This window comes from Conger conger, chromosome 8 (assembly GCF_963514075.1).
Source record: "Conger conger chromosome 8, fConCon1.1, whole genome shotgun sequence".
NCBI classification, from domain to species: Eukaryota; Metazoa; Chordata; class Actinopteri; order Anguilliformes; family Congridae; genus Conger; species Conger conger.
Window position 1 is genome coordinate 60,538,030 of NC_083767.1, and position 61,149 is coordinate 60,599,178.

At 44.1% G+C, this 61,149-nt stretch overlaps 4 protein-coding genes across 4 annotated transcripts; all 4 read right to left on the reverse strand.

Annotated features, from left to right (window-relative positions):
- Window positions 1–8,994: 8,994 nt before the first annotated feature.
- Window positions 8,995–12,902, reverse strand: LOC133134533 (zinc-binding protein A33-like). The gene is made up of 6 exons (XM_061250734.1): window positions 12,495–12,902; window positions 11,616–11,711; window positions 11,246–11,476; window positions 11,054–11,076; window positions 10,850–10,968; window positions 8,995–9,551 (listed from the first exon to the last, which is right to left on the reverse strand). Exons 1-6 carry the CDS (start codon window positions 12,900–12,902, stop codon window positions 8,995–8,997), a joined length of 1,434 nt encoding a protein of 477 aa, XP_061106718.1.
- Window positions 12,903–21,184: 8,282 nt separating this feature from the next.
- Window positions 21,185–24,324, reverse strand: LOC133135708 (zinc-binding protein A33-like; the record flags this gene model as incomplete). The annotated part of the gene is made up of 2 exons (XM_061252911.1): window positions 21,185–21,741; window positions 24,210–24,324. Coding segments are annotated over 2 exons (672 nt in total), but the record flags the coding sequence as incomplete, so codon positions are not given.
- A 12,519-nt stretch (window positions 24,325–36,843) lies between these two features.
- Window positions 36,844–41,162, reverse strand: LOC133135707 (zinc-binding protein A33-like). The gene is made up of 6 exons (XM_061252910.1): window positions 40,755–41,162; window positions 39,887–39,982; window positions 39,517–39,747; window positions 39,306–39,328; window positions 39,102–39,220; window positions 36,844–37,400 (listed from the first exon to the last, which is right to left on the reverse strand). The coding sequence occupies exons 1-6, from the start codon at window positions 41,160–41,162 to the stop codon at window positions 36,844–36,846; spliced, it is 1,434 nt and encodes a 477-aa protein (XP_061108894.1).
- Window positions 41,163–51,881: 10,719 nt separating this feature from the next.
- On the reverse strand, window positions 51,882–52,702 carry LOC133134534 (zinc-binding protein A33-like). The gene is made up of 2 exons (XM_061250735.1): window positions 52,639–52,702; window positions 51,882–52,495 (listed from the first exon to the last, which is right to left on the reverse strand). The coding sequence occupies exons 1-2, from the start codon at window positions 52,700–52,702 to the stop codon at window positions 51,939–51,941; spliced, it is 621 nt and encodes a 206-aa protein (XP_061106719.1). The 3' UTR covers window positions 51,882–51,938.
- Between the last annotated feature and the right edge of the window lie 8,447 nt (window positions 52,703–61,149).

Genomic DNA, 61,149 nt, shown 5'->3' on the forward strand with positions numbered 1-61,149 from the left:
TGCCACAACACGTTCAAGTACTTTTGACACAAATGGGAGGTTGGAAATTAGACGGAAATTGTTTAAATTGTTATAATCTACACCAGATTTGTGGGAGATGTATACCATAGGATTATTATACTCTTCAGACGGACACTCTCTGTACGATGTGAAATGTCTGGTGCTCTGGTGTCAAGCGCTGCAGAAATACTGTACGAGATGCAGAAAGCCGGAGGCACCGTGGTTGGGCTGATACCCTGGGAGGACTTTGGAATAACCGTGTTTCTGTCATTTGAGCCAGGCACGCTATTCAGACTGGCATTCTGGTATGGACACGCTCCTGAATGAATACGCTAAAGGTGCCCATTTCCTGTTCAACACGTCACAACAGCCCCCCCCCCTATACCTTTATGGTAGAACTCACACTAATATAGAAGCACTAACAATATACCCCCACTGTATAGTGAAATACAATATTGTGATATCCAGCATCCAGCATTTTTATATTTATTATTCACTGCATCTGCAAAGTACAATCTGAAAAGAGCCCAGACTGTAATTAAAGCTTGTACACGCTCTCACGAATCCAGTTCAACAGGAATGACATCAATCAGGTATAAAATCATTTGATTTACCCACAAGAGCACATCTGTTTTATGTATAAACACTTCATAAAATACAGTTCTAATGCTTTAAAACAGAACCCAAAAGATACAGCCCGCTTGCACATGACCAAAAATGCATGTACAGTTGAGTAACTCAACAAAATAATTGGTGATCAAAAGAAAATGTATTAATTGAAATTATTGAAATGGATTTCACCTATACTACCCTCTAAGTGTGAAAGCATGTGGTCCTCTGAAAAGTAACATTTGCAGTTTCCAAAGTTCAGATGAATAAGAAATTACATTAACAAGAAACAATAGTCTCCTTTACAGCATAAAACACACCAGGTAAAAGCAAATAACCACATAGTCATTATTCTGTCTCTCGGTTTGTTGCGTAGTTTGTGGAGGAACACTGCCATCTTGTGGCGCAAACATGCATCAGCGTTATGCTTAAGTAAGTTCGGGAAGTGTTTTTCTTATCAAGCTCTCAGTATAGTGAAGACGGTGAAAATTCTGTGTCTTTGGTGATACGTACTGTGTTTTGACACGAGACAGTCTGTAAGTGTTAAGTTATCTAACATTAAGGATAATAGCTTGCTTGAATGTTAGCAATGTTTTAGGTTAAGGCGACAGCCACATATTTAGCAATGCTAAGCGATGACTAGCTTCGGTTGGCGCATTGAAAATGCTGGAATTACTAGTAAACTTGGAGTATATGATTTAGAAATATGCCATTGTTGAAGCACAAAATGATGCTTGTTTATTGAAAACATATCTTTATTTTTTGTATTTTCAGTTTTACAAATTGTGGTTCAGTAAACACTATGAAACCCATCTCCAGTGTCTCGAGAAGTTGCCACTTTGTTTAGCTCGCTGTCTAGGCTGTATAGAGCCACATAGCTGAGGGCAGAAGAGTAAAAAGACTTGCCATACGTCAAGTGCTTCGCCGAGGACCTCTTCTCCAAAATGCCCGGCAAGGATAAATCACCTCCCTTCTCTCAGCTGGAAGTCAGGTCAGATTGTGGATCAGCCAGATCAAATCAGTCAAGCGCCAGCCTAGCTGCAGCACAAGCACAGGCTGCAGCTGAAGCCGCCCGCACCAAGGCTGAGTTTGCCAAAGGCCAAATTGACATGGAGGTCGAGAAGGCACGGATAGAAGCGCGGCTTAATGCGCTGAAGCAAGAGGGAGAAGCCGAAGCTGCCCACGCTGCGGCAATAGTCCTCGAGGAGGCAGCTGAAAGCCAAAATAAACACACCGAAGTAACCGGCCTCGGTATCCCTGTTACCACACCTGCGACACTTAAACGCGTCGAGCAATATATCAAAACCCACTTCAACAATGACTCTGAATTTAAAAGGGACCGTTAAGTGTCTCCATCAAAGTACCATGATATACATGAGCTGGATTATCGTATGCCACATGCAACTGGGAACACACCTGACTGCCACCACTAGATGTTCACCTGAGAATGCCGCAGCGTCTGGAAGTACACCCGGGTGTGCCGCGGCTACCGGATTTACACCAGGGTGTGCAGCAGCTGCAGGATACATCCCGGGGTGTTTCGCAGAGACTCCAGGTAGATGGCAGCCTAGTTATGCCTCACCTGCTTTCAACAGAGCAGACTTTGAAACAGACAACAAACGTATCCGAGATAGATCGAGCCCCAGGCCAACTGAAATGTTAGAACTTGCTGCTTACCTTGCACGCCGTGACCTTCTGACCACGGCGTTCAAGGTGTTCGACAACAAGCCAGAGACCTACATCGCTTGGAAGTCTATGTTTCACAATGGCATTGAAGGACTGAACTTAAAGGCAAGCGAGGAGCTTGATTTACTCACAAAATGACTCGAAGGGGAATCTCTTCAGCATGCTCTGAGGATCAGAGCAGTCCATGTGAATGATCCAGAGACAGGTCTTAGGCGTTTGTGGCAAAGATTGGACAAAAATTACAGCTCATCAGAAGTCATTGAAGCATCTCTGTTCAAGCGTCTGGAGGCTTTTCCCTGGGTCTCTCGTAAAGACAACCATCTGTTGCAAGAGCTAGCAGATCTTCTTCTTGAACTACAAGCAGCAAAGAATGAAGGTTATCTGCCAGGCCTCAGTTTCTTGGACACATCAAGAGGAATAAACCCCATTGTGGAAAAGCTCCCAGATAATCTCCAAGAGGCATGGATCAAGCAAGGAACAAGATATAAGAGACAACACAATGCCTTTTACCCGCCTTTTTCTTACTTTGTAGAGTTTGTAAATAGTCATGCAGAAATTAAGACAGATCCCAGCTTCACATTACAAAGCAATAACACTCTGTTCCTCAAAGCAGAAAAGACACCTCCGCAAACCAAAGTCAGAGTTCCTTTCACAGCAAACAAAACACAGGTAGAGATACCCAACGAGGCTGATTTGCCGCCACCTGGTCCAGACAAGCAGTGTCCCATTCATCTGAAGCCACATTCACTTGCTAAATGTAGAGGTTTTAGAATGAAAAGAATGAAAAGTTTGCTTAAAGAACACTCAATCTGCTGTATGTCAACAGATCATAGGGCCAGAGACTGTAAAGCAGTGATTCAGTGTTCAGAGTGCAACAGCAATAGTCATGTTTCAGCATTGCATGCTGGCCCACCGCCATGGGTGGTGAAAGAGTTTGACCCACAACCACCATGGACAGCATAAGAGCCCAACACACCTACAGAGGGTCACGGCGGGGAGCAGGAACACCCACATTCCACTGTCACCACATCCAGTTATGTGGTATGTGGTAAAGGACACCAAGGGAAGTCATGTTCTAATATTTGCCTGGTCAACGTGTACCCTACTGCACACCCTGAAAAGAAGAGGAAAATGTATGCCATGTTAGATGACCAAAGTAATGTGTCATTAGCACGATCTAGCTTCTTTGACATGTTTGGCATCAAGGTGAAACCTTGCCCTACACAATGAAGACATGTGCTGGTGTAACAAACACCAGCGGAAGGAGAGCTAGCGGCTTCATCATTGAGGGAATGGATGGAAATGTGTCAATATCATTACCAGTGCTCACTGAATGCAACCAGATTCCTGACAATAGGAGGGAGATCCCGACTCCAGAGGCTGCAGCCCACCACCCTCATCTTCAACCCATTGCATCTCAGATACCCCCACTAGATCCTTCCTCAGAGATTCTCCTCCTCCTTGGTAGGGACCTCATTCGAGCTCACAAGGTGCGTAATCAGCTCAACGGCCCACACGATGCACCTTATGCTCAATGCCTTGATTTGGGGTGGGTGATCATAGGGGATGTTTGCCTCACAGGAGCTCATAAACCTACTGTGAACTCTTTCAAGACAAGCATACTTGAGAGTGGACGACCCAGTTTTTTCACCCCCTGTGAGAACAGAATTGTTATCAAGGAGAGGCTCACAGACACCTGCCCCCTCCTTGAAAATACACTGACTAAAGGTGATGTAGGCACACTTATCTTCAAGCAAACAGTTGACGATGAAAAGTTAGCTCTCTCTGTTGAAGATGAATCATTTATGAACAACATGCATGAAGGATTCTACAAAGATGAGGCAAACAACTGGGTAGCCCCACTTCCTTTTCGTTCTCCACGACAACGCCTACCCAGCAATAAAGACCAAGCCCTGCATCGCCTCATATCACTTCGGCGAACATTGAAAAAGAAGACTGAAATGAAGGACCACTACGTGGACTTTATGGAGAAGATGTTCAGCAAAGGGCATGCAGAAAAAGCCCCTCCTGTTAAAACCAGACAAGAGTGTTGGTATCTTCCCAGCTTTGGCATTTACCATCCTCAAAAGCCAGGGAAAATCAGGATAGTCTTTGACTCAAGTGCTCAATGCAACAATGTATCCCTCAATAATATGCTACTCAAAGGCCCAGATCTGAACAACACCCTTATAGGTGTGCTTGTCCGTTTCAGACTTGAGCCTTATGCAGTGATGGCAGGTGTACAGTAAATGTTCCACAATTTTGTTGTCAAAAAAGATCACCGTGATTACCTGCGTTTTTTGTGGTTTCAGAACCATTACCTAGATGGAGAAATTGCAGAGTTCCGAATGAGGGTCCATGTATTTGGAAATTGCCCATCACCATAAATCGCTATCTATAGGCTGAAAAGGACAGCCATCGAAGGCGAAAAGGAGTATGGAAGGGACGCAAGGCTATTCATAGAACGCCACTTTTATGTGGATGATGGATTGAAATCATTCTCTACTGAGACTGAAGCCACTGATGTGCTGCTCAGAACTCAGAAAATGCTAGCACAAGCAAACATACGCCTGCACAAGATCATCCAATAGCCCAACCATCACAGACACCTTCCCAGATGAAGACCTTGCTTCCTGCCCACAGGACCTCAAACTTAGGCAAAGTTCCCCACCTATGCAGCGTAGTTTAGGATTGGGATGGGATCTCTCTGCAGACCTGTTTATGTTCCAGGTGGCAATCAGTGAAAGGCCATTCACAAAACTTGGTGTGCTGTCAGTAATTAACAGCCTATATGGCCCCCTTGGCTTTGCAGTGCCTGTCAGCATTGAGGGTCGTGCTATTCTGAGAGATATCTCTTCTGATACTTGTGATTGGGATGCTCAGCTGCCAAAAGGAAAACAGGACTCGTGGGAAAAGTGGAAGAACTCTTACAACAGTTGAACATCCCAAGAATGTACACCACAATTCCCTCATCAGTAGCACAGAGAAAAGAGATCATCATTTTCTGTGATGCATCTACTAAGGCTGTGGGTGCTGTAGCCTACTTGAAACTAACAGATGCAGAGGGCCACAGTGAAGTAGGCTTCCTCTTTGGAAAAGCAAGGCTTGCTCCAAAACCAGACATCACCATTCCGAGACTGGAGCTCTGCGCAGCAGTTCTGGCTGTGGAAGTAGCGGAATTGGTTCAAGAAGAGCTGGATATGGAGGTGGATGATGTGTATTTCTTTACAGACTCAAAAGTGGTACTGGGCTACATTTTTAATGAGAAGAGACGGATTTATGTTTACGTTCATAACCGCCAGGTGCACGTAGAGAGGGAACCATAAGGCAACCAGAGCTGGCAGACCGGAGTGGTCTCGCTGGGGAGTAGGGAGTGATCAATGATTGTATGTAAGGTGGGGCAGTCCCCTTAACAGCCTGAAATGCCAACACTAGGGCCTTGAAACGGATGCGTGCGGCAATAGGAAGCCAGTGGAGGCCAATGAGAAGCGGGGTGACATGAGCCGACCTGGGCTGACTGGTGATCAGGCGGGCTGCAGCATTCTGGACCAGCTGGAGGGGCTTGATGGTACACACTGGGAGACCGGCTAGGAGGGAGTTGCAGTAATCCAGGCGGGAAATGACGAGCGCCTGGACTAGGAGCTGGGTGGCTTTCTCAGTCAGGAGATGACGGATACGGCGTATATTATACAGAAAGAACCTGCAGGTTCTGGCAGTGGAGGATACTTGTGGAGCCAGGGTGAGGCAGTTATCAAGAGTCACCCCAAGATTCTTTGCCGTATGGGAGGAGGAAAGTACAAAGTCCTCAACAGTCAGTGAGAGGTCGATTGACGGAGAGGACTTAGCAGGGATGTAGAGAAGCTCAGTTTTGGCAAGGTTGAGCTTCAGGTGGTTTGAAGCCATCCACGCAGAGATATCAGCCAAGCAGGCAGAGATCTGTGTGGTGACTTGGGTGTCGGGAGGGAAGGAAATAAAGAGTTGGGTGTCATCAGCGTAAGAATGATAAGAAAAGCCATGGGAAGAGATAACAGAACCAAGAGACATGGTGTATAGCGAGAAGAGGAGAGGCCCAAGAACTGAGCCCTGCGGGACTCCAGTTTGTAGGGGGTGAGGGTCAGAGACTGAGCCCCTCCAAGTCACCTGGTAGGAGTGACCAGAGAGGTAGGAGGAAAACCAAGTGAGTGCAGACCCTGTGACACCCATCCCAGACAGCGATGAGAGCAGAATCTCATGGTTGACTGTATCGAAGGCGGCCGAAAGGTCGAGGAAGATGAGGACAGAGGAGAGGGATTCGGCTTTAGCAGAGTAGAGTGCCTCAGTGACCGCAAGCAGGGCGGTCTCAGTGGAGTGGCCACTCTTGAAGCCAGACTGTTTGGGGTCATGGAGATTGTTCTGGAGAAGATAAGTGGACAGTTGGGAGCAGACCGCCCGTTCCAGAGTTTTAGCGAGAAAGGGAAGAAGAGAGACAGGCCGTTGTTCAGGGCAGAGGGGAGTGACTCTGGCCCTCTTCAGGGAAGAGGGCATGGTGCCGGAATAGAGGGAGGTGTTGATTATAGAGGAGAGAAAAGGGAGAATGTCATCGGATATAGATTGTAGGAGGGGAGAGGGGATGGGGTCAAGAGGACAGGTGGTCGGGCGGTGGGATGTAAGGAGTTTCAATGTGTCGGCGTCAGAGAGGGGAGAAAAGGAGGTTAGGGAGTTGGGGAGGGTAGGAGGGTCAGCAGGGGGGGAGGGTTGGGAGAAGGAATTGCGAATAGCATCAACCTTCTTTTCAAAGAAGGAGACAAAGTCATCAGGTGTGAGTGATGAGGGGGGTGGGGGAGGAGGACTGAGAGGCAAACAACAAGAACAGATCATGGCTGACTTACTAGAGGACAGACTATGCACAGACCCTCCATTTACATCTGTGGGCCTAGATGTGTTTGGCCCTTGGCCTGTCTCAGTAAGGAAAACAAGGGGAGGTCAAGCAGAGGCCAAGAGGTGGGCCGTGATTTTCACTTGTATGAGCATACACGCCATACATATTGAAATAATTGAATCAATGGACACATCATCATTTATCAACGCCCTGCGCCGCTTCTTTGCTATCAGAGGTGCCGCAAAACTTCTCAGATCTGATTGCGGAACCAACTTTGTGAGTGCTTGCAAAGAGCTACAGATTGACAAGAAAGGATGCCACAATAAGAACATTCAAACCTACCTTGAGAACAGTGGTTGCCAGTGGCAGTTTAATCCTCCTCTTGCTTCGCACATGGCCGGATCCTGGGAACGGATGATTGGAGTGTCCCGTCAAATTCTGGATGCAATGCTTCTGCAACACGGCAATGCCAAGCTAACTCATGAGGTGTTGGTAACATTCATGGCTGAAGTGACTGCAATAGTGAATGCACGGCCGCTCACAACAGTTTCCACAGACCCACAACACCCTGTGATTCTGACCCCTACAATGTTGCTCACACAAAAGCATGGCACACCGCCAGTGCCACCAGGTCAATTTGAAAGTCGTGACCTTTTCAGGACACAGTGGCGGCGTGTGCAGTACTTGGCCAATGTATTCTGGGGACGCTGGAGGAAAGAATACATTAGTGGGCTACACGATCGACGGAAATAGCAAACCTCAAGACCAAACCTGCATGAGGGAGACGTGGTTCTGCTGAAGGAACAAAAAAAGGAACAACTGGCCAGTTGGCATTTTCCCAGTGAGGACGGCAGAGTGAGGAAGGTCGAGGTAAAGGTCAGTCGGAAGGGTGAACAGAGACTTTACTTGCGCCCTATAAGCGAAGTCATCCTTTTAGTATCAAAGGACACTCACTGAGAGACTGTGAACTCATTTTTATTTTATTTTTGGTTATATACAAGGTTTGGGGTTGACATCCTTAAGATGTATTCTGTCTCTCGGTTTGTTGCGTAGTTTGTGGAGGAACACTGCCATCTCGTGGCGCAAACATGCATCAGCGTTATGCTTAAGTAAGTTCGGGAAGTGTTTTTGTTATCAAGCTCTCAGTATAGTGAAGACGGTGAAAATTCTGTGTCTTCGGTGATACGTACTGTTTTGACACGAGACAGTCTGTAAGTGTTAAGTCATCTAACATTAAGGATAAAGCTTTAGACATGTATTATTTGTAGTCTTACATGATAGCTTGAATGTTAGCATTGTTAGGTTAAGGAGACAGCCACATATTTAGCAATGCTAAGCGATGACTAGCTTCGGTTGGCGCATTGAAAATGCTGGAATTACTAGTAAACTTGGAGTATATGATTTAGAAATATGCCATTGTTGAAGCACAAAATGATGCTTGTTTCTTGAAAACATATCTTTATTTTTTGTATTTTCAGTTTTACAAATTGTGGTTCAGTAAACACTATGAAACCCATCTCCAGTGTCTCGAGAAGTTGCCACTTTGTTTAGCTCGCTGCCTAGGCTGTGTAGAGCCACATAGCTGAGGGCAGAAGAGTCATTATTCCCTTGTGACAGACACCCCCCTTTGTGCTAGATGTGTGTACCTGTCTAGACACTGAGACAGTGTACCTCTGCTTATCTTCCATTGGGTACTGGTACACCAACCCCCCCCCCCCTCCGATCATCTCCAGCATGTGTCCCAAAGCTCAAGTCAACAGCCAGGCATGCTTGCATGAGGCAGATCAGACACATCCTAAATCTCTGACAGCATTTCTAGTTTCATTTTTACACAAACACCTTCACTGGGATGACGTCACTGTTACTGAGACTTTCACTGGGCAGATTTCCAGGGGCTCATCGTTCCTACTGTCATCTCTCAAACAGGGAGAGAAGAATGGGAACAGCCTCTCAGTAAATGTGTGTTTAAAAGTGTAAATGAGTGACATGTCACTGGAGTTGAAGAAGGACACCTCCCCCCCGTCATAGTCCAGCTGCACCCTGATGCTCTGGGGTTTCCTCTCCAGTGTGAGGTCATCTACTCCTGCTGCACTGTACTCATCACCATTCCTCAGCGCTATGACCCAGTATCCTTTCCCTGGGCTGTATGTTAGCTCTTCCATCCTGTTGATGGACTCTTTCACCACTCCTACATCCCACTCACGTTTATTCCCAACCTTCACCTCCCAGCTGTGTTTCCCTGAGGTTAACCCCTCAGATCCCAGCACACACACACTGGCGTTAAATCTCTCTGGGTTGTCAGGACAGTTCTGCACTGTATCGGTGTCTCTCACAGTGGTCAGATCATCAGAGAGAGAGAGATTGGCATGTGCAGTGTTGGGGTCCATCGTCACAGGAGCTGAAATATGAAGAAGAGAGATATTTAAACGGTGGGAAGAAGAGGTACAGGAGAGAACACACACACCTGGTGGAGGAGTGGGCGTTGCGCCTCCTACCGCTGCTGTCAGGGGAGGTGCAACTGGCAGCACGAAATATACCGGCCGGGGCCCTGGCCAACTACACCACCAAAAGAGACTGAGGGAGCTTTCTTTTAAGACCGTCGCTCCTTTAAGGCAGTCGTGTTAGTGTTTGTCTTGTCTTGTTATTTGTTTGTTGTGTGAATGTATTTCAACAATCACAGTATTTCATATTTTTATATTGTATCTACAATGTGTTGTTTTTATAATTATTTGTAAGTGGCTGAATGCAAAGCTCTTTGAGCTACATTTTATATATGCTATACAAGCTTATTATTATTATTTTTATTATTATTATTTTTATTAAAACACCAGTGAAAACCGACATTCATCCTGCCTCACGTCTCGTGTTTTTGTATCATAGCTTGTTCTTTGTATTTGTGTTGTTAAATGTTTAGTTTCATGTTTTCCTGTCGTGTTCCGTGCCTCTGTCGTAGTTAATTTCCCTGTTTATCCTTTTCTATGTGTTATTTGTCAATGTTCCATTCCATGTTTTCCCTTTCTCCCGATTACCTGTCCACTCCCCCCCACACCCCACCCTGCCCTCTCCACACTGCTCTGGTTGTTTGGACTCTGACCCTTTGGACTCTACCACAAAACTGCCTTGCCTGTATTGCCCTGATGGCCCTGATTGCCCTGCACTGAACTATTTCTGTGGTACTTTGATTGAAGCTTGTTATTTATTACGTCTTGGAGTCTGTGAATGGTTCCGATCATAACATAACTCCCTGTGTCCATCTCTTGTGTCCGCCCAAGGCGTGTGGCAGGACCATTTCAAATACTCTATTCAGATTAGGTCCCATACACAGGAAATGACATATACAAGTTATACTGTAGTTATAATGATTCACATTTGAAATATAAAAGGTATTTGCATTATAAAAATTCATGAACCAATGAACACATCACTGCAAATTCAATGCAAACAATTCTCGCAGCTAATAAAGCATATTATTAAAAAGGTTTTACATTGTGTGTTAATTCTGTGTCTGCGTGTGTTCTGATATTAAACTGCGAGCAGTGCAGTGCAGCCCTCAGGATCTTCCTGCTCTGAGACTGGATGACTCTGTGCTGTTTATCTTCAGCACCATGTCAACATGCAGCCTGTTCCTCCTCTTTCATGTGTTCATTAAATGTTTGTAAAAAAAACCTGATTTCAGCATCTGGCCCAGATACTCACTGTACTGCACCATCCCCAGCATCTTCTCCCAGACTCTGAACGTCAGGTTGCCCAGGTGTTTGGCCACGTCTATCAGCACCCCTGAGAGCAGCTCTGGGTCCTGCAGTGTGCACTGGGTTCTGTAACGACAGGCAGGAGTCAGTCAGCATCGGGAACTGAAGAGACTTAAACACACAAGATGAAATGAGCTGAGAGTCCACATACCTTTCCTTGATGTTGTTGTAGCTCTGAAAAAAACACACAATAAGAGCATCATTGTGAGTGTATAAATGTATTCAGTCCATTCCATTATGAGAAACAATAGGTGAGAAACAGCAGGAGCCATGTTAATGAAAGTGAAGAGAATCATAACAGAGGTTAATCGGTATAAACTCGGTCAGTAAATGAAGCTCCTACCTTTAAAAAGGAGGTGTCTTCGGTCTCCATGGCCATCTCTATAGCTGTGATTTTGTCTGTAAGGGTCGAGATGTCTCCACTGATGTGTTCTTGCTTCTCCTCCATTATCCGACTCTTCTGCTCCTCTTCCTCTTTCAGTGCAGCTAGTCTGACCTCCTCTTCCTCACGCAGGAACTGGTGGAGCTTCTCAAACTCTGCCTTTATCTGCCTCTCTGTGTGCTGGGATTGACTCTGCGATTCAAACACCATTTTAAACCTGAATAGTGTAACTACGCTTTGTTATTTCTGTATGGCAGTTGGTGTGATTGTTATCCATGTCACACACAACATTCATCAAAAATACTACATATTTACTAATTGTGTTACTCACCCTGATGTGTTCTGCTGTCTTCTTATATCCTTGTTCAACCTCAGTAAACTTCTTCAATTTTTCTTTAACAAGATTAAGTGCAGGCTTGAGTTCCTCCTGGAGTGATATGAACCAGTTACGACTTATTCTCACAAATAGCACAGTATTACCCCTGCTACACTAGTGACGGTCAGAGTAATTTTGTAAGTGTAAGCACATGGGAAATGTAGTAGGGAAAATACTACACTCGAATAAAGACCAGTGAAATATTCTTATAGAGCGTCATAACACAATATGTTATTGTGCATTTTCAGCACAATTAAACCAATAAAATATTTCATATTATTATCCATAATAGGATAATAATACTGGGCTGTACATACATATAATTTACAGCCAACTGTAAGGAATGTTGAAGCATTCATAGAACGAGCTTGATTTATTGTGTTTGATATTAACACATCCATTTTGAGAGAGTATACACAGCTCTGTCTCCACTGGTTATTCACTCAGTGTAGATTTCTGCACTTCCTGGTTGTTGCACAGTTCTCTTCTCAAGCAGATAACAGTTTATATGACAGTAGTTTTATCAGATCTAGGCCTTTATTTTGTTAGAGTAAAAGTCTTGTGTTATATTTGTGCTGTCAGTATCTAATCTCACACATCATTGCTATATATTTATGAAATCACACTGCATTTCAATGTTACATTTATGGAGCTGTATTCACTATAAAAGGCCCAGAATCAATCAAAACTGTGAATCCGGACTTAACCATGCCCACATTTTCCTCCTAGTACATTGTACTGAAATCTAAAATACTGGATGTTTTGAGGCTTTAAAACAAGACTTTCAGATACAATGATGACTTTAATTTCAAATTATGATTTAAAAAAGAATACCTTCAGCTCCAGAGCGGCCTCTTCCACTGGACAGACCGCGTGGTTTCTGTGTTTTCTTGAAGTCTGACAGATGAAACAGAGAAGCTCTTTGTCATGTTCACAGAATAAAACAAGTTTCTCTCCGTGAAGACTACAGCGAGCCTCAGTCTTGTCTGCAGTTTCTCTCTCAGTCTTCTGCTTTAAGTAAGATTCCACAATGTTTTTTAAGGCCAGGCTAAGAGGAGGTTCCTCCTTAGAGGCCTTTCTCCTGCAGATGGGACACTCTCGAGAGCTCTTCTCTTCCCACAACTGCTGCAGACACACTCTACAGAAGCTGTGGCTGCATTTCAGAACAACAGGCTCTTTAAAAATGTCACAACATACAGAGCAGCAGAGATCATCCTCAGGAATCATAGCTTTAGCCTCCATGTTACAGTCTCTCCATCTCTCGGTCTGATACTTTCACCGCTGCTGAACCTTGGACAGAACGCAGAACATGTGCTTCAAAACAGTAAGAAGCTGGAACAGGAACTGCAGATCAGGCTTGTAGTTCTCAGTCGGCGGGAGATTCTTGGCTGGGTTTGTCCTCTCTCTCTTACGGAGATGGTCACGTGCCTGAACTGGATTGGATTTACAGGATGCAGTAATTTACCACTGGATCCATTCATGTGCCATGTATGAAAATAAATTTAAAAAATAAATAAAATTTTGGAACAGCAAGGCCAATTGCTTTGTTATTGCAATACACTGAATACATTTAGGGTTGAGATAAAAAGATGAACACAAGACAAGAGTTCATAATTTCATCTTTTATTTCCTCGTATTTACGCCTAGATGTGCTAAACTACTTAAAACATAGCACCTTTGGTATCAGACCACCCAATTTCTAGGTGAGCAAAAGTATTGGTACGGTGAGTATTAAAGTAAATAATACTTCATATTTTCTAGCATATCCCTTGCTTACAATAACTGCATCAAGCCTGTGACCCATTGACATCATCAAACTGTTGTATTAATCTTTTTGTGCTGCCTTTCCAGACTTCTACTGCAGCTGTGACAAGTGAAAAGCAGCAATACACTCATAATTAGCAAAGTTTAAAAAGACTGAATTCACGGTCTGGATTGTGATAAAGTTAAAAATGAGTGATGTGCAAAACGATCTTATTCTGCTAACTTGATATGGATTACTCATGGCTGCCTTTGTGCAGTAGGAGGAGAACTTGTGTTGAAGCCATCAGTGGAGAAACACTGTGTTGAGTCACAATTATTATTCAGGGGTACAACACGGCCTCTTTCAGTTGTTGTTTGTTTGAGGGTTTTTTCCCTTCAATCTCCTCTTCAGGACGTGAAATGCCTGCTCAATTAATTTAAGGTCTGGTGATTGACTTGGCCAGTCTAAAACCTTCCACTTCCTGCCGCGAAGGAAGTTGTGTTGTAAGTGTGTTTTGGGTCATTGTCTTGTAGCACTGTTCCTCCTAATTAGTTTGGATGCATTTCTCGATAACTTTTCAGACAGAATGTTTTTGTAGACTTTTGTAGACTGAATTCATACTGGTGCTATCATCATAAGTTACATCATCAATAAAGGTTAGTGAACCCACTCCATGCAAGCCTAAGCCATGACACTTCCTCTCACTGACTGATGTTTTGGGATTTTTCTTCATAGCTCTGACAATGTCTCTGTCATCAACTGCTTTTGTTTTCCGTGGTCGACCTGTTTCATATCTGTTGTGTCACGTTTCAGGTCTGTCTTGCCATGTTTTATGTTTATTCATTTTGTCTTAGTCACGTATTGTCTTATCATGTATTATGTTAGTCTAGGTTCGTCATGTTGTTTAGTTTGTTTCTTGTTACGATTAATTTTTTCGTCATGTCTAGTTATGTTTAGTTACGATTATTTTACCTTGTTATGTTGAGTGGTTATCGTCTTAGTTCGTTTAGTGTTATGTTTTGATTTATGTTTATTGTTACGTAGACTGGTCATTGGTTATACATACACTTTTACATGTCTTTCCGCAAACCTTGCGTTCCGCCTTTTCTCTCTCTCTCTTTCTGTCATTCACACCCTAATTGTTTCCATTTGTCTATTTACTAAAACTACTAATGCTAGATCAGGATTGGGTAGAACTAAAAAACGAATCATGTGTTCATGTTACCTTACGTTTCTCGTGCATGTAATTTACTAATTTACTAATGCTAGGGCAGGATAGGTTTATTACTAACGATTACTAATTACCTTGTTAAACTTGTCATCCATCGCACCTGTTTTTCATTTCCTTGCTGCTCTCTAACTAATTGTCTACACCTGCATTTATATCCCAGTCGCACTACTGTTCTTCGCGAAATTGTCTGCCTCTTGTCAGTCAAAGCAACTCTTGAGCATTTACTATCATTGATTACACGTTACGATCCAAGCCTGTTTACCGACCATCGATTATTGATTTCTGTTTTGTTGACCATCGTCTGTTTTTGACCACGTCCTCGCCTTCCGATTTTGTACCTTTGCCTCGCTGTTTGTTTTATGGTTTCGACTTCCGCATCGCCCTCGACTACGACCCTGCCTGCCGTCCGCCTGTACTTCTGCCCCGCTGACGGCTCTCCTGCTACCGGACCTCCCTGCACGTCTACCGACTATGAGTTTGCCTCTTCCCTCGGCACCGTGCTTTTTGTTTGTTTATTGTTTGTCTGGCTGGATCTACGTGTATGGACTTTGCTTGTTTTGACTACGCTCCTGGGATTCGTCCCGAATAAAGCCCTGCCGGGACTTTATCCGATTATTGTTTCTGAGTCGTGCATTTTGGGTCCAACCCCCACGCACCCGTCTCATGTTGCTCAGTACGCCAGCGGTTTATTTATATTTCTTCCCAGGCAAAACCCAAGGCTTAAACCAAGAGTACACATACAGAACTATTTAGTCAATGTAACACATCTGGGCAACAAGAAACACCTGTCAGTCACATGTTCCAATACTTTTTCTCACCTAAAAATTGGGTGGTCAATTTTTATCTAACAAATCTAGATAAAAATACCAGGAAATAAAAGCTGAGATTCGCATCACTCACATACATAATTTGACCTCAAACTCTATTGTCTTCAGGGTATAGCAAAAACAAAGGAATTGACCTTTTTGTACAATGCTCTCGTAACAATGTTTTAAGAAGAATATTACCGATTGTAGCCCAATCATGTGTTGATCTGACATTTGTATATGCACCGGCTACAGACACAGACTGCAAGCATAGTTCATAGAAATGTCTGGAAACTAAAATCTAGGCCATCGGTTGGAACGAAATGCTGTGCACTGATTGGCCCTGCAAGACCAGAGTTGTGCACCCCTGCCCCACACTAACTACACGGAGGAACAGCGACACAGACACACACAGACACACACAGACAGACACATACAGATAAAGACACACACAGACACACACAGAAAGACAGACACACACAGACACTCACAGACACACACAAACACAGAAACACTCATCTTCACCCTTCCTTTCACTCACTGATGTTTTGTGGCTTTTCTTCATAGCTCTGACACTGTCTCAGTCATCAACCGCTGTTGTTTTCCGTGGAGGAACAGAGACACAGACACACACACAGACACACACCGAAAGACGAACACACACAGACAGACACATACACACACAGACACAGACAGAAAGACAGACACACACAGACACACACAGGAAGACAGACACACACAGACACACACAGGAAGACAGACACACACAGGCACACACTGACAGACGCAGACATTACATTACATTATTGGCATTTGGCAGACACTCTTATCCAGAGCGACATACAGTTGATTAGACTAAGCAGGAGACAATCCTCCCCTGGAGCAATGCAGGGTTAAGGGCCTTGCTCAAGGGCCCAACGGCTATGCGGATGTTATTGTGGCTACACCGGGATTAGAACCATCGACCTTGGGTGTCCCAGTCATTTACCTTAACCACTACGCTACAGGCCGCCCTCACAGACTCTCAAAGACACACACAGACAAATACAGACACACACAGACACACACAGGCACACACAGAAACACAGACGCATGGACAGACAGATGCAGACAGACACATACAGATGCAGACACACACAGACACACACAGAAACACTATGTTTTGGTCGGAAGCCAGATTGGAAGGGTTCAAGGAGGTTATTTGAATCCAGGTGCGTTTGAAGTTGGGCTGCCACAACACGTTCAAGTACTTTTGACACAAATGGGAGGTTGGAAATTAGACGGAAATTGTTATAATCTACACCAGATTTGTGGAAGATGTATATCATAGGATTATTCCACTCTTCAGACGGACACTCTCTGTACGATGTGAAATGTCTGGTGCTCTGGTGTCAAGCGCTGCAGAAATACTGTACGAGATGCAGAAAGCCAGAGGCACCGTGGTTGGGCTGATACCCTGGGAGGACTTTAGAATAACCGTGTTTCTGTCCATTTGAGCCAGGCACGCTATTCAGAGTGGCATTCTGGTATGGACACGCTCCTTAATGAATACGCTAAAGGTGCCCATTTCCTGTTCAACACGTCACAACAGCACCCTCTGCTGGATGTGCGGGCGAAGTTACCTCAACTTTCAATCTGTGAAAACACTGAGACTGAGACATCTCTGCACCCCCACTGGAACAGATTCTGCAGATGGTCACATGTCTGAAGCACGGCTGACATTGACTGCACCTGGATTTACACATGGGAACATCCTCGTCATATCCAACAATGTAAGAAATGTAATCTATCAATATATGTGCAGGGTGATGGTTATGCTTCAGAATAAAAGTCCTCTGATGTATTCCCTTTGGAGCGTGGCTGCTTGGCCTGGGACAAAGTGGTGTAGTAGGGTGAATGTTCTCCAGCTTTCCCCTATACCTTTATGGTAGCACTCACACTAATGTCGAAGCACTAACAATATACCCCCACTGTAGAGTGAAATACAATATTGTGATATCCAGCATCCAGCATTTTTATGTATCTCAATCTCTACTGTATCCAGCCCTCCTGTCGTGAGCCACGGACCCCTTGCCGAGCTCAGACCTCACGTTCCCACGAGCAGTACCTCACCATGAGGTGTCTCGGGGACGAACTCAAGTACTCCGAACGTTCTGGAGCCCTGGTAAGTTCTACTGAACTTCCAGCCCAGTCTCGAAGTGAAGGGTGTGATGCAAATCTGGTATACGATGTCCTGTATTCAATGTATTCCTCTAAAAGAATCTTTATCACATTTGATTATAGTAAGATATACTTTATTATAATCAATCAAAAGAATAGAGTTATACAGATTACAGTATATATATCATCTTTCAGTTTGCTGATCACATGCAAGTTACATATACCCCTTTAGCTCTTTCTAATTTACCTTTTCACCATGATGTTTAAAAGTCAAGGTACACCCCTCAAATACCCATCATCCTCTTTGGCCTTTACCTTATCTTATGGCTCCCCCTTCACGGAGATAAAAGCTACTGAACTTCCATTAATACAATGGGTACGAACACCCCTAAAGTCTACTACTTATTTATATCGTATATAGTATCTTACTAAAAAATAAAAGACATAAAAATGAAAGGAAACTTATAATTTTTAAATCACCTAATAATGCTACCTTCTATAGTATCTTACTGAAAACGAAAAGACATAAAAATGAAAGGAAACTTATAACGTTGAGCTTCTATGTACTACTTTTCCTACTTTTACAAGTAATATAGATTATAATTATCACCCATGCCCTAAATATAACCATCTCATTTTCTGCGGGATTTGATCCCTCCTCCTTGCTGTTGATGAGCTCTTTGAACAGCTGCATTGGTTTGGGAATCTGGGGCAGGATCAGGACCCAGACTTTCGAAAGACGTGACTTTGCACTTCGTACTTCTCCTGCCTGTTGTATGGGATGTGCACTGGTATGTCTTCAAACACGTCGGGGGTTTTGCAGTGCAGCCGCAGCATATGCCTCTCCTCACTGACACTGAGGTTAGGGGGGGAGGCTTCAGGTTCTTGCGTGGGTCCAGCAGGAAGGTGTTCTGTAGCGTGGAGGAACCCCGCGTCCCGTCTGTTGGCCTCCAGGTGTAGTTCACGGCTCCAAGCATGTCGTAAAAGCCCTTTAACTCTTTCACCAGCTTTTCTGTAGGATGAGGGTTGCGCATGAACACCTCTTCGACATCAGTCCCGCTGCCACAACTCTTGGGCTGAGTCCGCACCGCGTACGTCACTCCTCTCTCCATATCCATATCCTGGAGTGGCGCGCAGAAGGAGCGCGCCACTCCAGCTTGACTACAGCTGTCCTGCATTGCTCTCTCTTCAACAGCCCATAGACATCTTCTGAAGCAAAATTCTGAGATGCTATCCTAAGGTCTAAAAGCTTATTCCTTATATATCCTTTTTCCGTATAAAAGTGTACCTTTTTTTTTTTGATAAGAAATGTCCCCAATATATCGAGTGGGAAGACATTTATCTCTTATGCAACTTTTTAATGACCATATTCATCACTTCTGTTTGTCCCACTGTCATTTTCTCATACCTCAAAAGAAATTTCCCCAATACTTTATCTCATGTGCCCCTCCGGTTGGGAGTTTCCACCATCTCAGTATACGAGTGGAAAAACACTAGCTCTTATGTAATTTTTTAATGAACCTATTCATCACTGGTATTTGTCTCCCTGTCATAATCTCTCCTTGGACTCTCTCCAAACTTTGACTTCATACAAGCCAGAAGTTAGTGCCCTCCATCTCCACCATCTCAACACACTCTTCAGGTGCCCCTCTCCGCGGCGCCTTAAGGGATCTACAAAGGACATCCAGCCAATAGCTGAGTGTAAATCATCCTCCAACTCTTCTACAGTCAGTCCTTTGAATCTATCCAATAAATTATCAGATTATAATCAGGAAGGCCCTTAAAGCCTCTTAATATTCTTTCGGTATTGACATCCCTTCAGTTTTCCTTATCTTTTTGCTTTTACCAGGCATTGTACTCCTCCCCTGTAGGGTTGGGGTATTCCCCGACTGCTCGCTCAGCATGTTGAATCTCCTCCAAGGTTATGCTGGAACTCATTCTATGCATGGCCTCAGTCAGAACTTTAACCTTGCTCCTTAAAACCATAAATCTAAGTCCCCTGACTTCAGACTCCTCCACTGACAAGTATGGCTGCTCATTATCTCTGAACCCCATATTTTTCCTCTTACGGGGGCGTTCTTGCTACCACCTCAATGGCATGTGCGAGGGGTTAACAATGCATTCCTTCCTAACCCATCCCTGTCAATCTCTCATCAGGGGGGCCTAGGGCCGGGTCCTCGACACTCCATACTGTATGTATACCACTTAAAATGGATATGAATATGCTCTTAAAAGTATTCAGGAGGAGCATGAAATAAGTTTTGAATGGGTAATAGGTATAACACTTTGGGTGTGCAGTATGTGTTCATTAACACAATGCTTACTCTCTGGATACCAACTACAGGGCCACAACAACATAAAGAGTGAGAGGAGGAGTTTAAGTATCTGGACACCATTATGGCCTTTTGGCCAATCAGGTCTGTTCAAAGGACTTGAGAAGTTCTGTGGTTGCTAGTTTGCACAATGTACTTCTCTGAAGCAATTTCAGCTTATTTTGTACTAGTCCTATAAAAGTGTCAATATCTCAAACTATTTACTGCACACACATGGTTGAAGACTTAAATGAAAGAAGAGGCTTGTACCATTCCAAACCATTTGAGACAGAATCAATTGATGTCAGAGCATGTACATACAGAGTACACAAAATATACATGAAAATATAAAGAAATTACATAAAGCCTGATGTTTTTATAGTTTTACACTGAATATCTAGTGTCTATCATGGACTTGTTTCCCATACATCTTCATTACATCCTACGTTCAATATAAACATATCATGCATACATGAAAAGAGTTATAGACCAATGGCAGGTGTGCAGGTAAGGCTACTGAAGGCTCAGATGTAAATCCTACAGCATGGTACTGACAGGGTGAATTTATTCTTCACTGCATCTGCAAAGTACAATCTGAAAAGAGCCCAGACTCTAATTAAAGCTTGTACACGCTCTCATGAATCCAGTTCAACAGGAATGACATCGATCAGGTATAAAAGCATTTGATTTACCCACAAGAGCACATCTGTTTTATGTATAAACACTTCATAAAATACAGTTCTAATGCTTCAAAACAGAACCCAAAACATACAGCCTGCTTGCACATGACCAAAAATGAATGTACAGTTGAGTAACTCAACAAAATAATTGGTGATGAAAAGAAAATGAATGAATTGCAATTATTGAAATGGATTTCACCTATACTACCCTCTAAGTGTGAAAGAATGTGGTCCTCTGAAAAGTAACATTTGCAGCTTCCAAAGTTTAGATGAATAAGAAATTACATTAACAAGAAACAACAGTCTCCTTTACAGCATAAAATGCACCAGGTAAAAGCAAATAACCACATAGTCATTACTCCCTTGTGACAGACACCCCCCTTTGTGCTAGATGTGTGTTCCTAGACACTGAGACAGTGTACCTCTGTGTGTTTATCTTCCATTGGGTACTGGTACACCATCAACACCCCCACCCCGATCATCTCCAGCATGTGTCCCAAAGCTCAAGTCAACAGCCAGGCATGCTGAGGCAGATCAGACACATCCTAAATCTCAGACAGTATTTCTAGTTTCATTTTTACACAAACGCCTTCACTGGGATGACGTCACTGTTACTGAGACTTTCACTGGGCAGATTGTCAGGGGCTCATCGTTCCTACCATCATCTCTCACACAGGGAGAGAATAATGGGAACACCCTCTCAGTAAATGTGTGTTTAAAAGTGTAAATGAGTGACATGTCACTGGAGTTGAAGAAGGACACCTCCCCCCCGTCATAGTCCAGCTGCACCCTGATGCTCTGGGGTTTCCTCTCAAGTGTGAGGTCAGTAACTCCTGCTGCTCTGTACTCATCACCATTCCTCAGCATTATGAGCCAGTATCCATCCTCTGGGCTGACTGGTTCATTTCCTTTCCTGTTGATGGACTCTTTCGCCACTCCTATAGTCCATTTAGGTTTATTCCCAACCTTCACCTCCCAGCTGTGTTTCCCTGAGGTGAACCCCTCAGATCCCAGCACAGACACACAGGGCATAAATCTCTCTGGGTTGTCAGGACAGTTCTGCGCTGTATCTGTGTCTCTCACAGTGGTCAGATCATCAGAGAGAGAGAGATCGGCACGTGCAGTGTTGGGGTCCATCGTCACAGGAGCTGAAATATGAAGAAGAAAGATATTTAAACGGTGGGAAGAAGAGGTACAGGAGAGAACACACACACCTGGTGGAGGAGTGGGCGTTCGACCCCAGGGATCGACCCCACAGCAACCCCTGGTGGCCGAACACAGCAGCACAGGGGAATTTTCGGGGTTCCCACGAGAGACCCCAGGGGCGCCAACAGAGTTCGGCTCCACCCAGCTGCAAGACCCCCTCCTCACCCAGGCCTGGAAAACTGCAGCCTCTATCAAGGGCGTTCCCCAAGGTGGGGTGAGTAGGCTGACCATACCCTATTTTAAAGTACAAAATGGCTTACTGTATCGCGTGAGTAGGGTTAAGGAGGACGAAGTGGAGCAGCTACTTCCAAAGTCCTGTACCTCGCCCACACCCACCCGTTGGGGGCGCACCTGGGGCGCGAGAAGACGATGGAGTTTTACTGGCCGGGCATAAAAAAAGCTGTGGAGGACTATTGCCAGCATTGCTCGGTTTGTCAACTGCATAGCCCAAAGGTAATGTACCGTAACCCGCTAATCCCGCTACCCATCATCGATGTACCTTTCCGCAGGATAGCCCTGGACATCGTGGGGCCCCTACCCAAGTCTAGCAGGGGTCACCGCTATATTCTGGTGATTTTAGATTATGCCACCTGCTACCCTGAGGCCGTACCATTGCGGGCCGCGACAGGGAAAAATGTGGCAAAAGAACTGTTTTTACTGTTCAGCAGGGTTGGGATTGCCGAGGAGGTACTAACTGACCAGGGCTCCTGCTTCATGTCCGGGGTGATGAAAGAAATGCGAGTGAAACAACTGCGGACGTCGGTCTACCACCCCCAGACTGACGGCCTGGTGGAGCGCTTCAATAAGACCCTGAAGTCTATGTTGAGGAAGATGGTGGCCACCGATGGTAAGGACTGGGATCATTTACTGCCGTACTTGCTGTTCTCCATCCGTGAGGTTCCACAGGCGTCTACAGGATACGCTCCCTTCGAGTTACTCTACGGGAGGCGGCCCCGGGGCCTGCTGGACCTGGCCAAAGAAGCCTGGGAACAACAGCCGTCCCGACAGCGCTCCCTGGTGGAACATGTGGCGAACATGGACCAAAGAATGGCAAAAATCTGGCCGATGGTGAGGGAGCACATGAGTAAGGCCCAGGCAGAGCAAGCCCGGGTCTACAACAGAAATGCCCAGGTGCGCAAGTTCCGACCCGGAGAGAAGGTAATGGTACTCGTCCCCACGAGTGAGTGTAAATTCCTGGCTAAGTGGCATGGCCCCTACGAAGTGGTTGCCAAAGTCTGGCCGGTCAATTACACCCTAAGGCAGGTAGGGCGGAGACATACCCTCCAGACCTACCATGTCAACCTATTAAAAAAATGGCATGAACCCGTGCACGACTCTGCTCCCCTATGTCTGACAGCAGGGGGCGCCACTGGAACGCCGGAGGTGACCACCAGGGAACACTTAACGGACCGACAGTGCCAAGATCTCCGGGAGGGGGTAAGTCGACATTGGGACGTGTTTTCCCCTCTCACAGGGACACTAAAGAAGTGCCCTGAAGGCACGAGCACTGGAAAAAAAGAAAAAAAAAATTATAATAAATTTTTTTTTTTTCCACGAATTCTACTCTCTCTCTCTCTCTCTCTCTCTCTCTCTCTCTCTACCAGCGGGTTACCACAGTTGTTAAATGTTTAGTTTCATGTTTCCTGTCACGTTCAGTGCCTCTGTCGTAGTTCATTTCCCTGATTATCCTTTTCTATGTGTTTTATGTCAATGTTCCATTCCATGTTTTCCCTTTCTCCCCATTACCTGTCCACACACCCCACCCCCCACCCTGCCTTCTCCACACTGCTCTGGTTGTTTGGACTCTGACCCTTTGGACTCTACCACAAAACTGCCTTGCCTATACTGCCCTGATTGCCGTGCACTGAACTATTTCTGTGGCACTTTGATTGAAGCTTGTTATTTATTACGTCTTGGAGTCTGCGAATGGCTCCGATCATAACGACCTCCCTGTGTCCATCTCTTGTGTCCGCCCATGGCGTGTGGCAGGACCATTTCACATACTCTATTCAGATTAGGTCCCATACACAGGAAATGACATATACTAGTTATGGATAATAATATACTGTAGTTATAGTGATTCTTATTTTAAATATAAAACCTATTTGCATTATGAAAAGTCATGAATCAATGAACACATCATTGCAAATTCAATGCAAACAATTCTCACAGCGAATAAAACATATAATTCATGAGGTTTTACATTGTGTGTTAATTCTGTGTCTGCGTGTGTTCTGTTATTAAACTGTGAGCAGTGCAGCCCTCCTGGATCTCCCTGCTCTGAGACTGGATGACTCTGTGCTGTTCATCTTCAGCACCATGTCAACATGTAGCCTGTTCCTCCTCTTTCATGTGTTCATTAAATGTTTGTAAAAAAAACATGATTTCAGCATCTGGCCCAGATACTCACTGTACTGCACCATCCCCAGCATCTTCGCCCAGACTCTGAACGTCAGGTTGCCCAGGTGTTTGGCCACGTCTATCAGCGCCCCTGAGAGCAGCTCTGGGTCCTGCAGTGTGCACTGGGCTCTGTAACGACAGGCAGGAGTCAGTCAGCATCGGGAACTGAAGAGACTTAAACACACAAGATGAAATGAGCTGAGAGTCCACATACCTTTCCTTGATGTTGTTGTAGCTCTGAAAAAAACACACAATAAGAGCATCATTGTGAGTGTATAAATGTATTCAGTCCATTCCATTATGAGAAACAATAGGTGAGAAACAGCAGGAGCCATGTTAATGAAAGTGAAGAGGATGATAACAGTCAGCACACGTGACGTTACTTTACTGAGGTTAATCGGTATAAACTCGGTCAGTAAATGAAGCCCCTACCTTTAAAATGGAGGTGTCTTCGGTCTCCATGGCCGTCTCTAGAGCTGTGATTTTGTCTGTAAGGGTGGAGATGTCTCCACTGATGTGTTCTAGCTTCTCCTCCATTATCCAACTCTTCTGCTCCTCTTCCTCTTTCAGTTCAGCTAGTCTGGCCTCCTCTTCCTCACGCAGGAACTGGTGGAGCTTCTCAAACTCTGCCTTTATCTGCCTCTCTGTGTGCTGGGCTTGACTCTGCGATTCAAACACCATTTTAAACCTGAATAGTGTAACTACGCTTGGTTATTTATGTATGGCAGTTGGTGTGTTACTATCCATGTCACACACAACATTCATCAAAAATACTACATATTTACTAATTGTGTTACTCACCCTGATGTGTTCTGCTGTCTTCTTACATCCTTGTTCAACCTCAGTAAACTTCTTCAGTTTTTCTTTAACAAGATTAAGTGCAGGCTTGAGTTCCTCCTGGAGTGATATGAACCAGTTAAGACTTATTCTCACAAATAGCACAGTATTACCCTGCTACAATAGTGACGGTCAGTGTGATTTTGTAAGTGTAAGCACATGGGAAATGTAGTAGGGAAAATACTACACTCGAGTAAAGATCTGTGAAATATTCTTATAGGGCGTCATAACACAATATGTGCACAATTAAACCAATGTGAGCAAAACTTCAGCAAAATAGGATAATAATACTGGGCTGTACATACATATAATTTACAGCCAACTCTAAGGAATGTTGAAGGATTCATCGAACCAGCTTGATTTATTGTGTTCAATATTAACACATCCATTTTGAGAGAGTATATACAGCTCTGTCTCCACTGGTTATTCACTCAGTGTAGATTTCTGCACTTCCTGGTTGTTGCACAGTTCTCTCCTCAAGCAGAGAACAGTTTATATGAAAGTAGTTTTATCAGATCTAGACCTTTATTTTGTTAGAGTAAAAGTCTTATGTTATATTTGTGCTGTCAGTGTCTAATCTCACACATCATTGCTATATATTTATGAAATCACACTGTATTTCAATGTTACACTTATGGAGCTGTATTCACTATAAAAGGCCCATAATCACAACTGTGAATCTGGACTTAACCATGCCCACATTTTACTCCTAGTACATTGTACTGAAATCTAAAATACTGGATGTTTTGAGGCTTTAAAACAAGACTTTCAGATACAATGCTGACTTTAATTTTTAATTATGATTTAAAATAGAATACCTTCAACTCCAGAGCGGCCTCTTCCACTGGACAGACCGGGTGGTTTCTGTGTTTTCTTGAAGTCTGACAGATGAAACAGAGAGGCTCTTTGTCATGTTCACAGAATAAAACAACTTTCTCTCCATGAAGACTACAGCGAGCCTCAGTCTTGTCTGTAGTTTCTCTCTCAGTCTTCTGCTTTAAGTAAGATTCCACAATGTTTTTTAAGGCCAGGTTTAGAGGAGGATCATCCACAGAGACCTTTCTCCTGCAGATGGGACACTCTCGAGAGCCCTTCTCTTGCCAGCACTGCTGCAGACACACTCTACAGAAGCTGTGGCTGCATTTCAGAACAACAGGCTCTTTAAAAATATCACAACATACAGAGCAACAGAGATCGTCCTCTGGAATCAAAGCTTTAGCCTCCATGTTACAGTCTCTCCGTCCCTCGGTCTGATACTTTCACCGCTGCTGAACCTTGGACAGAACACACCCTATGTGCGTCAAAACAGGAATAAGCAGGAACAGGAAGTGCAGATCAGGCTTGTAGTTCTCAGTCAGCGGGAGATTCTTGGCTGGATTTGTCCTCTCTCTCTTACGGAGATGGTCACGTGCCTGAACTGGATTGGATTTACAGGATGCAGTAATATACCACTGGATCCATTCATGTACCATGTATGAAAATTAATTAAATGAGATAATTTGGAACAGTGAGGCCAATTCCTTTGTTATTGTAATACACTGAATACATTTGTGTTATGTTCCTGTGTTCTGTGTGTTAGTTTATCATTGTTTTTATCATTATTCTTGTAATTTATTCTTTTTCACATTCATGTCTGGTGTACTGTTTATATTCATTAGTCTTTGCACTCATCTTCCCCTGTGATGTCTGAGTCTGAATGTTTTCTAGCCCAGTCACTCCCTTGTCTGTGTGCCCCACTATTCGGGTGTTTTCGGTAGTTCCGGGGTTCAATCTTCCTTCCAATCTTGCATTCCTTACTTCCTGCTTTCTCTCCATTTCATGTTTGTACATAGCACTAATATACTAATCCCAACTAACATTGAATTTGTACAATACTAATTATACTAACACACTAATATGTTTGTCAAACTAACAAACTAACATTCCCTAGTTTTGGGTATTTGTAATTTCAATCACTTAACTAACTTACAAATGCATCTCCAGTTTCAATTCTGTTCTGTAACTCCGCCTCCCTATTCTATCACTGATTACTTGCTTAGTTTCAGCGAAGTGTTCGCACCTGTCTCTATGTATCTCTGCATCTCCTGATTCTCTGCAATTGTCTACTCTCTAGTCCGGAGCCGTTTGTATTACATGTGTGTCATTGTGAATCCAGTCCGTGTTTTCGTTTCCCCCTTGTTATTGTCCGTTTACCTTTCATGTGTCTCACCTGATGTTTATTTGTTAGACCGCCCTCACTCCCATGCCCCGCCTAGTTTGTCTCATTCCCCTGTGTATTTATACCTGTCCTTTTCAGTTGCATGCTGCTAGTTCGTCTTGTCCTGTTTTCTTGTCCTGAGCCCTTGATTCCTTTCCCCAGTTCTAGCCTCCTTGTTGCCTTGCCCTTGCCCTTGCCCTTGCCCTTGCCCTTGCCCTTGCCCTTGTTCCTGAGTCCTTGCCCTTGTTTATTGGATTTCCGGTTTTGACCCCTGACTGCTTCCCTGGAATTCTTTGCTTGTTTAGATAGGGGCGGCCTGTAGCGTAGTGGTTAAGGTAAATGACTGGGACACACAAGGTTGGCGGTTCTAATCCCGATGTAGCCACAATAAGATCCGCACAGCCGTTGGGCCCTTGAGCAAGGCCCTTAACCCTGCATTGTCTCCTGCTTAGTTTAATCAACTGTACGTCGCTCTGGATAAGAGCGTCTGCCAAATGCCAATAATGTAATGTAATAATATTTGTACCTCTGCCTTTTTGGACTGACCTCCTGGTTTTGACCTTGGCCTGTATTTTGACTCCACTCTGTCTGTCCCTGTTTTTGCATTAAATCTGCCATTTTGTCTGCACCCCTGCCTGCTTTTGGTTCCTCTGTTTCCCCTGGCATAACAAATTTGGGGTTGAGATAAAAAGATGAACACAAGACAAGAGTTCATAATTTCATCTTTTATTTCCTCGTATTTACGCCTAGATGCACTAAACTACTTAAAACATAGCACCTTTGGTATCAGACCACCCAATTTGTAGGTGAGCAAAAGTATTGGTGCAGAGAGTATTAAAGTAAATAATACTTAATATGTTGTAGCATATCCCTTGCTTGCAATAACTGCATCAAGCCTGTGACCCATTGACATCATCAAACTGTTGTATTAATCTTTTTGTGATGCCTTTCCAGGCTTTTACTGCAGCTGTGACAAGTGAAAAGCAGTAATACACTCATAATTTGCGACGTTTAAAAAGATTAAATTCACGGTCTGTAATGTGATAAAGTTAAAAATCAGTGATCTGCAAAATTATCTTATTCTGCTAATCTGATATTGATCGCAAGTATTATTTCGTCCCCCTATTCAAGGGGTACAACTGTAAGCCAGTCATAAGTAACATTTGGTCTCATGCGCTGGTCAGCTTGCTGACTTCCCCCTCCTGGAGCATACATTCTTAGCCCCCACCGTTGGCACACATGTCTGTGGGGGAGAGCTAGAGAAGGATTCTTAGAGGCACCTTCTTTTCTCACATTCCAGAACAGGAATATTGGAGATGGTATAAAGATGTTTCATGATAATCCCAGGTCAGAATATGTTGATGTTTGGTGTTATTCTGATTGGTTCAGTGCGACTGGTGTAATGGTCTAGTTTTTGTAACAGTCTACCTTTGATATCACAACCATTCAGGAGCCGAGGGGAAACTGGGCAAAAGCTGTCTCTGTAGAAGCCATGTGTTTTAGCCCCCTGCCTGGTGGGCCTGGCTGTAAATTATAGATGGGTGACTCACTTTTAGGGTCAAGAACTAAGGCCTGGATTTCGGAGATAAGGAGAAGAAACCAAACAGTCTGGAATGTCTCCTTTCCTTTCATTCACCCAAATCAGGTTTATCCAAAAGGTATATTACCATGAGAGGCACAAAAACATATTTACAGCATAATGCAGTTATCATGAAAACTCCCAACAGATATATATGATAGATATGATGGGGCGGCCTGTAGCATAGTGGTTAAGGTCAGGAAGGGCTGCCATTTGTGAGGGGCCTGAGAGCTGGGGTTCCAATGTTGTTTAGACTACCTGTTGGGGAGTTAAGATGTATGAGTGGTCCAAGGCCAGTTGGGTCATGGGAAAAGAATCCTCCCGAACATTGGTGACCTCCCTGTGACCCCATTCCTGGTCACTTCCAAGGGGGAAGACTCCGGACAATGCCACAGTGCCCTCATTTGGGCACTGCTGTCATTACACCGGTGACTGCTCTCTTAGATTAAATATTCAAAACTGCTATTAAGATAGTAAATAGACCCGGTAACACCTTGAAAACATTGCCCATGTGATCCTTGTATTATTGCATTAAGTCTTATGTAATGGTAACAGGAATTGCAGGTAAAATGGATAATCAGGAGGGAAGTTTCATGATAACTGCAACATAATAAAATATAAGGGTAATCTGTTTGGTATGGATGTGATCTGATAAAATCAAGGAATCGGATGAGATACATTTCATACCAAATGGAATTTAATAAACTATAGTTTCAGTATCCCAAGGGAAAACCTACACGTCCTCTCCTGGTAATCATCTCATTTTCCCTACTCAACAACCCCCAACGGTGGGGGTCTAAATTCCAGATTTGACCACCCCTCCGGGTTGATTTATGGCACTGCCGCCTGGTTCCAAACGTATGATTTGGCATAAAAGCAAGGGAGACAGACCAATCTGGGAAGATCGTATTCGACTTCCCACACAACATGTCTTGTGTATGTATGTTTGTATGTATGTATGTATGTGTAGCAGTGGAAGATCGTATTCGACTTCCCACACAGCATATTGTACGTGTATGTAAGTATCAGGAAGATCGTATTCGACTTTCCATACGGCATATCCTATACTCTGTGTTTGTGTGTAGTCCAAGCAGGCTAGGTATGATTATTTACTCTATCTCTATTCTTAATTTGTGTATTTTATACTTGATTGTGATATTCTAAAGCTAATAACCTACCTGTCTGCGAATAAACTATTTTCTTTGTAACTTGCGTGATCTACATGACTCTAATTCATCTTGTACCTTTTCAGCCTAAATTACAACTGAAATACTCAGGGGGAAATGGTGGCCAAAGACCGACGATCGGCGGGGCGGTACACCTGTGGTAGTTCTAAGTTGTGAGGCCAGCAATTTCTGTCCCTTAAGGGTCGGGCGACGCAAGGCTCTTGTGATTTGGTGCGAAGGGAACCCATGGGCGTTACGGCGCTGGTTCCTGCCAAATTAGCTCTAAGGAGCCCAGACAATGCTACGCCGACCTGGGCTCGCAACTATCATGGCAGGTTTGCATGTATTGTGTTGACTGGACCCGCAGCCTCTGAGTTCTCCACCGAACTGAGATTTCAGCAGTAATGCTAATACCGGGAGCATCTATTGAGTAATGGTGGCGCAGGTACAAGTTGAATGTAATCACTCCCGAGGTCCGCGTAAGTTGCAAACCCAAATTTCTAAATTATATTTTAAATGGAGTCAGATAAACGAGTAAAACTATAGTAACCACTAAGCGTACAATACGGCCCCGTTTGAGAACGGAGAATATTAAGAATTGTACTGATCCGTTTCTGGCCAGCTATAAGCGGGCTATGGGGCAGGTCAATCCATATCCGACCCATGGCAACGGACCCAGTATATTCTTAAACATAATTGTGCTCTGTTCTTGTACGGAGGATAATAATTAACCCAACTAATGTTCTCCCAGCAACGCCAGAAGGACAAGCACGCAAAACCCCTTCGGCCCCCGCTAAATTCCGTCATTGGGTTAGCTGTGGGGTTTTACACAACACAGCCTCTTTCAGTTGCTGTTTGTTTCGAGGGTTTTTTCCCTTCAATCTCCTCTTCAGGACGTGAAATGCGTGCTCAATTAAGTTAAGGTCTGGTGATTGACTTGGCCAGTCTCAAACCATCCACTTCCTGCCCCGAATGAAGTTGTGTCTTGCTGCATGATGAAGTTCTTCCTAATTAGTTTGGACGCATTTCTCGATAACTTTTCAGACAGAATGTTTTTGTAGACTTTTGTAGACTGAATTTATACTGGTGCTATCATCATAAGTTACATCATCAATACTGATTAGTGAACCCACTCCATGCAAGCCTAAGCCATGACACTTCCTGTCACTGACTGATGTTTTGGGGTTTTTCTTCACAGCTCTGACAATGTCTCTGTCATCAACTGCTGTTGTTTTCCGTGGTCGACCTGTTTCATATCTGTTGCTCAGTACACCAGCGGTTTATTTATATTTCTTCACAGGCAAAATCCAAGGTTTAAACCAAGAGTTCACACACAGAACTATTTAGTCAATGTAACAGGACACACCTGGGCAACAAGAAACACCTGTCAGTCACATGTTCCAATACTTTTGCTCACCTAAAACTTGGGTGGTCTGATACAAAAGGTGATACATTCTGATAAGTTATTTAACAAATCTAGATAAAAATACAAGGAAATAAAAGCTGAAATTCGGATCTCTCATGTACATCTTTTGACCTCAAACTCTATTGTCTTCAGGCTATAGCAAAAACAAAGGAATTGACCTTTTTGTACAATGCTCTCGTAACAATGTTTTAAGAAGAATCTTACCGATTGTAGCCCAAACATGTCTTGATCTGACATTTGTATATGCCCTGGCTACAGACACATAACAAGCATAGTTTATAGAAATGTCCGGAAATTAAAATCAAGGCCATCGGTTGGAACGAAACGCTGTGCACTGATTGGCCGTGCAGGACTGGAGTTGTGCACCCCTGCCCCACAGTAACTACACAGAGGAACAGAGACACAGACACACACAGACACACACAGACACACTCAGAAAGACGGACACACACAGACACACACACAAAGACGGACACACACAGACACACACAGGCACACACAGACACACACAGGCACACGCAGAAAGACGGACACACACAGACACAGACAGAAAGACGGACACTCAGCAGTTTCTGAGATATTCAAACCCACCCTCTCTGCCACCAACAATCATTCCACGTCACTTATATTCCCCATTCTGATGTTTTACGTGAACATTAACTGAAGCTCCTGACCCATATCTACATGACTGCATGCATTGCACTGCTTCTACACAATTGGCTGGTTAGATAATCGCATGAATAAGTAGGTGGGCTAAATATTTCCCCAAAAGATATGCATTTACAAGCAAAAGCAGTTTTTATTTTATTTTTTTATGAGGGAGAGTCCATCCATCCATCCATTATCTGAACCTGCTTATCCTGATCAGGGTCGCAGGGGGGCTGGAGCCTATCCCAGCATACATTGGGCGAAAGGCAGGAATACACCCAGGACAAGTCACCAGTCTATCGCAGGGCACACACACCATTCACTCACACACTCATACCTACGGGCAATTTAGACTCTCCAATCAGCCTAACGTGCATGTCTTTGGACTTTGGGAGGAAACCGGAGTACCCGGAGGAAACCCACGCAGACACGGGGAGAACATGCAAACTCCACACAGAGAGGCCCCGGCCGACGGGGATTCGAACCCAGGACCTCCTTGCTGTGAAGCGGCAGTGCTACCCACTGCACGAGGGAGAGTCGACATTCATCAATTCAGTTTCCACTATGCAAAGTGTACAAGAAGGCTCACATCGGAATTAAGTTATGGTGTAGATTTAATTTCATGAAATGAACAAAATAATATATGTTGCACCTTTTGAAACATCTCTGTATCGAAACAACGTTTTCCCAGATAGTGGAAATATCTTTCTGAAAGATATTTTAGTGTTATTTTTCTAAAATCACAGGGACTTGGATAAACTTGATGAATGAATGAATATGAACAGTCAGTTTTCATTTGGGAGAAAATATTTTCCATATGTTTAGGCTGGGTTTTAATGCATGTGATTTACTGTACATTTCCCATGTAGTAATAGACCAGAACACACCAACGTTTCTCCTTCTGAAGTCTAAAGTCGTCTCTGATTCCACGGCCCTTTTTCCGAGGCTGAAGAAGGACCTCTCTACCTCCTGTTTCCTTTTGGTTTTCCAAAAGGTAGGATGGGTATTCCTGCAGGTTTCACCCATTCCCCACTCACCTTGCAGGGATAGGGAAGAGGACTGGGAGACTGGGAGTCTTTTCATCAGCAGGGGACCGTAAGACAAACGTGGTGCGCGCTGACCTTCTCAGATGTTTCCACAAGTGACCCCTGGGGCCTGTTTCACCAAGCAGGATGAGTTACTCAGTCAGCTGGATGGCTGCACTCAGTACAGCCTGGAACCCCTCTCAAATCTGGAACATGGACTGAAGTGAAAAGAGCTGATCTAGGCACAGCTATCCAGCTAACTGAGTGTTCCTACTTTGCGATCCTGCTTTAGACTTGTGGGCAAAGGCATTACTAATCAACCATCAAAGGGGCTTTGCAGTATGTGTACTGAATTGAATGAAGCTGACACATGCAATATAGTAAACTCTAAACACCACCGTTTGACCCCCCAGTATGTACAATCATTTTATCTCTCCTGGCTTTGTGATTCTGAATATGAGACTTTTATTTTGAAGTTTACAAAGCAGGTCCGGATTCCATTTGATCAATACCATGGCGCATGTTTCATTAAGGTGGGGCTTGCATTCATAAGTAAGGGGAGCAGGGCATAGAAACTTTCAAAACTGGGGCCCAAAATAAGACACAGAATGTTAGAATAGAACCCATTTGAATCTCCCACATTCTGGGAGGGCTGGCATCAACCAACAAAGAGATGTTAGGTAGGAGGACACCTCAGTCATGCAATAACATTGTTGAAGACCATTGATTTTCTTTGCTGTGAAACAATATTCTCAGAAAAGAATATTTAACAAAAGGTATGGTAAGAAACACGAAATTGGAAGTATAATTTTCAGCAGTGATACCCTTTAACTATAAAAGCCTCAGTTTCCTTTGGCACACTTCTCCATGAGTGTTTGCAGCTCCGCGTTATGGAAATGGGCATGACTTAGTGTTGATAAGGCTTGACACGGCTCGCTGACACTCATGCTGTTCCAGACTGGCTGCTCCATCACTAACCCCAAGGTGAAAGGTGACAGGTATGTTCTCACCTGTCGCGTGGGGAAGGGTGTCACCTGTTCTGTCGACAGCGGCCACGGACATACAGCGTCCGGATGACCTGTTCCTGAGTCCCGGGGGGAGTCATGATCAAAGGTCATCAGTCTGTCACGCACCTAATGTGTGTTTGAGGGGATTCCTTGCATGGAGGTCCTGGTCTCCAAATGAATGGCTTCACAAACAATTAATTTAATTTATATGTACTAGGGACTCTATATTACATTACATTACATTATTGGCATTTGGGAGAAGCTCTTATTCAGAGCAACGTGCAGTTGATTAGACTAAGCAGGAGACAATCCTCCCCTGGAGCAATGCAGGGTTAAGGGCCTTGCTCAAGGGCCCAAAGGCTTTGCAGATCAAATTGTGGCCGCACCGGGGATCGAACCAGCGACCTTGCATGTCCCTATATACAATAGCGGCTGCCAAAAATCATCGAGGCCACAAACAATCTCTGCAGCCGCGTTAGCGTGTTGCTGCTATCCCTGGTACACTCGGAGAAGGGCCAGGCCTGCTGGGGCTGGATGGTGTGCATAGTTGTCAGTGTTTTGAAGGTGTTCAGTAGCCTTTTTGATTTTTGACAGGGCCACAAACAGTTCTAATGTTTAAAGGGCAGCCAGCCTGATTCTAAAAAAGAGCAGTTCTTTACGATTCAGATACAATTCAACACTTGCAACTAATTTGAGCCTGGAATGTCTTCTGTAAAAAAAAAAATTTGAAAACCCAGGGAAAGCATTTAAATGGTTGCCATTTATATAGCGCCTTTATCCAAAGCGTTGTACAATTGACAACCGACCAGCTCGTCAGGAGCATTTGGGGGTTAGGTGTCTTGCTTAGGGACACTTTGACACAGCCCGGGCGGGGGATCAAACCGGCAACCCTCCGACTGCCCGACAACTGCTCTTACCGCCTGAGCCTTGCCACCCCAAATAAGAAGAATTACAACAAATAAGAATCAGGGTTACCCTCTACGAGCAATGCATCATTTAAGGCTGCAGTAATAGTTTATTTCTCAGTTACACAGAAAGGCATTACCTGTAGCTGCTGTTATACTGTTGTCATTTTATTGTCTGGAGAATGTATATCAAAGGATTATTCCACTCTTCAGACGGACACTCTCTGTACGATGTGAAATGTCTGGTGCTCTGGTGTCAAGCGCTGCAGAAATACTGTACGAGATGCAGAAAGCCGGAGGCACCGTGGTTGGGCTGATACCCTGGGAGGACTTTAGAATAACCGCGTTTCTGTCATTTGAGCCAGGCACGCTATTCAGAGTGGCATTCTGGTATGGACACGCTCCTTAATGAATACGCTAAAGGTGCCCATTTCCTGTTCAACACGTCACAACAGCACCCTCTGCTGGATGTGCAGGCGAAGTTACCTCAACTTTCAATCTGTGAAAACACTGAGACTGAGACATCTGTGCACCCCCACTGGAACAGATTCTGCAGATGGTCACATGTCTGAAGCACGGCTGACATTGACTGCACCTGGATTTGCACATGGGAACATCCTCGTCATATCCAATAATGTAAGAAATGTAATCTATCAATATATGTGCAGGGTGATGGTTATGCTTCAGAATAAAAGTGCTCTGATGTATTCCCTTTGGAGCATTTCATACTGTAGCATTCAGTGGCTGCTTGGCCTGGGACAAAGTGGTGTAGTAGGGTGAATGTTCTCCAGCTTTCCCCTATACCTTTATGGTAGCACTCACACTAATGTAGAAGAATTAAAAATATACCCCCACTGTATAGTGAAATACAATATTGTGATATCCAGCATCCAGCATTTTTATGGATCTCAATCTCTACTGTATCCAGCCCTCCATACTGTATGTATAGCACTAAAAATGGAAATGAATATGCTCTTAAAAGTATTCAGGTAGAGCATGAAATAAGTTTGGAATGGATCATAGGTATGAAACTTTGGGTGTGCAGTATGTGTTCATTAACACGTTCAATAAAAACATATCATGCAGATATGAAAAGAGTTTGAGACCAATGGCAGGTGTGCAGGTAAGGCTACTGAAGGCTCAGATGTACAGCATGGTACTGACAGGGTGAATTTATTCTTCACTGCATCTGCAAAGTACAATCTGAAAAGAGCCCAGACTCTAATTAAAGCTTGTACACGCTCTCATGAATCCAGTTCAACAGGAATGACATCCATCAGGTATAAAAGCATTTGATTTACCCACAAGAGCACATCTGTTTTATGTATAAACACTTCATAAAATAAAGTTCAAATGCTTCAAAACAGAACCCAAAAGATACAGCCTGCATGCACATGACCAAAAATGCATGTACAGTTGAGTAACTCAACAAAATAATTGGTGATGAAAAGAAAATTAATTAATCAAAATTATTGAAATGGATTTCACCTATAGTACCCTATAAGTGTGAAAGCATTTGGTCCTCTGAAAAGTAACATTTGCAGTTTCCAAAGTTTGGATGAATAAGAAATTACATTAACAAGAAACAATAGTCTCCTTTACAGCACAAAACGCACCAGGTAAAAGCAAATAACCACATAGTCATTACTCCCTTGTGACAGACACCCCCCTTTGTGCTAGATGTGTGTCCCTGTCTAGACACTGAGAGTGTACCTCTGTCTGTTTATCTTCCATTGGGTACTGGTACACCATCAACCCCCCAAAGCTCAAGTCAACAGCCAGGCATGCTGAGGCAGATCAGACACATCCTAAATCCCTGACAGCATTTCTAATTTAATTTTTACACAAACACCTTCACTGGGATGACGTCACTGTTACTGAGACTTTCACTGGGCAGATTTTCAGGGGCTCATCGTTCCTACCACCATCTCTCGGCCAGGGAGAGAAGAATGGGAACACTCTCTCAGTAAATGTGTGTTTAAAAGTGTAAATGAGTGACATGTCACTGGAGTTGAAGAAGGACACCTCCCCCCTGTCATAGTCCAGCTGCACCCTGATGCTCTGGGGTTTCCTCTTCAGTGTGAGGTCAGTAACTCCTGCTGCACTGTACTCATCACCATTCCTCAGCACTATGAGCCAGTATCCTTTCCCGGGGCTGTATTTTAGGCTTCCCTTCCTGTTGATGGACTCGTTCACCACTCCGACATCCCACTGACGTTTATTCCCAACCTTCACCTCCCAGCTGTGTTTCCCTGAGGTGAACCCCTCAGATCCCAGCACATTTACACAGCGGTTAAATCTCTCTGGGTTGTCAGGACAGTTCTGCGCTGTACCTGTGTGTCTCACAGTGGTCAGATCATCAGAGAGAGAGAGATAGGCATGTGCAGTGTTGGGGTCCATCATCACAGGAGCTGAAATATGAAGAAGAGAGATATTTAAACGGTGGGAAGAAGAGGTACAGGAGAGAACACACACACCTGGTGGAGGAGTGGGCGTTGCGCCTCCTACCGCTGCTGTCAGGGGAGGTGCAACTGGCAGCATGAAATATCCCGGCCGGGGCCCTGGCCAACTACACCACCAAAAGAGACTGAGGGAGCTTTCTTTTAAGACCGTCGCTCCTTTAAGGCAGTCGTGTTAGTGTTTGTCTTGTCTTGTTATTTGTTTGTTGTGTGAATGTATTTCCACAATCACAGTATTTATTATTATTATATTTTATCTACAATGTGTTGTTTTTATAATTATTTGTAACTGGCTGAATGCAAAGCCCTTTGAGCTACATTTTATGTATGCAATACAAATGAAGCTTATTATTATTTTTTATTTTTTAAATGTATTTTTTTATTCCGAATTTCTTATTTTTTATTTATTAAAATGCCAGTGCTGCCTCACGTCTCGTGTTATTGTATCATAGCTTTTATCATAGCTTGTATTTGTGTTGTTAAATGTTTAGTTTCATGTTTTCCTGTCACGTTCCATGCCTCCGTTGTAGTTCATTTCCCTGATTATCCTTTTCTATGTGTTTTATGTCAATGTTCCATTCCATGTTTTCCCTTTCTCCCGATTACCTGTCCACACCCCCCCACACCCCACACCCCACCCTGCCTTCTCCACACTCCTCTGGTTACCTGTCCACTCCCCCCACCCCCCACCCTGCCTTCTCCACACTGCTGTGGTTACCTGTCCACACCCCCCCCACACCCCCCACCCTGCCCTCTCCACACTGCTCTGGTTACCTGTCCACACCCCACCCCCCACCCTGCCTTCTCCACACTGCTCTGGTTACCTGTCCACTCCCCCCACACCCCACACCCCACCCTGCCTTCTCCACACTCCTCTGGTTACCTGTCCACACCCCACCCCCCACCCTGCCTTCTCCACACTGCTCTGGTTACCTGTCCACACCCCCCCACACCCCACACCCCACCCTGCCTTCTCCACACTGCTCTGGTTACCTGTCCACACCCCCACACCCCACCCTGCCTTCTCCACACTGCTCTGGTTGTTTGGACTCTGACCCTTTGGACTCAAACTGCCTTGCCTGTATTGCCCTTATTGCCGTGCACTGAACTATTTCTGTGGCACTTTGATTGAAGCTTGTTATTTATTACATCTTGGAGTCTGCAAATGGCTCCGATCATAACAACCTCCCTGTGTCCATCTCTTGTGTCCGCCCATGGCGTGTGGCAGGACCATTTCACATACTGTATTCAGATTAGGTCCCATACACAGGAAATGACATAAACTAGTTATGGATAACAATATACTGTAGTTATAGTGATTCATATTTTAAATATAAAACCTATTTGCATTATGAAAAGTCATGAATCAATGAACACATCATTGCAAATTCAATACAATCAATTCTCACAGCTAATAAAGCATATTATTGATGAGGTTTTACATTGTGTGTTAATTCTGTGTCTGTGTGTGTTCTGATATTAAACTGCGAGCAGTGCAGTGCAGCCCTCAGGATCTCCCTGCTCTGAGACTGGATGACTCTGTGCTGTTTATCTTCAGCACCATGTCAACATGCAGCCTGTTCCTCCTCTTTCATGTGTTCATTAAATGTTTGTAAAAAAAACCTGATTTCAGCATCTGGCCCAGATACTCACTGTACTGCACCATCCCCAGCATCTTCTCCCAGACTCTGAACGTCAGGTTGACCAGGTGTTTGGTCACGTCTATCAGCGCCCCTGAGAGCAGCTCTGGGTCCTGCAGTGTGCACTGGGCTCTGTAACGACAGGCAGGAGTCAGTCAGCATCGGGAACTGAAGAGACTTAAACACACAAGATGAAATGAGCTGAGAGTCCACATACCTTTCCTTGATGTTGTTGTAGCTCTGAAAAAAACACACAATAAGAGCATCATTGTGAGTGTATAAATGTATTCAGTCCATTCCATTATGAGAAACAATAGGTGAGAAACAGCAGGAGCCATGTTAATGAAAGTGAAGAGGATGATAACACACATGACGTTACTTTACTGAGGTTAATCGGTATAAACTCGGTCAGTAAATGAAGCTCCTACCTTTAAAAAGGAGGTGTCTTCGGTCTCCATGGCCGTCTCTAGAGCTGTGATTTTGTCTGTAAGGGTGGAGATGTCTCCACTGATGTGTTCTAGCTTCTCCTCCATTATCCGACTCTTCTGCTCCTCTTCCTCTTTCAGTGCAGCTAGTCTGGCCTCCTCTTCCTCACGCAAGAACTGCTGGAGCTTCTCAAACTCTGCCTTTATCTGCCTCTCTGTGTGCTGGGCTTGACTCTGCAATTCAAACACCATTTTAAACCTGAATAGTGTAACTACGCTTTGTTATTCATGTATGGCAATTAGTGTGTTTGTTATCCATGTCACACACAACATTCATCAAAAATACTACATATTTAATAATTGTGTTACTCACCCTGATGTGTTCTGCTGTCTTCTTACATCCTTGTTCAACCTCAGTAAACTTCTTCAGTTTTTCTTTGACAAGATTAAGTGCAGGCTTGAGTTCCTCCTGGAGTGATATGAACCAGTTAAGACTTATTCTCACAAATAGCACAGTATTACCCCTGCTACACTAGTGACGGTCAGTGTAATTTTGTAACTGTAAGTACGTGGGAAATGTAGTATGGAAAATACTACACTCGAGGAAAGATCAGTGAAATATTCTTATAGAGCGTCATAACACAATATGTTATTTTGCATTTTCAGCACAATTAAACCAATAAAATATTTCAGCAAAATAGGATAATAATACTGGGCTGTACATACATATAATTTACAGCCAACTGTAAGGAATGTTGAAGCATTCATAGAACCGGCTTGATTTATTGTGTTCGATATTAACACATCCATTTTGAGAAAGTAATACAGCTCTGTCTCCACTGGTTATTCACTCAGTGTAGATTTTCTGCACTTCCTGGTTGTTGCACAGTTCTCTCCTCAAGCAGTTAACAGTTTATATGACAGTACTTTTATCAGATCTAGACCTTTATTTTGTTAGAGTAAAAGTCTTGTGCTATATTTGTGCTGTCAGTATCTAATCTCACACATCATTGCTATATATTTATGAAATCACACTGTATTTCAATGTTACATTTATGGAACTGTATTCACTATAAAAGGCCCGTAATCACAACTGTGGACTTCTGGACTTAACCATGCCCACATTTTACTCCAAGTACATTGGACTGAAATCTAAAATACTTGCTGTTTTGATGCTTTAAAATTCAAAATGCAGATTCAATGCTGACTTGAATTTTTAATTATGATTTAAAAAAGAATACCTTCAACTCCAGAGCGGCCTCTTCCACTGGACAGACCGGGTGGTTTCTGTGTTTTCTTGAAGTCTGACAGATGAAACAGAGAGGCTCTTTGTCATGTTCACAGAATAAAACAAGTTTCTCTCCATGAAGACTACAGCGAGCCTCAGTCTTGTCTGTCATTTCTCTCTCAGTCTTCTGCTTTAAGTAAGACTCCACAATGTTTTTTAAGGCCAGGTTTAGAGGAGGATCATCCATAGAGGCCTTTCTCCTGCAGATGGGACACTCTCGAGAGCCCTTCTCTTCCCAGCACTGCTGCAGACACACTCTACAGAAGCTGTGGCTGCATTTCAGAACAACTGGCTCTTTAAAAATGTCACAACATACAGAGCAACAGAGATCATCCTCAGGAATCAAAGCTTTAGCCTCCATGTTACAGTCTCTCCGTCTCTCGGTCTGATACTTTCACCGCTGCTGAACCTGGGACAGAACACACCCAATGTGCGTCAAAACAGAAACAAACCTGCAGATCAGGTTTGTGGTTCTCAGTCAGCGGGAGATTTTTGACTGGGTTTGTCCTCTCTCTCTTACAGAGATGGTCACGTGCCTGAACTGGATTGGATTTACGGGATGCAGAAAAGGACCACTGGATCCATTTATGTGCCATGTATGAAAATAAATTAAATGAGATCGTTTGGAACAGTGAGGCCAATTCCTTTGTAATACACCGAATACATTTGGGGTTGGGATAAAAAGATAAACAAGAGTTCATAATTTAATCTTTTATTTCCCCGTATTTACGCCTGGATGTACTTAAAACATAGCACCTTTGGTATCAGACCACCCAATTTCTAGGTGAGCAAATGTATTGGTACAGAGAGTATTAAAGTAAATAATACTTAATATGTTGTAGCTTATCCCTTGCTTGCAATAACTGCATCAAGCCTGTGACCCATTGACATCATCAAACTGTTGTATTAATCTTTTTGTGATGCCTTTCCAGGCTTTTACTGCAGCTGTGACAAGTGAAAAGCAGTAATACACTCATAATTTGCAAAGTTTAAAAAGACTGAATTCATGGTCTGTAATGTGATGAAGTTAAAAATCAGTGATCTGCAAAACGATCTTATTCTGCTAACCTGATATTGATTACTCATGCCTGCCTTTGTGCAGTAGGGGGAGAACTTGTGATTAAGCCATCAGTGGAGAAACACTGTGTTGAGTCACAATTATTATTCAGGGGTACAACACAGCCTCTTTCAGTTGCTGTTTGTTTGAGGGTTTTTTCCCGTTCAATCTCCTCTTCAGGACGTGAAATGCGTGCTCAATTAAGTTCAGGCCTGGTGATTGACTTGGGCAGTCTAAAAAGTTACATCATCAATCCAGATTAGTGAACCCACTCCATGCAAGCCTAAGCCATGACACTTCCTGTCTCTGACTGATGTTTTGGGGTTTTTCTTCATAGCTCTGACAATATCTCTGTCATCAACTGCTGTTGTTTTCCGTGGTCGACCTGTTTCATATCTGTTGCTCAGTATGCCAGCGGTTTATTTAAATTTCTTCAACAGGCAAAACCCAAGGCTTAAACCAAGAGTACACATACAGAACTATTTAGTCAATGTAACAGGACACATCTGGACAACAAGAAACACCTGTCAGTCACATGTTCCAATACTTTTTCTCACCTAAAAATTGGGTGGTCTAATACAAAAGGTGATATGTTCTGATAAGTTATTTAACAAATCTAGATAAAAATACCAGGAAATAAAAGGTGAAATTGGGATCTCTCATCTTTTGACCTCAAACTCTATTGTTTTTAGCGTCGAGCAAAAACAAAGGAATTGACCGTGCTGTTCCAATACTTTTTGTACAATGCTCTCGTAACAATGTTTTAACAAGAATCTTATCGATTGTAGCCCAATCATGTCTTGATCTGACATTTGCATATGTACCGGCTACAGACACAGACTGCAAGCATAGTTTATAGAAATGTCTGCAAACTAAAATCAAGGTCATCAGTTGGAAGGAAACGCTGTGCACAGATTGGCCGTGCAGGACCGGAGTTGTGCACCCCTGCCCCACAGTAACTACACAGAGGAACAGAGACACAGACACACACAGACACACTCAGACAGACACACACAGACACACACAGACACACACAGACAGACACACGGACAGACAGACACAGAAACACTATGTTTTGGTCGGAAGCCAGATTGGAAGGGTTCAAGGAGGTTATTTGAATCCAGGTGAGTTTGAAGTTGGGCTGCCACAACACGTTCAAGTCCTTTTGAGACAAATGGGAGGTTGGAAATTAGACGGAAATTGTTTAAATTGTTATAATCTACACCAGATTTGTGGAAGATGTATATCATAGGATTATTACACTATTCAGACTGACACTCTCTGTACGATGTGAAATGTCTGGTGCTCTGGTGTCAAGCGCTGCAGAAATACTGTACGAGATGCAGAAAGCTGGAGGCACCGTGGTTGGGCTGATACCCTGGGAGGACTTCGGAATAACCGTGTTTCTGTCTTTTGAGCCAGGCACGCTATTCAGACTGGCATTCTGGTATGGACACGCTCCTTAATGAATACGCAAAAGGTGCCCATTTCCTGTTCAACACGTCACAACAGCACCCTCTGCTGGATGTGCGGGCAAAGTTACCTCAACTTTCAATCTGTGAAAAAACTGAGACTGAGACATCTCTGCACCCCCACTGGAACAGATTCTGCAGATTGTCACATGTCTGAAGCACGGCTGACATTGACTGCACCTGGATTTGCACATGGGAACATCCTCGTCATATCCAACAATGTAAGAAATGTAATCTATCAATATATGTGCAGGGTGATGGTTATGCTTCAGAATAAAAGTCCTCTGATGTATTCCCTTTGGAGCGTTTCATACTGTAGCATTCAGTGGCTGCTTGGCCTGGGACAAAGTGGTGTAGTAGGGTGAATGTTCTCCAGCTTTCCCCTATACCTTTATGGTAGCACTCACACTAATATAGAAGCACTAACAATATACCCCCACTGTATAGTGAAATACAATATTGTGATATCCAGCATCCAGCATTTTTATATTTATTATTCACTGCATCTGCAAAGTACAATCTGAAAAGAGCCCAGACTCTAATTAAAGCTTGTACACGCTCTCATGAATCCAGTTCAACAGGAATGACATCAATCAGGTATGAAAGCATTTGATTTACCCACAAGAGCGCATCTGTTTTATGTATAAACACTTCATAAAATACAGTTCTAATGCTTTAATGCAGAACCCAAAAGATACAGCCTGCATGCACATGACCAAAAATGCATGTACAGTTGAGTAACTCAACAAAATAATTGGTGATCAAAAGAAAATGTATTAATTGAAATTATTGAAATGGATTTCACCTATACTACCCTCTAAGTGTGAAAGCATGTGGTCCTCTGAAAAGTAACATTTGCGGTTTCCAAAGTTCAGATGAATAACAAATTACATTAACAAGAAACAATAGTCTCCTTTACAGCATAAAACACACCAGGTAAAAGCAAATAACCACATAGTCATTATTCTGTCTCTCGGTTTGTTGCGTAGTTTGTGGAGGAACACTGCCATCTAGTGGCGTAAACATGCATCAGCGTTATGCTTAAGTACGTTCGGGAAGTGTTTTTTTTATCAAGCTCTCAGTATAGTGAAGACGGTGAAAATTCTGTGTCTTCGGTGATACGTACTGTGTTTTGACACGAGACAGTCTGTAAGTGTTAAGTTATCTAACATTAAGGATAATAGCTAGCTTGAATGTTAGCAATGTTTTAGGTTAAGGCGACAGCCACATATTTAGCAATGCTAAGCGATGACTAGCTTCGGTTGGCGCATTGAAAATGCTGGAATTACTAGTAAACTTGGAGTATATGATTTAGAAATATGCCATTGTTGAAGCACAAAATGATGCTTGTTTATTGAAAACATATCTTTATTTTTTGTATTTTCAGTTTTACAAATTGTGGTTCAGTAAACACTATGAAACCCATCTCCAGTGTCTTTAGAAGTTGCCACTTTGTTTAGCTCGCTATCTAGGCTGTATAGAGCCACATAGCTGAGGGCAGAAGAGTAAAAAGACTTGCCATACGTCAAGTGCTTCGCCGAGGACCTCTTCTCCAAAATGCCCGGCAAGGATAAATCACCTCCCTTCTCTCAGCTGGAAGTCAGGTCAGATTGTGGATCAGCCAGATCAAATCAGTCAAGCGCCAGCCTAGCTGCAGCACAAGCACAGGCTGCAGCTGAAGCCGCCCGCACCAAGGCTGAGTTTGCCAAAGGCCAAATTGACATGGAGGTCGAGAAGGCACGGATAGAAGCGCGGCTTAATGCGCTGAAGCAAGAGGGAGAAGCCGAAGCTGCCCACGCTGCGGCAATAGTCCTCGAGGAGGCAGCTGAAAGCCAAAATAAACACACCGAAGTAACCGGCCTCGGTATCCCTGTTACCACACCTGCGACACTTAAACGCGTCGAGCAATATATCAAAACCCACTTCAACAATGACTCGGAATTTAAAAGGGACCGTTAAGTGTCTCCATCAAAGTACCATGATATACATGAGCTGGATTATCGTACGCCACATGCAACTGGGAACACACCTGACTGCCACCACTAGATGTTCACCTGAGAATTCCGCAGCGTCTGGAAGTACACCCGGGTGTGCCGCGGCTACCGGATTTACACCAGGGTGTGCAGCAGCTGCAGGATACATCCCGGGGTGTTTCGCAGAGACTCCAGGTAGATGGCAGCCTAGTTATGCCTCACCTGCTTTCAACAGAGCAGACTTTGAAACAGACAACAAACGTATCCGAGATAGATCGAGCCCCAGGCCAACTGAAATGTCAGAACTTGCTGCTTACCTTGCACGCCGTGACCTTCTGACCACGGCGTTCAAGGTGTTCGACAACAAGCCAGAGACCTACATCGCTTGGAAGTCTATGTTTCACAATGGCATTGAAGGACTGAACTTAAAGGCAAGCGAGGAGCTTGATTTACTCACAAAATGACTCGAAGGGGAATCTCTTCAGCATGCTCTGAGGATCAGAGCAGTCCATGTGAATGATCCAGAGACAGGTCTTAGGCGTTTGTGGCAAAGATTGGACAAAAATTACAGCTCATCAGAAGTCATTGAAGCATCTCTGTTCAAGCGTCTGGAGGCTTTTCCCTGGGTCTCTCGTAAAGACAACCATCTGTTGCAAGAGCTAGCAGATCTTCTTCTTGAACTACAAGCAGCAAAGAATGAAGGTTATCTGCCAGGCCTCAGTTTCTTGGACACATCAAGAGGAATAAACCCCATTGTGGAAAAGCTCCCAGATAATCTCCAAGAGGCATGGATCAAGCAAGGAACAAGATATAAGAGACAACACAATGCCTTTTACCCGCCTTTTTCTTACTTTGTAGAGTTTGTAAATAGTCATGCAGAAATTAAGACAGATCCCAGCTTCACATTACAAAGCAATAACACTCTGTTCCTCAAAGCAGAAAAGACACCTCCGCAAACCAAAGTCAGAGTTCCTTTCACAGCAAACAAAACACAGGTAGAGATACCCAACGAGGCTGATTTGCCGCCACCTGGTCCAGACAAGCAGTGTCCCATTCATCTGAAGCCACATTCACTTGCTAAATGTAGAGGTTTTAGAATGAAAAGAATGAAAAGTTTGCTTAAAGAACACTCAATCTGCTGTATGTCTACAGATCATAGGGCCAGAGACTGTAAAGCAGTGATTCAGTGTTCAGAGTGCAACAGCAATAGTCATGTTTCAGCATTGCATGCTGGCCCACCGCCATGGGTGGTGAAAGAGTTTGACCCACAACCACCATGGACAGCATAAGAGCCCAACACACCTACAGAGGGTCACGGCGGGGAGCAGGAACACCCACATTCCACTGTCACCACATCCAGTTATGTGGTATGTGGTAAAGGACACCAAGGGAAGTCATGTTCTAATATTTGCCTGGTCAACGTGTACCCTACTGCACACCCTGAAAAGAAGAGGAAAATGTATGCCATGTTAGATGACCAAAGTAATGTGTCATTAGCACGATCTAGCTTCTTTGACATGTTTGGCATCAAGGTGAAACCTTGCCCTACACAATGAAGACATGTGCTGGTGTAACAAACACCAGCGGAAGGAGAGCTAGCGGCTTCATCATTGAGGGAATGGATGGAAATGTGTCAATATCATTACCAGTGCTCACTGAATGCAACCAGATTCCTGACAATAGGAGGGAGATCCCGACTCCAGAGGCTGCAGCCCACCACCCTCATCTTCAACCCATTGCATCTCAGATACCCCCACTAGATCCTTCCTCAGAGATTCTCCTCCTCCTTGGTAGGGACCTCATTCGAGCTCACAAGGTGCGTAATCAGCTCAACGGCCCACACGATGCACCTTATGCTCAATGCCTTGATTTGGGGTGGGTGATCATAGGGGATGTTTGCCTCACAGGAGCTCATAAACCTACTGTGAACTCTTTCAAGACAAGCATACTTGAGAGTGGACGACCCAGTTTTTTCACCCCCTGTGAGAACAGAATTGTTATCAAGGAGAGGCTCACAGACACCTGCCCCCTCCTTGAAAATACACTGACTAAAGGTGATGTAGGCACACTTATCTTCAAGCAAACAGTTGACGATGAAAAGTTAGCTCTCTCTGTTGAAGATGAATCATTTATGAACATCATGCATGAAGGATTCTACAAAGATGAGGCAAACAACTGGGTAGCCCCACTTCCTTTTCGTTCTCCACGACAACGCCTACCCAGCAATAAAGACCAAGCCCTGCATCGCCTCATATCACTTCGGCGAACATTGAAAAAGAAGACTGAAATGAAGGACCACTACGTGGACTTTATGGAGAAGATGTTCAGCAAAGGGCATGCAGAAAAAGCCCCTCCTGTTAAAACCAGACAAGGGTGTTGGTATCTTCCCAGCTTTGGCATTTACCATCCTCAAAAGCCAGGGAAAATCAGGATAGTCTTTGACTCAAGTGCTCAATGCAACAATGTATCCCTCAATAATATGCTACTCAAAGGCCCAGATCTGAACAACACCCTTATAGGTGTGCTCGTCCGTTTCAGACTTGAGCCTTATGCAGTGATGGCAGGTGTACAGTAAATGTTCCACAATTTTGTTGTCAAAAAAGATCACCGTGATTACCTGCGTTTTTTGTGGTTTCAGAACCATTACCTAGATGGAGAAATTGCAGAGTTCCGAATGAGGGTCCATGTATTTGGAAATTGCCCATCACCATAAATCGCTATCTATAGGCTGAAAAGGACAGCCATCGAAGGCGAAAAGGAGTATGGAAGGGACGCAAGGCTATTCATAGAACGCCACTTTTATGTGGATGATGGATTGAAATCATTCTCTACTGAGACTGAAGCCACTGATGTGCTGCTCAGAACTCAGAAAATGCTAGCACAAGCAAACATACGCCTGCACAAGATCATCCAATAGCCCAACCATCACAGACACCTTCCCAGATGAAGACCTTGCTTCCTGCCCACAGGACCTCAAACTTAAGCAAAGTTCCCCACCTATGCAGCGTAGTTTAGGATTGGGATGGGATCTCTCTGCAGACCTGTTTATGTTCCAGGTGGCAATCAGTGAAAGGCCATTCACAAAACTTGGTGTGCTGTCAGTAATTAACAGCCTATATGGCCCCCTTGGCTTTGCAGTGCCTGTCAGCATTGAGGGTCGTGCTATTCTGAGAGATATCTCTTCTGATACTTGTGATTGGGATGCTCAGCTGCCAAAAGGAAAACAGGACTCGTGGGAAAAGTGGAAGAACTCTTACAACAGTTGAACATCCCAAGAATGTACACCACAATTCCCTCATCAGTAGCACAGAGAAAAGAGATCATCATTTTCTGTGATGCATCTACTAAGGCTGTGGGTGCTGTAGCCTACTTGAAACTAACAGATGCAGAGGGCCACAGTGAAGTAGGCTTCCTCTTTGGAAAAGCAAGGCTTGCTCCAAAACCAGACATCACCATTCCGAGACTGGAGCTCTGCGCAGCAGTTCTGGCTGTGGAAGTAGCGGAATTGGTTCAAGAAGAGCTGGATATGGAGGTGGATGATGTGTATTTCTTTACAGACTCAAAAGTGGTACTGGGCTACATTTTTAATGAGAAGAGACGGTTTTATGTTTACGTTCATAACAGAGTAGAATGTATCAGGCGATCTACACGAACACGTCAGTGGCATTACGTACCCACTCATCTAAATCCAGCTGATCATGCCACAAGGGCACTTCCTACCCAGCAGCTGTCTTCCTCCACATGGCTGAGTGGGCCAGCTTTCCTCACTGACTCCAAACAAAGTTGAATGCAGGAGATGCCATTCAACCTCGTTGACCCGGAGACAGACTTAGAACTGCGGCCAGACATCGTGACCTGCTCCACCGTTGTGTCAGGAGGTCATTTAGGAAGTGCAAGATTTGAGAGATTTTCCAGCTGGAATCTCCTGCTTAGGGCAATTGCTAGGCTGCAACACATAGTTAAGTCTTTCAAACACAGACCCGAGAGCATCTGTCAAGGCTGGCATGAATGCAGTTTGCACCTTGGTGAGGCTCAGCTTCACCGGGCCAGAGACATAGTCATCCACATTGTTCAGAGAGAGGCCTTTGCCGATGATTTGAAACACCTGGACCGAGGTGAGGCTGTAAAAAAATCTAGCCCTCTCAACAAGTCCATTCGTGGACACAAGTGGACTTCTCAGAGTGGGAGGTCGACTGAAAAGAGCACAGTGGACCTCAGACGAAACGCATCCACTTCTCATCCCAGGGAGACATCATGTGACTGAGCTGATTGTCAGGCACTTCCATGATAAGGTATATCACCAGGGTAGACATTTCACTGAAGGGGCTGTCAGAGCCGCTGGATTTTGGATTGTAGGAGGAAAGAGAGCCGTAAGCAGTACGATTTTCAATTGTGTAACATTTACATTTACATTTTTGTCATTTGGCAGACGCTTTTAATCCAAAGCGACTTACAAGTGCATAGGTTCTACCATAAGTCAAAGCATCACTTCCAGAACTAGCAAAATACATATGAAATGCTGTTCTAAACGTAGTCGTCATCATAAGTGCAAATTTAAAAAAATAGGATTAGACAAGGATAGGGATATCAGAAAGGAGGGGCAGGGGAAATCAGGAGGGAGGACTAAGGTAGAGTTTGAAAAGGTGGGTTTTGAGTCTGCGTCGAAATAGGGGGAGGGATTCTGCTGTTCTGACAGTGGTAGGCAAGTCATTCCACCACTGAGGAACCAGAACGGAAAACAGGCGTGAACGTGCAGCTCGACCGCCAGGTGCACGTAGAGAGGGAACCATAAGGCAACCAGAGCTGGCAGGAGTGGTCTAGCTGGGGAGTAGGGAGTGATCAAGGATTGTATGTAAGGTGGGGCAGTCCCCTTAACAGCCTGAAATGCCAACACTAGGGCCTTGAAACGGATGCGTGCGGCAATAGGAAGCCAGTGGAGGCCAATGAGAAGCGGGGTGACATGAGCCGACCTGGGCTGACTGGTGATCAGGCGGGCTGCAGCATTCTGGACCAGCTGGAGGGGCTTGATGGTACACGCTGGGAGACCGGCTAGGAGGGAGTTGCAGTAATCCAGGCGGGAAATGACGAGCGCCTGGACTAGGAGCTGGGTGGCTTTCTCAGTCAGGAGATGACGGATATAGCGTATATTATACAGAAAGAACCTGCAGGTTCTGGCAGTGGAGAATACTTGTGGAGCCAGGGTGAGGCAGTTATCAAGAGTCACCCCAAGATTCTTTGCCGTATGGGAGGAGGAAACTACAAAGTCCTCAACAGTCAGTGAGAGGTCGATTGACGGAGAGGACTTAGCAGGGATGCAGAGAAGCTCAGTTTTGGCAAGGTTGAGCTTCAGGTGGTGGGAAGCCATCCACGCAGAGATATCAGCCAAGCAGGCAGAGATCTGTGTGGTGACTTGGGTGTCGGGGGGGAAGGAAATAAAGAGTTGGGTGTCATCAGCGTAAGAATGATAAGAAAAGCCATGGGAAGAGATAACAGAACCAAGAGACATGGTGTATAGCGAGAAGAGGAGAGGCCCAAGAACTGAGCCCTGCGGGACTCCAGTTTGTAGGGGGTGAGGGTCAGAGACTGAGCCCCTCCAAGTCACCTGGTAGGAGCAACCAGAGAGGTAGGAGGAAAACCAAGTGAGTGCAGACCCTGTGACCCCCATCCCAGACAGCGATGAGAGCAGAATCTCATGGTTGACTGTATCGAAGGCGGCCGATAGGTCGAGGAAGATGAGGACAGAGGAGAGAGATTCGGCTTTAGCAGAGTAGAGTGCCTCAGTGACCGCAAGCAGGGCGGTCTCAGTGGAGTGGCCACTCTTGAAGCCAGACTGGTTGGGGTCATGGAGATTGTTCTGGAGAAGATAAGTGGACAGTTGGGAGCAGACCGCCCGTTCCAGAGTTTTAGCGAGAAAGGGAAGAAGAGAGACAGGCCGTTGTTCAGGGCAGAGGGGAGTGACTCTGGCCCTCTTCAGGGAAGAGGGCATGGTGCCGGAATAGAGGGAGGTGTTGATTAGAGAGGAGAGAAAAGGGAGAATGTCATCGGATATAGATTGTAGGAGGGGAGAGGGGATGGGGTCAAGAGGACAGGTGGTCGGGCGGTGGGATGTAAGGAGTTTCAATGTGTCTAAGCGATGACTAGCTTCGGTTGGCGCATTGAAAATGCTGGAATTACTAGTAAACTTGGAGTATATGATTTAGAAATATGCCATTGTTGAAGCACAAAATGATGCTTGTTTCTTGAAAACATATCTTTATTTTTTGTATTTTCAGTTTTACAAATTGTGGTTCAGTAAACACTATGAAACCCATCTCCAGTGTCTCGAGAAGTTGCCACTTTGTTTAGCTCGCTGCCTAGGCTGTGTAGAGCCACATAGCTGAGGGCAGAAGAGTCATTATTCCCTTGTGACAGACACCCCCCTTTGTGCTAGATGTGTGTACCTGTCTAGACACTGAGACAGTGTACCTCTGCTTATCTTCCATTGGGTACTGGTACACCAACCCCCCCCCCCCTCCGATCATCTCCAGCATGTGTCCCAAAGCTCAAGTCAACAGCCAGGCATGCTTGCATGAGGCAGATCAGACACATCCTAAATCTCTGACAGCATTTCTAGTTTCATTTTTACACAAACACCTTCACTGGGATGACGTCACTGTTACTGAGACTTTCACTGGGCAGATTTTCAGGGGCTCATCGTTCCTACTGTCATCTCTCAAACAGGGAGAGAAGAATGGGAACAGCCTCTCAGTAAATGTGTGTTTAAAAGTGTAAATGAGTGACATGTCACTGGAGTTGAAGAAGGACACCTCCCCCCCGTCATAGTCCAGCTGCACCCTGATGCTCTGGGGTTTCCTCTCCAGTGTGAGGTCATCTACTCCTGCTGCACTGTACTCATCACCATTCCTCAGCGCTATGACCCAGTATCCTTTCCCTGGGCTGTATGTTAGCTCTTCCATCCTGTTGGTGGACTCTTTCACCACTCCTACATCCCACTCACGTTTATTCCCAACCTTCACCTCCCAGCTGTGTTTCCCTGAGGTTAACCCCTCAGATCCCAGCACACACACACTGGCGTTAAATCTCTCTGGGTTGTCAGGACAGTTCTGCACTGTATCGGTGTCTCTCACAGTGGTCAGATCATCAGAGAGAGAGAGATTGGCATGTGCAGTGTTGGGGTCCATCGTCACAGGAGCTGAAATATGAAGAAGAGAGATATTTAAACGGTGGGAAGAAGAGGTACAGGAGAGAACACACACACCTGGTGGAGGAGTGGGCGTTGCGCCTCCTACCGCTGCTGTCAGGGGAGGTGCAACTGGCAGCACGAAATATACCGGCCGGGGCCCTGGCCGGGGCCGGGGCCCTGGCCCACAATCACAACTGTGAATCCGGACTTAACCATGCCCACATTTTACTCCTAGTACATTGTACTGAAATCTAAAATACTGGATGTTTTGAGGCTTTAAAACAAGACTTTCAGATACAATGCTGACTTTAATTTCAAATTATGATTTAAAAAAGAATACCTTCAGCTCCAAAGCGGCCTCTTCCACTGGACAGACCGCGTGGTTTCTGTGTTTTCTTGAAGTCTGACAGATGAAACAGAGAAGCTCTTTGTCATGTTCACAGAATAAAACAAGTTTCTCTCCGTGAAGACTACAGCGAGCCTCAGTCTTGTCTGCAGTTTCTCTCTCAGTCTTCTGCTTTAAGTAAGATTCCACAATGTTTTTTAAGGCCAGGCTAAGAGGAGGTTCCTCCTTAGAGGCCTTTCTCCTGCAGATGGGACACTCTCGAGAGCTCTTCTCTTCCCACAACTGCTGCAGACACACTCTACAGAAGCTGTGGCTGCATTTCAGAACAACAGGCTCTTTAAAAATATCACAACATACAGAGCAACAGAGATCATCCTCAGGAATCAAAGCTTTAGCCTCCATGTTACAGTCTCTCCGTCTCTCGGGCTGATACTTTCACTCTCACTTCTGCTGAACCTTGAACAGAACGCAGAACATGTGATTCAAAACAGTAAGAAGCTGGAACAGGAACTGCAGATCAGGCTTGTAGTTCTCAGTCGGCGGGAGATTCTTGACTGGGTTTGTCCTCTCTCTCTTACGGAGATGGTCACGTGCCTGAACTGGATTGGATTTACAGGATGCAGTAATGTACCACTGGATCCATTCATGTGCCATGTATGAAAATAAATTTAAAAAATAAATAAAATTTTGGAACAGCAAGGCCAATTGCTTTGTTATTGCAATACACTGAATACATTTAGGGTTGAGATAAAAAGATGAACACAAGACAAGAGTTCATAATTTCATCTTTTATTTCCTCGTATTTACGCCTAGATGTGCTAAACTACTTAAAACATAGCACCTTTGGTATCAGACCACCCAATTTCTAGGTGAGCAAAAGTATTGGTACGGTGAGTATTAAAGTAAATAATACTTCCTATTTTGTAGCATATCCCTTGCTTACAATAACTGCATCAAGCCTGTGACCCATTGACATCATCAAACTGTTGTATTAATCTTTTTGTGCTGCCTTTCCAGACTTCTACTGCAGCTGTGACAAGTGAAAAGCAGCAATACACTCATAATTAGCAAAGTTTAAAAAGACTGAATTCACGGTCTGGATTGTGATAAAGTTAAAAATGAGTGATGTGCAAAACGATCTTATTCTGCTAACTTGATATGGATTACTCATGGCTGCCTTTGTGCAGTAGGAGGAGAACTTGTGTTGAAGCCATCAGTGGAGAAACACTGTGTTGAGTCACAATTATTATTCAGGGGTACAACACGGCCTCTTTCAGTTGTTGTTTGTTTGAGGGTTTTTTCCCTTCAATCTCCTCTTCAGGACGTGAAATGCCTGCTCAATTAATTTAAGGTCTGGTGATTGACTTGGCCAGTCTAAAACCTTCCACTTCCTGCCGCGAAGGAAGTTGTGTTGTAAGTGTGTTTTGGGTCATTGTCTTGTAGCACTGTTCCTCCTAATTAGTTTGGATGCATTTCTCGATAACTTTTCAGACAGAATGTTTTTGTAGACTTTTGTAGACTGAATTCATACTGGTGCTATCATCATAAGTTACATCATCAATACTGATTAGTGAACCCACTCCATGCAAGCCTAAGCCATGACACTTCCTGTCTCTGACTGATGTTTTGGGATTTTTCTTCATAGCTCTGACAATGTCTCTGTCATCAACTGCTTTTGTTTTCCGTGGTCGACCTGTTTCATATCTGTTGTGTCACGTTTCAGGTCTGTCTTGCCATGTTTTATGTTTATTCATTTTGTCTTAGTCACGTATTGTCTTATCATGTATTATGTTAGTCTAGGTTCGTCATGTTGTTTAGTTTGTTTCTTGTTACGATTAATTTTTTCGTCATGTCTAGTTATGTTTAGTTACGATTATTTTACCTTGTTATGTTGAGTGGTTATCGTCTTAGTTCGTTTAGTGTTATGTTTTGATTTATGTTTATTGTTACGTAGACTGGTCATTGGTTATACATACACTTTTACATGTCTTTCCGCAAACCTTGCGTTCCGCCTTTTCTCTCTCTCTCTTTCTGTCATTCACACCCTAATTGTTTCCATTTGTCTATTTACTAAAACTACTAATGCTAGATCAGGATTGGGTAGAACTAAAAAACGAATCATGTGTTCATGTTACCTTACGTTTCTCGTGCATGTAATTTACTAATTTACTAATGCTAGGGCAGGATAGGTTTATTACTAACGATTACTAATTACCTTGTTAAACTTGTCATCCATCGCACCTGTTTTTCATTTCCTTGCTGCTCTCTAACTAATTGTCTACACCTGCATTTATATCCCAGTCGCACTACTGTTCTTCGCGAAATTGTCTGCCTCTTGTCAGTCAAAGCAACTCTTGAGCATTTACTATCATTGATTACACGTTACGATCCAAGCCTGTTTACCGACCATCGATTATTGATTTCTGTTTTGTTGACCATCGTCTGTTTTTGACCACGTCCTCGCCTTCCGATTTTGTACCTTTGCCTCGCTGTTTGTTTTATGGTTTCGACTTCCGCATCGCCCTCGACTACGACCCTGCCTGCCGTCCGCCTGTACTTCTGCCCCGCTGACGGCTCTCCTGCTACCGGACCTCCCTGCACGTCTACCGACTATGAGTTTGCCTCTTCCCTCGGCACCGTGCTTTTTGTTTGTTTATTGTTTGTCTGGCTGGATCTACGTGTATGGACTTTGCTTGTTTTGACTACGCTCCTGGGATTCGTCCCGAATAAAGCCCTGCCGGGACTTTATCCGATTATTGTTTCTGAGTCGTGCATTTTGGGTCCAACCCCCACGCACCCGTCTCATGTTGCTCAGTACGCCAGCGGTTTATTTATATTTCTTCCCAGGCAAAACCCAAGGCTTAAACCAAGAGTACACATACAGAACTATTTAGTCAATGTAACACATCTGGGCAACAAGAAACACCTGTCAGTCACATGTTCCAATACTTTTTCTCACCTAAAAATTGGGTGGTCAATTTTTATCTAACAAATCTAGATAAAAATACCAGGAAATAAAAGCTGAGATTCGCATCACTCACATACATAATTTGACCTCAAACTCTATTGTCTTCAGGGTATAGCAAAAACAAAGGAATTGACCTTTTTGTACAATGCTCTCGTAACAATGTTTTAAGAAGAATATTACCGATTGTAGCCCAATCATGTGTTGATCTGACATTTGTATATGCACCGGCTACAGACACAGACTGCAAGCATAGTTCATAGAAATGTCTGGAAACTAAAATCTAGGCCATCGGTTGGAACGAAACGCTGTGCACTGATTGGCCCTGCAAGACCAGAGTTGTGCACCCCTGCCCCACACTAACTACACGGAGGAACAGCGACACAGACACACACAGACACACACAGACAGACACATACAGATAAAGACACACACAGACACACACAGAAAGACAGACACACACAGACACTCACAGACACACACAAACACAGAAACACTCATCTTCACCCTTCCTTTCACTCACTGATGTTTTGTGGCTTTTCTTCATAGCTCTGACACTGTCTCAGTCATCAACCGCTGTTGTTTTCCGTGGAGGAACAGAGACACAGACACACACACAGACACACACCGAAAGACGAACACACACAGACAGACACATACACACACAGACACAGACAGAAAGACAGACACACACAGACACACACAGGAAGACAGACACACACAGACACACACAGGAAGACAGACACACACAGGCACACACTGACAGACGCAGACATTACATTACATTATTGGCATTTGGCAGACACTCTTATCCAGAGCGACATACAGTTGATTAGACTAAGCAGGAGACAATCCTCCCCTGGAGCAATGCAGGGTTAAGGGCCTTGCTCAAGGGCCCAACGGCTATGCGGATGTTATTGTGGCTACACCGGGATTAGAACCATCGACCTTGGGTGTCCCAGTCATTTACCTTAACCACTACGCTACAGGCCGCCCTCACAGACTCTCAAAGACACACACAGACAAATACAGACACACACAGACACACACAGGCACACACAGAAACACAGACGCATGGACAGACAGATGCAGACAGACACATACAGATGCAGACACACACAGACACACACAGAAACACTATGTTTTGGTCGGAAGCCAGATTGGAAGGGTTCAAGGAGGTTATTTGAATCCAGGTGCGTTTGAAGTTGGGCTGCCACAACACGTTCAAGTACTTTTGACACAAATGGGAGGTTGGAAATTAGACGGAAATTGTTATAATCTACACCAGATTTGTGGAAGATGTATATCATAGGATTATTCCACTCTTCAGACGGACACTCTCTGTACGATGTGAAATGTCTGGTGCTCTGGTGTCAAGCGCTGCAGAAATACTGTACGAGATGCAGAAAGCCAGAGGCACCGTGGTTGGGCTGATACCCTGGGAGGACTTTAGAATAACCGTGTTTCTGTCCATTTGAGCCAGGCACGCTATTCAGAGTGGCATTCTGGTATGGACACGCTCCTTAATGAATACGCTAAAGGTGCCCATTTCCTGTTCAACACGTCACAACAGCACCCTCTGCTGGATGTGCGGGCGAAGTTACCTCAACTTTCAATCTGTGAAAACACTGAGACTGAGACATCTCTGCACCCCCACTGGAACAGATTCTGCAGATGGTCACATGTCTGAAGCACGGCTGACATTGACTGCACCTGGATTTACACATGGGAACATCCTCGTCATATCCAACAATGTAAGAAATGTAATCTATCAATATATGTGCAGGGTGATGGTTATGCTTCAGAATAAAAGTCCTCTGATGTATTCCCTTTGGAGCGTGGCTGCTTGGCCTGGGACAAAGTGGTGTAGTAGGGTGAATGTTCTCCAGCTTTCCCCTATACCTTTATGGTAGCACTCACACTAATGTCGAAGCACTAACAATATACCCCCACTGTAGAGTGAAATACAATATTGTGATATCCAGCATCCAGCATTTTTATGTATCTCAATCTCTACTGTATCCAGCCCTCCTGTCGTGAGCCACGGACCCCTTGCCGAGCTCAGACCTCACGTTCCCACGAGCAGTACCTCACCATGAGGTGTCTCGGGGACGAACTCAAGTACTCCGAACGTTCTGGAGCCCTGGTAAGTTCTACTGAACTTCCAGCCCAGTCTCGAAGTGAAGGGTGTGATGCAAATCTGGTATACGATGTCCTGTATTCAATGTATTCCTCTAAAAGAATCTTTATCACATTTGATTATAGTAAGATATACTTTATTATAATCAATCAAAAGAATAGAGTTATACAGATTACAGTATATATATCATCTTTCAGTTTGCTGATCACATGCAAGTTACATATACCCCTTTAGCTCTTTCTAATTTACCTTTTCACCATGATGTTTAAAAGTCAAGGTACACCCCTCAAATACCCATCATCCTCTTTGGCCTTTACCTTATCTTATGGCTCCCCCTTCACGGAGATAAAAGCTACTGAACTTCCATTAATACAATGGGTACGAACACCCCTAAAGTCTACTACTTATTTATATCGTATATAGTATCTTACTAAAAAATAAAAGACATAAAAATGAAAGGAAACTTATAATTTTTAAATCACCTAATAATGCTACCTTCTATAGTATCTTACTGAAAACGAAAAGACATAAAAATGAAAGGAAACTTATAACGTTGAGCTTCTATGTACTACTTTTCCTACTTTTACAAGTAATATAGATTATAATTATCACCCATGCCCTAAATATAACCATCTCATTTTCTGCGGGATTTGATCCCTCCTCCTTGCTGTTGATGAGCTCTTTGAACAGCTGCATTGGTTTGGGAATCTGGGGCAGGATCAGGACCCAGACTTTCGAAAGACGTGACTTTGCACTTCGTACTTCTCCTGCCTGTTGTATGGGATGTGCACTGGTATGTCTTCAAACACGTCGGGGGTTTTGCAGTGCAGCCGCAGCATATGCCTCTCCTCACTGACACTGAGGTTAGGGGGGGAGGCTTCAGGTTCTTGCGTGGGTCCAGCAGGAAGGTGTTCTGTAGCGTGGAGGAACCCCGCGTCCCGTCTGTTGGCCTCCAGGTGTAGTTCACGGCTCCAAACATGTCGTAAAAGCCCTTTAACTCTTTCACCAGCTTTTCTGTAGGATGAGGGTTGCGCATGAACACCTCTTCGACATCAGTCCCGCTGCCACAACTCTTGGGCTGAGTCCGCACCGCGTACGTCACTCCTCTCTCCATATCCATATCCTGGAGTGGCGCGCAGAAGGAGCGCGCCACTCCAGCTTGACTACAGCTGTCCTGCATTGCTCTCTCTTCAACAGCCCATAGACATCTTCTGAAGCAAAATTCTGAGATGCTATCCTAAGGTCTAAAAGCTTATTCCTTATATATCCTTTTTCCGTATAAAAGTGTACCTTTTTTTTTTTGATAAGAAATGTCCCCAATATATCGAGTGGGAAGACATTTATCTCTTATGCAACTTTTTAATGACCATATTCATCACTTCTGTTTGTCCCACTGTCATTTTCTCATACCTCAAAAGAAATTTCCCCAATACTTTATCTCATGTGCCCCTCCGGTTGGGAGTTTCCACCATCTCAGTATACGAGTGGAAAAACACTAGCTCTTATGTAATTTTTTAATGAACCTATTCATCACTGGTATTTGTCTCCCTGTCATAATCTCTCCTTGGACTCTCTCCAAACTTTGACTTCATACAAGCCAGAAGTTAGTGCCCTCCATCTCCACCATCTCAACACACTCTTCAGGTGCCCCTCTCCGCGGCGCCTTAAGGGATCTACAAAGGACATCCAGCCAATAGCTGAGTGTAAATCATCCTCCAACTCTTCTACAGTCAGTCCTTTGAATCTATCCAATAAATTATCAGATTATAATCAGGAAGGCCCTTAAAGCCTCTTAATATTCTTTCGGTATTGACATCCCTTCAGTTTTCCTTATCTTTTTGCTTTTACCAGGCATTGTACTCCTCCCCTGTAGGGTTGGGGTATTCCCCGACTGCTCGCTCAGCATGTTGAATCTCCTCCAAGGTTATGCTGGAACTCATTCTATGCATGGCCTCAGTCAGAACTTTAACCTTGCTCCTTAAAACCATAAATCTAAGTCCCCTGACTTCAGACTCCTCCACTGACAAGTATGGCTGCTCATTATCTCTGAACCCCATATTTTTCCTCTTACGGGGGCGTTCTTGCTACCACCTCAATGGCATGTGCGAGGGGTTAACAATGCATTCCTTCCTAACCCATCCCTGTCAATCTCTCATCAGGGGGGCCTAGGGCCGGGTCCTCGACACTCCATACTGTATGTATACCACTTAAAATGGATATGAATATGCTCTTAAAAGTATTCAGGAGGAGCATGAAATAAGTTTTGAATGGGTAATAGGTATAACACTTTGGGTGTGCAGTATGTGTTCATTAACACAATGCTTACTCTCTGGATACCAACTACAGGGCCACAACAACATAAAGAGTGAGAGGAGGAGTTTAAGTATCTGGACACCATTATGGCCTTTTGGCCAATCAGGTCTGTTCAAAGGACTTGAGAAGTTCTGTGGTTGCTAGTTTGCACAATGTACTTCTCTGAAGCAATTTCAGCTTATTTTGTACTAGTCCTATAAAAGTGTCAATATCTCAAACTATTTACTGCACACACATGGTTGAAGACTTAAATGAAAGAAGAGGCTTGTACCATTCCAAACCATTTGAGACAGAATCAATTGATGTCAGAGCATGTACATACAGAGTACACAAAATATACATGAAAATATAAAGAAATTACATAAAGCCTGATGTTTTTATAGTTTTACACTGAATATCTAGTGTCTATCATGGACTTGTTTCCCATACATCTTCATTACATCCTACGTTCAATATAAACATATCATGCATACATGAAAAGAGTTATAGACCAATGGCAGGTGTGCAGGTAAGGCTACTGAAGGCTCAGATGTAAATCCTACAGCATGGTACTGACAGGGTGAATTTATTCTTCACTGCATCTGCAAAGTACAATCTGAAAAGAGCCCAGACTCTAATTAAAGCTTGTACACGCTCTCATGAATCCAGTTCAACAGGAATGACATCCATCAGGTATAAAAGCATTTGATTTACCCACAAGAGCACATCTGTTTTATATATAAACACTTCATAAAATACAGTTCTAATGCTTCAAAACAGAACCCAAAACATACAGCCTGCTTGCACATGACCAAAAATGAATGTACAGTTGAGTAACTCAACAAAATAATTGGTGATGAAAAGAAAATGAATGAATTGCAATTATTGAAATGGATTTCACCTATACTACCCTCTAAGTG

Coding starts and splice junctions, on each gene's coding strand:
- LOC133134533 (XM_061250734.1), bottom strand. CDS start 12,902: ATGGAGGCTAAAGCTATGATTCCTGAGGATGATCTCTGCTGCTCTGTA. Junction 11,712..12,494: donor AGGCCGCTCTGGAGCTGAAG/GTATTCTTTTTT, acceptor ATATCACTCCAG/GAGGAACTCAAGCCTGCACT. Junction 11,077..11,245: donor AAGACACCTCCTTTTTAAAG/GTAGGAGCTTCA, acceptor TGTTTTTTTCAG/AGCTACAACAACATCAAGGA.
- LOC133135707 (XM_061252910.1), bottom strand. CDS start 41,162: ATGGAGGCTAAAGCTTTGATTCCTGAGGATGATCTCTGTTGCTCTGTA. Junction 39,748..39,886: donor AGACAGCAGAACACATCAGG/GTGAGTAACACA, acceptor TTTGAATTGCAG/AGTCAAGCCCAGCACACAGA. Junction 39,329..39,516: donor AAGACACCTCCTTTTTAAAG/GTAGGAGCTTCA, acceptor TGTTTTTTTCAG/AGCTACAACAACATCAAGGA.
- LOC133134534 (XM_061250735.1), bottom strand. CDS start 52,702: ATGGTTAAGTCCGGATTCACAGTTGTGATTGTGGGCCAGGGCCCCGGC. Junction 52,496..52,638: donor CGGCCCCGGCCAGGGCCCCG/GCCGGTATATTT, acceptor TTCATATTTCAG/CTCCTGTGACGATGGACCCC.